We start from the raw sequence: 65490 nt of genomic DNA, 5'->3' as shown, positions 1-65490 counted from the left end.
ACAGATATAGCAATTAAATGCACTTAATGTTGTTTTTTTTATACGATTATTATAATATTAAATTCCTACGATAAAAATGTAGATTTTTCTAAAAAGTTCTTATACTTATTTTGTCTTTTGTATACTAACTATTGCTGCTTAACCTTAAAAGAGTGAAATATATAGTTTGGTACATGAGAAAGTTAAATCCTCGTCTGACCTCTCTGTACTAAAACCTCTCTAACTTTTGAATGTTTCACTTTATCAAAGTCAGACTTTGCAGAGAGACTGTTCACATATTTTGCTATGAGTTGGGAGAGGTTTAAACCTTCAGCTACATCATTATAAAGAAACAATAATCCTGAAAGTGCTTTTCTTTTTTTAGGCGAACCTGAACATTTTCAATTTGTGCTTTATGCCATCTTCATTTATTCTCAACCAGTAACATATATATACTGATATTAACACATCTGAACAAATCTCACAAGTGTTCCCTTTATTATAACATCAATATGATTCAAATAGACCTTGTGGTTGCAGAGATATTCTCTTTTTAGTATGGGTATGCAATTTTCAAGCAGAGGCCTAAAAATAGGGTTAAATAAGCATTCCTCATATAAATCTATGGAATAATCGGTAGAATACTCAAGTACTAAAATAATCGAGCTGCAGCCCGTTGTCCCTGTTTTCTGTTGAGATTATTTTAGATTGAGGATCATCATACAGTGAAGACCCGTCTGTACTCGGGACCAATTTTCATCCACACATCCTAACATCAAAGGTGAAGGGACCCCTGTGAGTATCTCCACGCTGAGCGCTTTTCACCATCTTCACTTTAGCTTTGAAGCTGAGGAATCCCTTCAGCACCATGGACACTGTGAGCGCCTGAGATACATCTCTACCTGCTAACCCTAACCCTCACATCTAGAGAGTTCACCTCTTCTTTACTTTGCTTTATCTCAGTATATGTACAGTGCATTAGGAGAGTTTACTTCCACATACATTCCACATTGTAGGGGACTTGTATGAATACAAAAGTTCTTTCACTTCCACTGTGAATAAGCAGGACGTTTCCGACTCTTACATCATGCTGAAACCTCCACACGGCGTCATCTCGAGAGTGGATCGCTGTTAGCCGTGTAAATATGAACCCACAGCGATGAGCCAAGAGACAGAACTCACACACACACGTAAATAAAAACAATGAAATATTTGGTGAATAATAACATCGTGCCGCTCCATCTCGCCACTTTCGTCTCCTCGCCTGTCGCTTTGTCTCTTCTACTTCTCACCTCTGCGAAGTGTGTGTGTGTGTGTGTCCCAATATGGCCTGTCTCATCATTTCCCATCTCCCTCGCTATATATCTCCCCCTCCCTCCTCTCGGCTGTCTTCTCCTCTCACCCTCTCCTCCTGGCCGTCGTCGGCAGCCTGCAAATGGGATTAAAAATTAACAGTGTGTGTGTGTGTGTGTGTGTGTGTGTGTGTGAGTGAGAGAGAGACACACAGAGGGAGATGAGCTGCTGAAGTCATTGTTGTTTACCACATTCAGAGGTTTGTCTTGGCACACTGTTTTGTCACCTGGCTTTGGTGGCACTACGGCGACATTTCACCTTCTGTTTTTTCCACCTTCTCTAATGAATGCGACTCCTCACACCTACCAATTTTGGCCTCTGTGGGGATCCGAAGCAGGACTCTTTTTCTCTTGAGAATGACATTTTTATTGTGTGTGTAAACATTTAAATCACGACTATTTTTGAGTGTTTTCTGTCTGATTAGAGCTGAAATGAGCACTGTTAGCGCTGTTAGCGCTGTTAGCACCCACTCTTGTATTCATCTCCTTTAAAGCTACTAAGAGGAACTTTCATTCAGTGTTGGTTCTGTTGGTCCCTGTGGACTAAAGTGGTAGTGTCTCTGAGCACCAGACTCCCTTCAGAAAACCTCTCATTTAACAGCAGCAGGGTTCTGACAGTCTGCTCCTCTCAGTCCTGGTTCTGGTTCTCCCGTGCCTCCCTTCCCTCCCGCGATACGGACCCACAATTTGTTACACAACAGCTTCTGCTTTCTGACGGCCGACTTGTCTTTCAAAACTAACGCTGTGTTTGTGAAGTCATGAGCGCTACAATTGAGGTTGCAGAACTGTTAAAGTAAAAAATGGTTGCGGTGACATCATTATTATGGAAGACTGTGAAATGTCACGACCCTTTACATGCATTCAAATTGTATGACTTTTCTCACAAATTCACATCTCACCTGACAATGAAAGCATGAAAACATGCACATATATCTATACGCTCCGCGTTTCCATGAATTAAAGAGGGCTTTAGTCGTGTAGCTGTCAGTCAGCTTCCTCTACCCCCCCCCCCCCCCCCCCCACACACACACACACACACATTGTCTTCATGGCCTCGAACAGGAAAGCACATCACGGTTGCACTTCCTGTCGAACCAGAGATCCTTTTAGAATGTCTCCCAAGAACAAGAACCCCGTGGTGGAGGTCTTTAGACGGAGCGTGAAAGAGGAGCGATTTCATGCCGCCGTCGGGTTCCTCCTCAGCTTCAGAGGGAACATGGGCGCAGCGGGGATCCTGGCAGACAGACGGGGTGTTAACACAGCCGCTGTACCCGAGAGGCCTCGCTTTACATTTGACTCATTTCGCTGACAGACTCATTGACAAACATGCAGTCAGTGAGGAAACGGGAACGTGAGCCGTTGATCTGGGATCTAAACCTTCTCGTGATGATAAACTGGGGTCCATGGAAGGAACGGTAGCTCAGTTCGTAGGTAGCTCTGGTCCGGTCTGGTGTACGAGCTTAGATCGGTGTGATTATATTCAAAGAGGCTGAACAGGCATTTGTCATTATGAGATGTGTTTTCGTAGATTAATCAGCAGCCTGTGGCGATGGAGTCCAGCTTGAATACATTCATAATAAGCAATATGAAAACGTGCCTAAACATTGTTTTAATGTTTGTGTATCGACACACAAACGGAGCCACTAGTATCAGAAGTAACTTTATAAATGTACAGTTTATATGTCGGTGAATAAATGCTTCAACTCCTCAATACTGAAGCTGATTTCCAACGTCTTCAAAACTGTGTGCCGCAGTTTTGAAGCCTCGAGTTTGACGATTTGGCCGTCGCCATGTTGGCTTTTTTTGCAACCATTGAACAGGAAGTGACCATATTTGGAGTGACGTAGAGACGCCGTATACGTCTCTGGTAGAGACCTGTCAATCACTGTGTAGCCCCACCCCTAAATCATCCCCTGCTTTATGGTCTGGTTGACTCTAAACAGACCATAATTTACAACAGAGCTGGCCGATGCTGCGCTATGATTGGCCAGTCTCCGTTCGGGGGGCGGGACTTAGAGAGAAGGGTCGATTCGTGGCAATTAAGCAAACTCCATCTGTTATTGTTTCTTACGCTGCTTTAAAAATGTAATTAGTCCAAAGCGAGCACTGAGGACGGTGAGGATCCACTGGGGAGGACAGTGATTAGATTCTGCTGATGCACATCGATAATCTGAGCCACTATGGACAGTAAAACATTTTAAACATGCTGGTCAGATGAAGCAGCTCCTGTGTATTTCTTTCTGTACTTCTTGGCACTAGACTGTGCCAAAATGACTCTCTCTCCTTTATTGATTATTTTATATTCTGTTTGAGTGCTTTATGCTGTTTTTTTTTTTTTTTCCTTCTTGAATCTTATTACCGCTACTCCCACAACAACCCGGTTATTCTTCAGGGATCAATAGAGTTTGATCTAATTCAATCTGAAGAGAGACGTTGCTCTGGTTATGCAGCGTCTTATGTGAGCAAAGACACCAGGTTTCACAGCTCAGCAGTCGAGGTAAACACCAGATGTCGATCAGGACGGGATTACAAAAACACCAGAGCGTCGAAACCGACGCCGAGCACAAGAGAGACCAACGTAAAGTTAAACGACGCAGAAAGTATCAACTCATGTGGAAAGACTGTGTGTGAGAGTGGACAGACGTTATGAAGGCTCGAGTTCAGCATTGTGGCCGGCGCCATTTTGTTGTTTTGCAACCGGTGAACAAAAATGACCATATTTGGACTGGTTAGGAGTGACGTAGCACTGTGTAGCCCCGCCCCTAAAGCATCCCCTGATTAATTTATTAAATGAACATCATGCTGTATTGAAGAAGACTGTAAACTAGAGATTGAGACCATAAACTCATGTTACAATGTTTACTGAGGGAATAAATCAAGAGAGAAGTAGAGTCATTTTAGACTAGACTTCTATACAACCAGAGGAGTCGCCCCCTGGTGGACACTAGAGAGAATGCAAGGTTTTGGAAATTTTCCATATTTGGCTTGCGGTTGCTACCTGATTGTGTATCATTTTATCAACTTGTCAAAGCTTTTCTGTGTAAAATTAAAATCGGTCACAGAGTAACCAAAGCTCTTTGTTAGAGTACACGTATTAGAGTACTAGTAGTTCAAATAGTAGCGTGAAATATGCAACAAACAGAACTGCAGCTACGTTCACACACAGCATCAACATCGGGCCGTTTTACCTGTTATGGGTGATTTGCTCCGTTCTAATGGGGACATTGTATCGATTTACATGGTATTTAACCTTTAGCCAATCAAGGAGAAGCCGTTAAATTATTCATTTCTTCGTAGAAGACTGTCGGTTACAACACAGGGGAGCCGAGATCGTTTAACAGCTCAAAGGGATGCTCAATGCAGAATCTGAGAATTACTGCCAGACTCTTGATGAGTGCTGCTGAGACGCTCTAATCCAGCACAGCTCACAGGTTGTTATATAAGGATGCTTCTAGGAAGCAGAGGTATTCCTCAGCTACAGGAATGTTTTGTAGGCATCATCTGGTGGTAACTTTTGGTGAATTTAGGAGATGCAAACAGACTAAATGGTAACTCGTCTGACGGACAACGTTTAATGTAAATAGCAGCTCGTAGAAATGTTTGGGCTCCGTTCTTATAAATGCACTTTATATTCTCTTCCTTTTAATCCAGGAGAGTTTGTCAATGCAGCACTTCCTCTTATTGCTTATAAGAGCCAACCGACTTTAAACTTCCTGTGATCAGTCCCAGTCTGAGTACTTGCACTTAATGTCACTACATGTCACTTAATGGGAAGACGTGAAGGGAAGACGTTCGTTAATATGTGGAAACCGACGGCACCCGGTCGTCTTTGATGCCGCCGCGCGGTTTGGATCACACGCTCACTTCAATTTTCATGACATCTCGCCCTTTAAGGACTGCTTTAGTACGCTGCTGCTCATTGCAGTCTATCATAGCGTGGAGCTTTGACATTTAATTTAAGCGTCTGGAAAATCAATATCACATGAAAAGGCCTCTTCAACTCCTTTTACAATCGAATGCATTAAAGCCCCGTGATTACGTCTTCCGTCTGCCCGCATACACATATTAGGATGGAAGTGCATTGTAAGAGGGAAGGTTCTCATAACTATGTGAACTTTGGTTCCCCCCCTTTTGATTTCTACGTCAAACAAAGAGTGCGCTCCTGTTTTGCGATGGATGGTCTTCATGTTTGAGGGAAGAGAACGGGGCGTCAACGTCCAAAGCAGGAACAGAAAGTTATGTGCCGTTAAGAGGCAGGACAAGAAAAGGCCAAGCCAGACGATCACAATCACTCCTTTACCGACCACTAAATGTAAACTCTAGATGTCTGAGGACTCCCTAAATAGATTTCTGAAGAACTGAAAGGAAGTTTGAGACGTAGTTGTTGGAAATAAAACACCTTTGATCTCAGACTCCCTCCAAAAATGCTTTTCAAGTATACATAAAAAGACAATAACACAAGTTTTCTCAACCTTTCTGTTAAAAAACAAACCCATATCTGTGCATCACGCTGCTTGTTTGTGCAAGCTTTTTTAACTGTAGTGGTTTTAACAACTTTAAGCTGGGCTGAAACAGGCGACGCTTAGATGGACTTTAACTTATTATGTAACTTCTGGAGGTGATTTGTAGCACCAGATCTTATTTAGTGGCTTCATAGTAAAGTAGTGAGTACATTTGCACTCACAACTTTGAAGTTTGACTTTTTGCGTTGGTTTTGGTTGAAACTCTTGTAAGGCACTGTAGTCAACACTGCTATTTACAGATCAAACAAGAGGCAGGTTAGCTGTTTACTCTCTTTGCAAGTCCGTATGCTAAGCTAAGCTAACCAGCTGCCAGTTGCAGCTTCATATTTAATGGGAAGACATGGGAATGATATCAATTATTTACTAAACAAGAAAGCAAATAAACATATTTCCCAAAATATCCTACTAACAGTATAGTAACAGTTTGCATCTTGTACTTGTAGTAATAATTATGTCTAAAACACATTTGGACATAAAAAAAACTAAGATCAAACCTCAGCCTAAACCTGCTACCATATGTTATCTGTCAATGAATCTTCCAAACTGACTGACTGTCTTCAGACCAGCGCCTGATCTTGTTCAGCAGTCGTCATCAATTATATGAATTATAGTTCCATCATTTGACCGCAATAAAAAAAGATTTTTGGTAGTAAAATGTTGAGATCAATGGCAGCTATGATTAAAAAGCCACAGATCAGCTATACTCTGTTTAATGAGCTCTCGGAATGTCTTTCAATTTCCAAGGACATCATTTGTTAGGACAAAAGTCAACGGTCTCTAATTAAAGTCTGTGAAACGTGAACATAAGTGTGTGGCCTTTTCATTAATATCTTCTTGACTCACAGTTAGTAAAGACACTCATCTACAGATTCATACATTAAATGTAATTAGTCTCCATCTTCATTTTGTGGAATTTAATGTGTTTGGTTAAAATAATGTTTATTCAAAGTGAATGTGCAAAATAAAAACAACAGGGGATAAACACAAATGCAGATAGACAGGAACAGAGGGATTATTCACGGTGATTTTAATAAGCAAAAACAGAATTTACAGGGGCGAGTCCAAAAGTGAGTATAGAAAATCCAAAACACGGAAACAGGCAAAATTACATTTGTCAGGTGAATCAGAAAAAAGCTTGAGGGATACATACAGGATGCAGGATAGCAGGGAACAAAGCAGGGAACATAGCAGGGAACAAAGCAGGAAGCATAGCAGGGAACAAAGCAGGAAGCATAGCAGGGAACAAAGCAGGAAGCATAGCAGGGAACAAAGCAGGGAACAAAGCAGGGAACATAGCAGGGAACAAAGCAGGGAACAAAGCAGGAAGCATAGCAGGGAACAAAGCAGGAATCATAGCAGGGAACAAAGCAGGGAACATAGCAAGGAACATAGCAGGGAACAAAGCAGGGAACAAAGCGGGTAACAGAGCAGGGAACATGGCACGGACCAAAGCAGGGAACTAAGCGGGTAACATAGCAGGGAACAAAGCAGGGAGCATAGTAGGGAACAAATCACGGAACATAGTCGGGAACAAAGGGAACAAAGCAGGGAACATACCAGGAGACATACCAGGGGACATAGTAAGGAACAAAGCAAAGGCAGGAAAACATACAAAGGCAGGAAGTGAAGTGAACATGGGACACAAGAGGCAGGGAACTTCAACATAAAACAGGAAACAAACTAAATCAAAACCAAGATCTTGACAGAAATAAATAATTAAATAGAATTGTTTGGATCACACAAGCTGGAAACAATCTGACCACTAGAATCTGAATCTATGAATAATATATTTATCTGCAACTGTGCAGAAATACTTTAAACACAATGAATAGCAAACATGCATTACAAAAACTAAAACTCGTTGTCTTCCACTTGACCAGTTACTCACTGACACACGTTTACAGACTAGTGAACTTAAAGTATTTCACCTTTTAATGAGTAGTGCTGCAATGTATTCTAATAATGTAATCAGATTACTGCAAACCATTCGCAGATCGAAACATGTTGTGTAAGCTGCTATTCCCCCCCCCCCCAGACTGCAGCGTATTGATATTCAGCTCTGTTCACCACTGCTCCTCACAGCCCATAAACATGTCTGTGTCGGCTTATTGCTGGTCAGCCAATGCCCCAAACTGATGTGAGGTTCAGTAGACTTGCTGAGGATCAATCCAAACATTGATCTGAGTTCAAGAACACACACACACACACACACACACACACACACACACACACACACACACACACACACACACACGATTGAGATTAACCGATTTTAGAGTGGATTGGCTAAACGCAGGCAGATAAACCCATTTCCAGATGATATTGTGTGTGTGTGTGTGTGTGTGTGTGTGTATGTGTGTGTGTGTGTGTGTGTGTGTGTGTGTGTGTGTGTGTTCCCCTACGGACGATATTGCTTTCAGAAAAACAACAATATTCAAAGTAATCGTCCCCAAAAAATAAGTATCTATCGTAAAGCACAATGAATACTAAGCACCTAAGGGCACCCTGAGATCAGTCGATCGGTAGTATCGGCCCTGATACAGTCTGGTTGCCGTCAGTATTTGATTGAGGGTTGATTGTTCACCTGATGGGAGTTTTGATCCCCTTGATCTTAGCGGATGGGAGCCGCTGGCAGACTTGCGTCTTCTGTCGGATGGCGAGCTTTAAAGATGTGAGTGGAGATTTGTGTTGTTTCCATCTACAGTCCCAACCGGTTTTTAAAAACCAAAGAATCTGCAAGTAGGTGCATTTTGCATTCTTTTCGCAACAAGAGCGATATATTTATATATTTAGGGCTACATGGGTCAACCAAACCCTTTGGAGAAGGTTCTTTTTTTTCATTCCTACACTGATGATTAACTGAGATCCAGCTCCGTGTCGTCATCAGCCGAGGGCGGACACATTTCTGGCCGAGTCCTTGCCGAGTTAGCCGCCGCTGTTTGTAACCCACGTGGGACTCGGGCTAAAAGGGGGCCGAGCGAAAGTCTCCACAGACTGCATTTACACCGCGGAGAGGTGGTGGGTGATGCCCGGAGATGCCTTCGTTTTAAGGGGGAGAGGGTCCGGAAAAAAGTGACTTTGAGGGACGTCTACACCGTCACACACAAGACGAATGAAGAGAGGCGACGCAGAGTGGATAACGTACAGAAACACTGCACACAATGGTCCAACGACTTCCTCCTGCTCTCCCTCTGTCTCTCAAAGACACACAGCAAAAGATGCGGCGCTGTGTCCTCGTTCTAGTGTTATTTCAGTCCGAAAGTCAAGATTTGTTTGGACAAAATTAAGTGTTTTTACATGTTTTTATCTGACGAAATATTCTGCTTCAATCCCTATTTGTGTGCGTAACAGTGCAGCAATCTAACGGCACCATTAATTACAATGACGCAACGCTACAATGCGGTGAAGTACGGCGGAAAGCCAGCGAAGACAGAGACTGAACGTAGAGCCAAATTGTTCACGTGAACGCTGCATAATTTAATGATGTTCTTTCATCGTGGACACGTGAGGGCAAATTGTCGCTGTCGGCCAACGCTGAACACCGCGTTGAGCGTCCGGTGGTTCCTGGCTCTGTCTGTGAACCGGTGGTTCCTGGTTCTGTCTGTGAACCGGTGGTTCCTGGTTCTGTCTGTGAACCTCGGGCCTCACACACGGAGAGGCCTGCTGTGTGTGTTGTCTGCTGTCCATCGTCTCTCTAGCGCCGTGTAATCCCCAAAACGTCTCGGCGCTATACCACAAATCCCACCAAGACAAATCTGATCTCCAAGACGGCCTGATGCATAATTCAGACTGGCGACGCGTTGCGTTTCCCACGGCTATATTTAAACTACCGCGGCTGGAATTATTGATACGCTTCTTGTCTACATTACGGAGAAGATGGGACATCATGAACCGGGTGTTTCCTTTGAGACGGCACGCTTTGTTTTAGGGTCACCAGTTCTTCTGCAGCGCATTTTTTACGGTGTTTGCTTGTACTCAGATGTCAGTGGAGACAAAGTTATTATCTGCATTTAATCTCTTTGCTTCCTGTAATCTCACCCTCACATCGTTGTTAGAAGCTCTCCTGCTGCCCCTCCGGTGAACTTCGATTTGAGCTCCGGCGTCTCCCGGCGAACGACGCCGCGTCGTACATTAACCTTCCGGCTGCAGGGTGCGCAGGAGTCAAAGGAGGAGATGAGTTTTATGCCCGGGACGGATGGTATTTATTCACGCCTCAGGGGGACAGTTAAAGTGGAACTAAAGGTCAAGCAATCTCTCTTTATCCTCTTTCAGAAAAATGTGTTCAGCGCCTCACCCGATTGATTAAAAGAAGAAGAAGAAGTTAGCTGCCGCTCTCTGCTGCTGTCGTGCAAAAGACTATGAATAATTAAAAGTGTTTATTAAACCAACGAATCACAAACTTAGGGACTAGGTATGTTTGTTTTGATGAATAATAAATAAAACTTGTATCAGTGTGACCTGAACATTCCAGTCCAAACACAAGCTTGATGTCCAACAGGAAGTTGGAGCAGAAAACAACAACGTTTACATTTGTGGGGACATAAAAGACCAAAACCTGAGTGGATCCATGTCCTTGTTTGACACTAGTACAAACCAAGAAGACGTGAAGCCGGCGGTTTGTCCCAACTGCAAGTCCAAAAGAACCCGAGGAGGAAGAAACGTAATCAGACACAGATCAACACAAATGTGTGTGTGCCTCCATGCAACCCCTTCATGTTTATCTATTTTGCAGGAGAATGAATGAGTGAATATCTCGAGCGTAATATGTGTGTGTTTTTGTGTGTGTAAGCCCCCCCCCTCACACACACACACACACACACACACACACACCCCAGGGAGGGATCCATGTTGTTCAGGGTCTGTGTGATTGATGGACAGCCCTCTGAGGCCGCTATGCAAACACATTAGCTCTGATTAGATCACATGACCAGAGGGAGAGACAGAGTGTTTGTCATTCTTACTGCATGTTTCAATATTACATCTACACAGAGGCATGCAGCTGAGCGTGTGTGTGTGTGTGTGTGTGTGTGTGTGTGTGTGTCATATTTTAAATGCTTGCATGTTAATGTTTGTAAGATGAAAAATGTACGTGTGTGAGAGTCTTGAGATTGTTTTTCCTCAACGCACCGCCAGCTGTACATCATGGAAATGTAAATCTGTGTGTGTGTGTGTGTGTGTGTGTGTCTATATTTGGTAGCGGTGTAACGGACTGTACGGATCCCCTCCACCCCGCGGTTCAGCAGGAACGTGAACCCCGGATACTCGATTAGTAAATCAGCATCAATGTGTTCTAGTAGGAGATTCATCGTGAACTGATCAGCAGGAGAGCTAGTAGCGTTAGCAGCACCGTAGCTAACGGCTAAACCGTAGCTAGCGGCTAACAGCTAACGGCTAGCATGATGCGTTTTACGCGCTATTCACTTAATTGAGATAAAGTAAATTATGAAATTCTCAAGATGTGTTTGAATGTAATCTTTCTGGCGTCAATGAATCCAGTAGTTTTTGCATTAGAGATGAATTATGACTTATAACACATCATTAAAACTGATAATGAAATGTCTTCTTATGAATCAAAAGTCAATGTTTTAGCTCTTAAATATTTGAATGGTGTGTTTTTATGCAAATAGCCAAAGTAAAAGGGAAACATGTAGAATATTTGACGCTTTATTCTGACTTCAGAACGGTTAAAAAATAAAAAATTTTGGGACTTTAGTGAAAAAATAATTCTGTCTGGAGTCTTGTTCACCAGTTAGTGTTTAGACAAAAATACTTCAAAGCTTAAGTCACATTTTAGTCATTTTGAACCTTCATAGTTGTAGTTTTAGTCGACGACAACTCAAAACGTTTCAGTCCAGTTTTAGTGAAAATTTCATCAGCTGTTATTTTAATTCAGTCTTATTCCTGTGTCAAATGTCATCCGATTGTATTGAATATTTCAATCTAGTCCAGCCAAAACAATAACTTTGTCATTTTAGTTAAACTTATAGAAAAAAATAGATCATTATCTGACATAAATAACAGTTTAAATGATTAATGAAGCAGCTTTGTAGCGATGGGATGATAGTCAATAATCACGATCTAACGTTTTCTTCAAAGACAGAAAAACGTGATCTTTAACAATTATATTTACACCTTGTTTTTATCCGATCCGTGACTCAAAACATGTGTTGTTTGTGTCTCTGAGCGTACCCTGACGTGTGTGTGTGTGTGTGTGTGTGTGTGTGTGTGTGTGTGTATGTGTGTGTGTGTGAGATTCGTCGTACCCGGACAGACTGTCCCCCGTCGGGCCCTGCGCTGTATGACACGCCACGCTTATTGTCAGGACAACCGTGCAGGAAACCGTGACAACCGAAGCGCCTCGGGGACAGAAGCGCCGTCGTCGCGTCTCACGCCGCGCATCAAGCAGCTCGTAATGAAGCAGCATGTGTGTTACAGAGACCAGAATCAAACCTGAGAGCTTCTCACCCACTTCTTCTTCTTCTTCTTCTTCTTCTTCTTCTTCTTCTTCTTCTTCTTCTTCTTCTTCAGTTGTTCTTTGATCGGTTTCTGTTTTAAACACAGTTCTTTCTGCTCTTTAATTCAGTTGAAGTTCCTTATCTTTTAGTTAAAGGGTGGTTTTGTAGAACTGTTTACTTCCCTACAGTCTGGTAATGAGTGTGTAGATGTGTGGCCTGTAGGCTTCACTCGCTGTTGAACAGGACGTAGACGGTCGGATACATTCGACATATTAATCATAAAAAGCTCTCAGTGTATCCGAGCGTTCCTTTCATGCAGGAAATCCGACTTTTTCCAACATCCGTGTGTTTGATTAGATGTGGAACATCAGAGCTTTCATCAGCGTCTCTTCTCATTGAATCAAGAAAGTCCTCTGGTTGTATAGAAGTCTAGTCTAAAATGACTCTACTTCTCTCTTGATTTATTCCCTCAGTAAACATTGTAAACATGAGTTTATGGTCTCAATCTCTAGTTTACAGTCTTCTTCAATACAGCATGACGTCCACGAAACTATTCAGTATGTTCGGCACAACATCTTGTTTTTGGTGAAAAAGACTTTAAGCTTCATCTTCATGGCTGAAGATTTTAAAAAGGAATACTTTGCATTCTCTATTCTCTAAACACTAATTGGGTTCAGTGTTTCCCTCCATCTCTGTCTCATGTGGCTTCAGAGCTCCGTGATCGTGACAACACTGTCTGTCTGTCTGTCTGTCTGTCTGTCTGTCTGTCTGTCTCTGCATCAAAGAACACGGTGACGTCCGTCACGCCGGATCTCCCTTTTCTCCTCTTCCTGTTCATCACACTTTACTTTGACGGTCGGTTTACTTCAGCCGTCTGCTTTCATCTCGCTCGCTTCATCAACAGCGGACAGATGAACGAGTCTCCGTCTCTCCTTCGGGTGGAGGTTTCCCTCCTCCGCCGTGAAGACGCAGGACTTGACGTATTCACAGCTCTCATTGAGGGGCTGCTGTTCACGTCTGTCTGCTTCTCTGTCTCGTCCTCGTCCCCGTCTGCGGCGTCTCATTTACATCCAGAGCTCGTTTGTCTTCAAAGACTCCATCCTTGGACGTCATTAGTTCGTCTCGCATTAACCTGCTTTTTAAATACAGTTTGACGTCATTTATCGTCGATGTCTTTCCTTCTCTCCCTCACTTCTTGATGCTTTTCTGTCTCAGCAGGGCAATCTTACTTTTGACATTTTGACAACCGCGGGCTGACGGCTCTTTAGACAGACTGTGAAGGGACAGCTGACTCAGGACATCTGTCTTCCTGTCCCTCGTCTTCCTCGAGGACTCTCTCTCTCTTGGTGTTGGAGTCTGTGTTTCCGTTGTTTGCCAGCCAGCGGAGTCCGTAATGAGTTCCACAGAGCGATTAGCTCCTTAATGGACAGGACGGGCCGAGACGCTTCGCTTCGGTACGACAGACAGAAGTTCATTTCCAAACCCACTTCATTAAAAGTTACTTAAGCCGACGCGCATCGAGGCACCAACGACAAACGCCGCTCTCACTCTGGTCACACGGTCACGATGCAGATGATCGTTATTCATGTTATGGATCTCTGTGAGGGTGATGAGAGACGACCGGCTGCAGACCAACACCTTAAACATCTCAGTGTAGAAGCTCTGGAGCGGCAGCTTCCAAAATGTCCATTTCCTCCTTCTTCTTCTTCTTCTTCTTCTTCTTCTTCTTCTTCTTCTTCTTCTTCTTCTCTGTCTTTCTTCTTCTCTTTCTCTGACCCTAATTCCTCAGTCCATCACTTCTTATGTATAATAAGTAAACATTGTGGCGCAACTGTTAATCAAAATGTAATCAAAGTCCTTCTGCTGTTATCAAAATACCATTTTAGATGAAATGTGTTTCTGACCTTCACACCAGAATCATTTCAATATGTTTTCAATGAGAATAACTCTAATATCACAAATTATATTATTATATTATAATATCAGTCAAACTAATCTCAGCTATAGTAAACACACAACAACACACACACACACACACACACACACACACACACACACACACACACACACACACACACACACACACTCAGGTTAACACTGTGTGTAACTGAAGTGAGTTTGAAGCTGATGGTTCATAATTACAAAGCCTGTTTTTCTTCTGCTGTCTGAGCAACAGAAACATAATGTGTGTGTGTGTGTGTGTGTGTGTGTGTGTGTGTGTGTGTGTGTGTGTGTGTGTGTGTTGGGTTAATTAGTCAGGAAGACAGCAGGCAGACGTCAAGACTGCTCCCTTTGATCTGGTGCAGCTAAGTACTTCCCAAAGACACACACACACACACACACACACACACACACACACACACACACACACACACACACTCACAAACGCTTTCTCAACAGGGATGACAATTGCAGGTTTTATTGTGACATCTACACACACACACACACACACACACACACAAACACGTAGGCAAGCATCCATCAAAACAGGCCTCAGGCTCAATAATGTGTGTGTGTGTGTGTGTGTGTGTGTGTGTGTGTGTGTGTGTGTGTGTGTATGTGTGTGTTTTCACAGTAGTCATAGCATCGCTGGGTAAACAAGGTGACTGACATGTGTGACCTTGTTGCTCACACTGATCTCATTCACCAAACTAAACAAACACAATAACTGATCTTCTGCTTCAGATTTGTAGAAAAACGAAACTTTTTGTCAGAGATCGTTAGAGCTGGACTTCAGTTCAGCACCATGGACAGCTACATGTTTGATTTATTCCTTTTTATTTATTAACACACTTATTTTGCACATCTGTCCACGTCATGTTGTGTAGTTGAGTTCAGACTGTATATAAGAAGTGGACGTAGTCATTGTGATGTCACTCGTTGGTTTGTGGTCTGATGTTTTGGAGACTCGATTTTGGCGACTTCGCCGTCACCATCTTGGATTACAGCTGTTGCCTTGTTGTCTTTTTCCGCAACCGATACCACATCTGGACTGAGGAGTGACGAAGAGACGCCGTATACGTCTCTGGTAGAGACCTGTCAATCACTGTGTAGCCCCGCCCCTAAATCATCCCCTGCTTTATGGTCTGTTTGACTCTAAATGGAGCATAATGTACTAAATGAACATCATGCTGTATTGAAGAAGACTGTAAACTAGAGATTGAGACCATAAACTCATGTTTACAATGTTTACTGAGGGAATAAATCAAGAGAGAAGTAGAGTCATTTTAGACTAGACTTCTATACAACCAGAGGAGTCGCCCCCTGGTGGACACTAGAGAGAATGCAGCTTTAACACGTGAAGCTTTGACTTCACTTTTAAGAACTGGAGGTTGCTGCCTGGTTGAAATGACTCCTCTGTGAAGGCTTGGGGTGTTTTGCTGATCCAACCTTCAATCGACGAGCAAACTGTCCCCGACTTAAAATACGCAAAAGTGTTTTTACAAGTTGTATTTTTCTTGCAAATGAAAACATGATTGAGAGGAAAGGAGCTGTCCGTGGTGCTGAATGATCTGCTCTGTGAGGACTTTAACCTACTTTACCTTCTGGTGTTTGTCATTTTTCTGGAGAGGGCGGTGATTATTTGCAGACTGGAGATTGAAAACAGGACGTTTGACAAAACAAATGATTAATGCTGTGTTCTTTTAGTCCTTCACATCTATATTGATCTGTTATTAACGTTCGTACTCCTGTGTTTGCTTTGAATTATTGATAGAATTCAGTGTTGATGAGTCGCTGAATATGTTTGCTGCACTGAACACTCAATATAAAGACATTCACTTTGGGACATTTAGTCTTATTCTAAGCTAAACAATGAATCGATTAATAGAGGAAATAGTCGGCAGGGCGGATAATGAAGGTAAATACTCATAACTGAATTTTACTTGAACTTTATGTGGAACAATAAAAGCCTTCCTCCTAACTTTTCCACCAACAACAACCTCTAGACTCGTACAAAAATAAGTGTGTTTTTCTTATTGACGTTTTTGGGCGCCATTCTCTATAAAACAGTAGCAACCAAGTGCCACATAGTAAGCATACATCCAAGAGGAAGCTACAAAAATGGCGGACACAACGCCGAAAAAAAAAAAAAAAAACACAAAAAAAATATATAGCGAAGCGGCAAGCGGTGAAATGAGAGCGACTCTGAACGTTACGTTTGCAAACCGTAACCAAACAAATGCTTCTAATTGCTCCTTTAACCACAGCTGCTGCCTCACTGGACCGCTCCGACCAGTGTTTCCATGGCGATACCGCTGCCTCGCTGCGTCATGACTAAGCACCGCAAGAGACACGCGCTTGTGTGTGTGTGTGTGTGTGTGTGTGTGTGTGTGAGAGAGAGAGAGAGTTTGTAAATGCAGAGAAAGCAGCATCTCTACAGTGAATTTTCTCTCTCTCTGTCACACACACACACACACACACACACACACACACACACACACACACACACTTAAACGTGCTGAGAATCTAAAGGTGGCACTGCATCCCAAGCGTTCTCACTTCTTCCAACACACACAGAAACTAATCATCCTGCCGCCTCATGTAGATGTGATAATAGCTAATTTATCACTGTTTAGGAAAATTCCCTGTGTGTGTGTGTGTGTGTGTGTGTGTGTGTGTGTGTCTGTGTGAGAGAGAGTGTGTGTGTGTGTGTCTCCCTCCTTTAATGTCAGGTCCAACGATGCAGATCAGGGCACACTTACACACACACACACACACACACACACACACACACACACGCACACACACACACACACACACACACACACACACACACACACACACACACACACACAGGCTAAAAACACGAAGGCCAGGCCAATTAAGAAGACTGATGTAGCGCAACAAATTCAATTATAGCTCGTTGTATAATTACGTATGACTAAATTAAAGGCAGGAAGGAAGGAGCGAAGGAAGGAAGGAAGGAAGGAAGGAGTGGAAGCTCTTAACTTATTTTGTTTCATTTCTACATAAATATCATCGTGTGATTCTCTGTTACTGTATATATCGTAAAGTTTAGTATTCTTTGGTGCTCTCAGTCGTCCTGGTTGTTATGAGCGAAAGCTGACGGGACGTTTCCCTCAGGGACTCATGGATGGATTTCAGTTAAATTGATCTTAATAATAATAACAACAACAACATCTTAGAACACACAGACGTCCCTGTTTGTACTTCTTAAGAGCTCCACCATCAGCATCCACAATTTATTCACAGTCCTTCGTGCCAACTGAAAAATAGGTTCACCTGCCAAGATTTTTTTCAAACCCTTTTTTCCAGCCAAATTAATAAAAGTATGTCACATCAAGAAGTTTCTTCAAGTGCGTCAGGTTTTAAAGTGGATTGGACGACGAGGAGTCGCCGGAGTCGCGTGTCAGAGGCGGCCTTCTGTCGCCGGCTGTTTGTTGTTCAGTCGGAGGTGTTTTATTAAAACACTGAGAGGGCTGTGACCCTCCGCTAAATGTGTAAAAGAGGAAAAGAGGAGGAGAGAGAACAACGGAGGTGCAGGGAGAGCAGAGGGACGTTAATTAAACACAGGCTGAAAGGAGGAGAGGGGGGATGAATGGATGAATAGAAACGTCTGAGCCAAAAAGAGGATGAGCTGAGGATTTCAGGGGATGAATCATAAAACGTTATTGAGGAAGGGATGAAGGACGGATGGAGGGAGGTGATGACGGTGGATGTGAAGACGGAGAGTGAAAAAAGGGAGTGTTTGGATGGAGGGATTGGTGGAGGGGCCACCAGAGGGATTATGGGATGGACGGAGAGAATGACGGGAAGGACGAATGCTTCTGGAGGAAAATGGCGCACGGAAAAAAAAACAGGGATGGGAAGCAGAAGAATTAACGAAAAAAAAGGATTAGAAGAGAGAAAAGGATGAAATAAGTCACGGTGAAAGGAAACCAAAGGAGGGAAGGAGGGATGGATCAAAGAGGAAGCGAGGGGGGGGGGGGGGGTTGACAAAGGCAGAGGCTCCCCCAGGACTGTAGGTAGCACCGGGGGTTGAGATATTCTCAGTTCAGCTGGCGGTCTCCTCTCCCCCAAATGCCGAATGCCTTTTTTGGGTTCTATATTTAGAGCGTTACGCAACAACAGGGTTGCATCATCTGCCAACGGAGGTTCATTTTGCCAGAATTCTCTCAATCGCCTCGTTTTTTCTTCTTCCGCGGCTCCAGCCGGGCTGAGGTTGTGAATTTAGAAGTTAGTTTGTAAATGACGTCGCACATATGTCCTTCTCTGTTGTGTTTATATAACCTGCATCAGCTGCTTTCACTTCAGTCCGTTTTATTAAAATAGCCCAAAAGTCACACATTTGCCTCAAGGGGCTTTACTCTGTTTACAGCGTTCAACACCTTCTGTCCTTTGATGCAAATCATGGAAAACTCCTTAAGATTATCATTTTTCCTGCCTTCTGTTTCGCACCAATGCTCCTGTTTGCGTCTTGCTGTTGATTGGTTGACTACTAGATTAAAAGCAGGTTGAAAAGCAACATTTTCTTCAACTTTGGCTTCGTTAAATTGCTGTTGTTGCTCTTTGGTTGCATGTTACCTAAAGATCTAAATCATTTAGATTTATCAATCACGTCTTCTCCGGTTTGACACCTCGATGTCTTGACCTGCAAATCAACCAAACGTTGCGTCTTCCCACATTGAGCACATAATGGAAACGATAAGCTCTTCATGTCGCTGACGTTGCGTTTGTTTAGATGACAAGATTAGCGAGATGATATCTGCTAAGCAAGCTGTTTTATTGTCAATGTCTCCTAGAAACGACATTCAGACGATGAAATGAATTACGTTTGAGGTGAACGTCTTTCCTCCTGGAGTACGTTTGCTTTTGAAGAATCACAAGCTGGTTTCTAATGAGTCAGCAGAAGAGTTTTGGATGGTGAACGAGTGAAAATACACAGTTCACGGGTCGCTTATTGAGTCAGATGTTGGCGCCTCACTCTACTGCGCGTGGCCCTAAATAGAATCCTCCCAAAAACACTGAACATCATCATCACAGAGAGCCACAACACCTCGTGTGTCTTCTGCCTCTGAAGGACGCTCCACTGAGCGTCTTCTGCCCCACGCTCGCTCAGCGGAGCGCTAACGATCTGATTTCCTGTTTGCATGTTTGAGTCCTTCCCCAAACCTCCCCGCTCGAGATGCAGCGACACCTTTAAACCTCCTCCATCGGCCGGCTGCGCTCCAAATCCCTCCTCCATCCTCCTTCAGAGCGTTGAGCTCAGGCTCCGTCTCAGGGTCGAGGTTGTTTTTTGGGGGACTAATTAAGATTCCAATTAAGATCCCCCTTTGCCCTTTTTCTTTTTGTGGCTGTTTTTCATGAAAGCTGCGGCACTACAGTCCTCGAACACAACGGAGGAGGGTTATCCATCCCGATTCTCCACCTCCCTCTTTACTCCTTTTTTCTTCTTTCATTCATCCTCCATTTTACATTTCTTCTCCTCCTCCTCATACCTTTATAAATCCATTTTCCAGAGCAGAAACCAGCAGGCATTCTCTTTCCACCAGCTTTCTCCCCCTCTCTTTGCATCCTCCTCTCCTCCGACATGTCCTCCTCTAACCTGCCATCATTTTTAAATTCCACTTCCTCCCGTTAGAAAGGAGAATCCTCTCTCTCTGCTGGGTGATAGGACCTGCCTGAGGATCAATACGTGGGACCTTCACACTGACCCTGAAGCTCTGAGACGTTTTGCCACAGTCACAATAAAATGTTCATGAGATGAGCGGCAAATTGAATTATTCTTGCAGCGCGGCAAAAGTGTAGTGCAGCCACACATCCCCGTCAGCTTGTTGTCAAAATGCTTCAGTGCTTTTTCAAAACGTTACGGCTGCAGCTATCAAATTCTCTCCAGTGTTGTTCAGTGAATCGTCTCCCAGAGCTCAGCAGGACATTTTCTCGTTGCTTGTTTCGTCCGACTAACAGTTGTTTAATCAACTGTTGTGACACCAGCTGTAACGTGCCGACGTCTGGTTAGACGCCTCTGAAGTTGAATGAAAAATCAACTCTCCGTTCTGTTAACAGGTCCGACATGCGGCCATCTTTTCTCTTGACTCGCTAAAGACACCACGACTCCATATGAGAGATCTTTGATTTCAGCTTACTGGAGTTCAGCTCTCTTCGTATTTGTCGTTGATGCCTCAAAGGTGTTTTTGCACTCCATTCAAGGGTCTCAGTTCTTTTTGTACGCCAGTTAGCCATGTAGTTAACTGTGATTTCCCCTTTGGAGCGCGTCAATACTCAATAAACAGGATTTAACCACATTTAGTAACTTTATGGAGAGATGAAGATTTCATAAAAGTTCTTTGCGATCCCCTGATGGGAAGATAATTCGGTATAGTTTGCTTCGATTGTGTCTCTCTCTCTCTTTTATGTAAACGCATCTCTTTACGGAAGGGAAGAAAAGGGCAAGGTGGAGGTAAGGAAGAAGAGAGGGGGAGGAAGAGAGGAAGAGAGGAAGACGGTTGAGGTGGTGAGAAGAATGCAAGATAAGGATGGAGATAAAGAGAAAACACCAATAAATGAGGTAGAGAGAAAAAAGTGAGACAGATGGATTTAGCAACTGTAACTGGGGAACGTATCAGACTTCAGAGAGAGAGAGAGAGAGAGAGAGAGAGAGAGAGAGAGAGTAAAAGACGGAGGGAGGTGAAGGTTGATGGAGTGCAGGAGCGATGGAGCGAGACAGCTGCAGAAAAACTACCAGAGGGCACTCGGAGTGATGGAGTGGAGGTAAAAAGGGAGAGATGAATGGCTGAAGCAACATCGCGGGGATGGATGGAGGGATGGAGGGATGGATGGAAGTGTAGCGGAGGCCGAGGAAGAGAGAGAGAGAGATGTTTAGGGGGAAAGATGGGATAAAGATGGGGTGGCTGATAGCTGATGTTCCCGGGGGGCCGAGGAGAGGAAGACGGAGAGACTGACACACCCAGAGAAAGAAGACTTTCACTTCAGTCCTTCGTCCACCGATTTGTTATCTGAAACATTTACCGGCAGCTGAGCTAAACGGACTTCAAGAGGTTCCAGGTCCAGCCGACGGAGGTCTGGGTCCAGGACTTCCTCCTCAGTGCGCTGCTGGTTGTCTACAGTCGGATTAAGATCTTCGGTCGAGAGATTTAAGAGATGGAGTTGAGAGACGACTTGTACGAGTTTCATCTTTTCAAGACGATAGGACGTTGCGGCGTCGCTCTGAAGGATCGTTGTGAACTATGTGTTCGGTTGTGGACTTGTTGCACCTCTGCTCAGGGGAAAACATCTGTCCAGAGAGTCTCGTGTGCATTTATGACTACGTTCCAGATTCATTATCGCAGAAGACGTGGACGTGAAGAGACGAAGTGTGTTCAGACCGAACGCAGAGAGAGAGAGAAAGAGGTCAAAGTGGTCAGAAAGTTGAGAAGAAAGGAACATTAGAAGAAAGATGGGTAGAGTTGAGAGGAGGACATGTTAAAAGAGGAAGAGAGAGAGAGAACCACCCACATATAATAAGAGGCAGTAAACACTTGGCTCTTAAGTTCTGCTCGCAGCACTTTGTCTCATTAGACCTGCAGCTTTATTGCTGAGTGGCTGAAGACGAAGGGACACTTTCTGCTTATTCCTCTGTTTTCTGCTGCTGTTTGGCCCTCAGATGTTTATATATTTATATATATATACTGTATATATATATATATATATATATATATATTTATATATACCGTCTGCTGCTGATACACAAGCTGCATTTCTAAGTACTTTAACAACACAAGTTATGTACTTTGTAACGCCAACATTACACCATTTATCATAGTCAGGAGCTGTAAAAGTGTGATTCACGACATTAACACCGGATTGTTTACTTTCTCACGGTCCTTGAACACATCACGTGTGACGCTTCTGTCAGGAAAAGCAACCAAATCTGAGTTTAAAAAAAGTGACGTTTCATCAAAATCGAAATATTTTACATGTATCATTTAAAATTCAAGACAAAATACATATTTTGCTTCAACCAGATTCTGTAAAAACAACATTAAATTCTGCAACTATGAATCCAACAGTCATGTACAAACATAGTGTTAAAAAAAGATAGATTTTGTACCAAATCCAGTCTTTTCTAGTCAATCAAATGCCATAAAAATTGTTTAAATGTAGAAAATAAAGTGAATCAAAAGCTAAAGAACAAAACAGGAACAAGAAAAGAAAGACATCTTGTGTTTCTGGCTGTGACGATGAGATTCGTCGCTGTGAGTCCTAGATTTAGGTCGGGCTTAAAGAACAGAGTCGGAGGATCTGAGGGGACTTTGGCAGGAAGTCAGAGCAGCAGGAGGGTTCGTCGAGTCGCTCGGGGACAAGTCCATCAAAGTCTGGAACGAGTGTCGCACAACCTCCTCCTGCAGCAGCGTGTTTTCTCCACCTGCAGCTGCACGAGGCGCCATTTGGTTTCTAATTGGCTCGTCCAAATAACAACGTGACATTTTAACCAACAGCACTGCTGGAGCTGCTGCCGTCAACCAACCAATCAGGGCTCAGTTTGGTTACTTTTGTATGTCTAGAACTGTATTTGGAAACAAAATGAACGAGACGTTTAAAGCTTCACATGTCGTACATCAACAGCAGATGATTGAAGGCCTTCTGCTGCTGAATGTAATAGTTTGTAAATGATAATACAAACAGAGAGAGAGTTCTTCAAACTGACATTAATACTTCAATCCAACACTTCGCTTGTTTACTTCATTTTACTGCCTCGCCTATCAAACACTCGGCTGGATTCAAATGGATCCGAGCTCGGATCGTGTGTCACAATCACAGCCGGAGAATCATCTTTAGGAGAGCAGTCGACCTTGTTATAGATGAATGCCATTTATTTAACAATTATTTTGAAAAATGATATCTTAAAAAGGACTCTAAACGCTCGCCGGGTGGAGACAAAGGCAAAGTCAGCGATACGTGAAATACCAGAGAAGAATACGGTTTGTTAACAACAAATCAAAAAATAGTGAATCATCATTGATCATTCTGGCCCGAGGTGCTTTGTGGAGAAGCAGAAATGTTGCTCCGATGTGGACGATGACGAGTTGCTGCTGTCACGTCTGTAGTCGACCGTTGTTGACTGTTTCACTACGTATGGCAACAATAGGCATAATGTGAGGAGATGATGTCGTTGTTTCACTTTTACATGTCTAACAGCATCGACGGATTATGAGACATTGGGCCCTTTGACTGAGGGCCCCCAATGTCTGACATTAGGATAAGAGCCACAGATTCTAAGGGACATTGTTGTGGTTGTTTTGCATCACTTTAATGGTCACTTTGTGTATCTTTTTGGTCATCTTTTGGCTTTACGTCTCTTTGAAGAGGTTTTGTGTCACTCCTTTGTAGTTTTGCATCTCTTTGTAGTTGTTTTGTGTCTCTTTGTCATAGTTTTGCATCTCTTTGTAGTAGTTTTGTATCACTCCTTTGTAGTTTTGCATCTCTTTGTAGTAGTTTTGCATCTCTTTGTCGTAGTTTTGCATCTCTTTGTAGTAGTTTTGTGTCTCTTTGCAGTGGTTTTGTGTCTCTTTGCAGTGGTTTTGTGTCTCTTTTAGGTCTTTTTTCAAAAGGCCCTTTCAGTAATCCATCCATTTAAACTACAATATAAAGTAAGTCTTAAATAATCTGCAGTTTAGAAGGTGTTTTCTAAAATCTCTGTTTTAGTAACCTAAAGCTCTGCTCACATGTAGGCCAAAGCATAAAGGAAAATATCCATTTTCCTTATTATGTGTATCAGTGCAGACGGTGCCTCAGGCCTTGGAGGTGAAAACAGGACTTTTTAAATTATGCATTATACTCAAAGTCTTTGTCAGTACACACATGTTGTAATACTGTAAGTACTGTAAGTATGTTCCAGCTGTGAAGATTGAGGGATTGCTGTCATTGACAGTTATTTTCTTCCATTGCCGCCATACTGTTGCTCAATGAAGTTCATTTCCAGGACAGTGTAGGATCCTGGGTACCTTGCTAAAATCCCATTAAAGCTGTCCGCAGGTCGTCGGGCAGAAAGCGGACCGTTTCTCTGCCTCTCCGGAGGCTCCGTTCACAGATAACAATGGCTGGCGGGTGGCAGCGGGCCGCTCTTTGGAGTTCACAGCGAGCGGCGGACCTGTTTGTGTGACGCGCTGCCGGCGGCGAGCAGCATCGCTTACAGACTGACGGCGCGCCGCGTCAGCATTCGTCACTGCCCTGTCTCCAAGCTCCCCGTCTCCAAGCTCTGACTCCCAACAAAGCAGCGATAGTCGGCATATCATCATCAATTCATACTGTAACTCAACATGTGTGCTGCATGAGCACTTGATGACTCATCACATGATGGAACACCAGTGTGTTTTGTGGTGAAAGCCCCTCTCCACATCCATTTATTATGTTTAGTAATGATGCGGATTTGAAGCAGAAAAGGAGGTCGACTCGGCTCGCTGGTGACTGTAAACAAACACCAGTGTTTAAAAGATGCAGGAGCCGGGAGAAGGAGGGAATTGTTTCCACTGCAGCCGAGGAGGAGGAGGAGGCAATGAGACGGAAAGAGAGGGGAGATGAGAATTATAAAAAGAAGCCACTTCGAGACGGAAGTGGTTGTTTTCTTCTTTCTTCTCACGGGTGGAAACAAGAGACAGAAAATAGAGCAGGAGATGTGAAAGCTGCAGAGAAGTGCAGGATGAGGGATTTGTGAAGAGGGAAGATAAGATAAGGGGAAACAAATAGCTGCACACACAAACTGCAGGTGTAACGGAGAGATGAGGGGAGATCAGGAGACGGGGGGTTCAGGCTGGAGAGGAACAGCGGGGGGGGCGATCCTGAAGAAAGGAAAGAGGGAGCGAGATAGGAGGCGAGTTTATCTGCATTGCCGTACAGAACGCAGTCAGTGGAGCGTTGTGAAGCCGTCAGCATAAATTCTCCCTCGCCGTGCAGATCTCAGACGCATCTGCATTCCGAGCTACCCGGCACACTGCGGGATTAACCTCCCGCACGTAATTTAATCTCATCCACACGAGTCAGGCGTCAAACCTGCAGGCGTCGGGCCGATCCCGGTCCCGTTTGTCCAGCGGCGGGATGCGTTTACTGTTAAGTGAATAAGCCGAAAGTCATCATCCCCGAGGTCGGCCCGAGCAAAGAGCACCGCTTGCTTTTAATTTAGGTAACAGGAAGCTCTACATCACGGTGGTGTTTTATCTGCAGCACACTCAGCTTCTCACTGCGTTCTTTAAAAGAAACTCAATCAGCTTTTTCTTTTTAGAGTCTGCATCTGGTTCACTTCAGGAGTCCTCTCAGCAGGGACTCTGTCCTGGGTGGTTAAACGGAAGAGTTCTGGTGAGATCTGGATTCCCGGACCAGCAGGCTGTGACCTCCTGGAGCTGAACGTCGATTCAGAGACGCATGGAAACGTTATCGACTGCTCCGTTCAGCTGCAGCGTCTTACGATAAGATGTCTAAATAGCCCACGAGACCAATGAGGAGCGCGCTTGAATAAAGATCACGTGGCAAAGGAGCATATCTGTATTTAATACATACAGTATGTTTTTCCTTTTGCTGGTTAAACAGCTGCTGACTGTGATGCTCTTGTTTCTCAGGAGTGCGTCGTCTCTGATCTCACTCATTTAGGTCAATGGGTGATATACAGTAGACTGCCCAAAGAGAAACAAATCAAAGTGAAACACAGTAAACATAGTTCTATGAGCTTCCTTTCTGTGTTCATCGAATTAAAACCATTTATGCTAAAAGAACAAATATTCTGCTTTTTTTTCTGCCTTGAATAACTGAATAAATTGATTTGAAATGCCACATTATGATCAAATCACAACACACAAACAAAGTGAGGATGTATATTGCAGTCACTGTTTTAATTCTGACATTTTAAATCTTCCAGAATACGTGAAGTCTTTTGGCATCATGTCTTCTCTTTGTCCTCCAATCCAAATGTATTTATGGAGCACTTTCAAAAATAAATAAAACAACCTCTCTGGTCCTACTTTCTTAGATTAGATAACACACTAATTGTTCAGTCCAATCTTGTCTGGCTCAGTTAAACCCAGCTCAGCTCAGCTCAGCTCAGCTCAGCTCAGTCCCCAGCCACTCCCGGTCACCGCAGGTCACCCTGCATGTGAATTCATTCAGTGCAAGTATAAATGTGCCGAATAAAAAATGGCAAACTGCCGCTCGTTACAAGAAGGTCAGACACGTACAAGACGCTGAGGTCGCGGCGTTTCCTCCCCGCCTCCTCTTCCTCTGCGGCTAATAGAGTTCAATCAGCCTTGTTAGTGCTGCAATGAATGGAAGCATCACATGGAGAGAAACATGACCGTCAGTCCCACCGCGACTTTAAATACCCCCCCCCCCCCCCCCCGTTTCATTTACACTTCAAAAAAGCAGCATGGTAGCTGCCGGGTGAGTCTGTGCTTTCAGGCCACTTGACAGAGCTGGTGACTGGAGGCTTTCGTTTATCTGTCAGCTGTTGATAAAAGAGGTCCGCTGACAGCCGAGACGTCTTTCTTTCTCTCCTCGCAAACACAAACACTCGGAGGCGACGGCGATGTCGACCACGGCGGCGTCTCCGCTGCCAGCACCGATAACCGGATTTCTGTTACGCAGCAGACTCTGGATTCTGGACTCGGGAGCCGCGTCTATCTGGCCTTCTTTGAACTTCACAGGATGAGGAGCCACAAGTGTGTTCAGCCGCAGTGTGTTTGTGGCCTTTTTGAGTGTTTTTAAAGGGTTAGGGTTCTCGACTAGGACTTTGCTTTTAAATACCAACAACACTCGAGCTGGGGGCAGTGAGTCAGCGCTGAGGATTCATTTTTCTTTTCCGCTTCATTAGAGGCCCTTTGACTGCAAAAGAGCAGCGGGGAAAGTCGTGGTGTGAATACATTCCTGCCAGACGACTCAGAGCCATTTAGATCCACGGACACGTTTGGATTCTAGGTTTTACAGGTTTCATAGTCGTGTGCTGAGGTGGACCGGTCCTGATGCAGCTCCTCTCGTCATTAGTTTAACCACTTTAGAACAAAACGACGTTATTAAATGTGGCGTTGGCTGAAGGTTATGTCTCAGGAATAATTTGTCTAATCGTTTTTGTCCGATGTTCGTGGAGGCGCTGCTTATTTCAGCCTCGGCAGGTCACTGACTTCAACATATGAAATGCAGATTTGTATCGCAGCTACAATACTAAGTGACTTTGTGCGACACGTTTGTCATCGTCAGCAAGGAGCAAGACAATGTGTTCAAACCCTCGGGAACTTTTCTATCGATGCAAATATTGTTGTGACAATTTCATCTTTAATATGTGAGTCATCAGGCTTCAGTAGAGTGGGGTTTGTTTTAGTTTACGTCTGCTTTATTTACTTTTTTAGCTTTGTGAAGAAGGCGTTGGTAGCCTCGGTGCAAAGTGTTTTTAAGTATTCCGTATTCAAACCAACAGCTGCAGTAATTAGCTCTTTCTCACCGACACACACACACGTATTATATATATATTTTTTTCCTCTGGATTCATTCTGACAGCTCCCCCCACTGCTTTGGAAATTAATCCCACACTGCGTAGGAAAATGTGAAGCAATCAAAATGCATCAACTGTCGAACAACGCTCGCTCCCAAGGAAAACAAATGTGGGGCAATTACAGTGCAATAAGTCAACGTGGGGCAAACCTGCACAAATAAACAGCAATGTGCAAACAAGCAGAGCTTCTAAAGGTTCTCCGGGAGGCAGTGGTTCATGGGGATTACATGTATTAAGAAGACTGGAGCCGCTAATGCGGTGGGACGAGGCTTATTAATGGTCTGCATGCTGGTTATTGAGCTAAACGTATGTCGAGGCACTAATCTGCACCGCTTCAACTGCCGGCACGTCCATCACTGTCTCTCAGTGTGTCAGTTGAGTCTCAGGTTGGACGGTTTCATCTCTGCTGTCTGCTGGTTCTCTGCAAAGTCTAAAAATGTCAAAAAGAATTAAATGAGGCAGGGGTGTTTTCACCAATCTGTAGCCAAATATAATATTCAGTTGTAGGTCTTTAACTTACTTTAAGTTGTCTGGAATAGTTATTTTAAGATTCAACACACATCGCATCGTGAACATGCTTTGTTGTTGTTTGTTTTCTGTAATCATGCTGAGACAAAGATTAAAAGAAGTTGACGGCTCACTTTCTAGTTGACTGTTCGATGCCAGGCGGACACTTTGAGCTTTCATTCGCTGGATTTGGGATATCTGCTGCTGGGATTCTACCAGCTGGAGTTTGTTTGTTTGTGCACTCCAGAAACACAAGTACGAGTTACTCTGCGTAATCCACAGAACACAGTGTCAACAGTTTACAAAGGGAACAATGAAAACGGTCCTGACGTCCTGACTTACAGGGTTCTTTTTCTTACAAGGTTTTTTAAATGTAATTTTCTAATACTTTAAGTGAAATTTCACTCTCTTCCATTGTGTTAGGATGCCGGCAGAAATCAAATGGTTATTGAGTATGTATTATTATAATTTGGGTGAATTTAAGCTTTAAATACTTAAAATAATTAGTTTCTGAAATTGTGAATACTTTTATAGTATTTCAAATTAAGTCCCCCATCCACTATGATGTTGCCATGGAGTCAGTTAGGTGTGGGCTACAATTTGAGTTCCATATTTTAAGTCTGTATATATTATATACTGTGCAGAATAAGCGTTTAGCTGCTCCAGTTTGCAACGTGACCATGTATGTACAATCAACTATCACTGGGTTACTTTGATACTGAAGTAAACTGAAAAACCTGATTCCCAGGCAAGTTCTGGGTTATAAGGAATGCCTGTTTTCTGTGATTTTTAAGTGGATTTAAGTAATTTATCTGATATGGACATAATGGGATAATTATATCCTCAGAAACTGTAAAATATGTTTATCGTGGTTTGTTCAGATTTGACTAATATGACTCTGAGAAGGAGTACCAGCTTTGATGCAAACTGTTTTGCGTTGCCTTCTACTTTGTAAGATGTTTAAGTGAATAATATCCCTCTTTCATATTCATTAGTTCTTTCTTCATTCACTTCTACTTATTGCACGACTGTTGATATTCCTCGCCCTGGTGTTCCTTAGTAACTCTCACTTCTTCCTGTCTTTGTTCCAGACCGGCCCGATGAATCCCATGACACAGTTGTACTACAAGAAGGTGAGTCAAGCACAGACACAGTCACACTCCATTGCGTCCCTTCAGGCAGATTCAAAACCTTAAAACCAAGTGTTGACGCTTTAACAGCCCTTTGACAATGTAAGGACCAGATGTCCTCACTTAGCAGTAAAAGATGTAATGGTCCCCACAAAGATAGGTGTGCAGAAAAAACACACACATATTGGACAAAAAGTCTTTCCATCGTCTTTCTGCTTTCACAGTGTGGAGTAAAATTGAATTAAATCATCCATGAGTGTATCACGTTTCACCTCTGGTGTTATTCACTGTGACTTAATCGTTACTTCAACACCAAATTCATATTTTCAACAACTCGTCCCGTATGTGTCTCGTCCCGTTGTAACACTATGATGGATGACAATGACACTTATGAAGTAAAGTATCCACCACAGCATGAAAATATGTGATATGACAAAGAATTTAACTTTGCAAAAAAACAAACAGCTGATGATATTTGACTTATAAGCCTGTTTAAGCCCTAAAACAAACAGTTTTGTTCAAATATTTAGAGTTTCGGCCACATGGCACTGGAGACGGCAATCTGTGGCTTGAAAACAATTCTCTCTCTGATCACAGTCATTGACACAAACAACACAGAGATACGGATTCAAATCCATCTGTTCAATATGAAGTTGGAAGAAAATGTATGTCTAAATCGTGAGTTTTTTTCTCCACTTTCCCAACTAATCTGAACCAATTGAGCATTTAATCTAAAACATCACATACCTGTTGGTATATATAATAGTCCATAACATGTTTTCTTTCAGACTAGTGGAAAGAAAACATCCAAAACACACATTTAGGTTTTTATTTTACTACTTTGTCTATTTTCATCTTTAAATTTCTCCTAAATTTACCTAAAGTTCACATTAGATAATGTCTCATTTACAAATTTAAACATAACTTTTAGAAAAAATTGTAATACAAAAAGTGGTGAAGTTTGATGGTGATATCTACTAGTTCATGTTGTGACCCTCTTCACCTGGAGACTCTTCTAAATGTCTGGACTTTAACTAAACGTCTCTTTAAAGGACCTTTTCTATCAATGGAGTTTTTCTCACACTCTGATCCAGAAATCTCCACTTCAGTAGTTCTGACATCCACCAAACTTCACACCTTCATTCCTCTCTGTGTGCTGAAGCTTTCTACTGAGGGGTTTGTCCACACAACATTCAGAGCCTGATTTCTACAACATTTTACTACTAAAACATGGAGAAGATTGTTTTTTTTTATGGCTGTTGACACTATTTTCTGATTTATGGAGTGATATCTAAAATCACCTCAATAAAAACCTTTGACTTTAATATGTCAACAACATGAAACAAGAATTTTGGCTTCATCCAATGTTCAGATTTCTGGTCTGGAAATGCATTAAAATGAGCCATAAAAATACCTTTTTTATGGCTTTATAATTGTTTAGAAGAGTCCCCCAGAAATAATTTAACTAGAGGATTTTTGGGATTTCTACAGATCAGATTCTCTCTGTTTTAAAAGTTTCTAATGTTGTCATTGTTTGTGTTTGTTTAGGCGACGTACTCGCCGTACCGCGACCGCATCCCGCTTCAGATCGTGCGGGCGGAGGTGGAGCTGTCTGCAGAGGAGAGGGCCTACCTCACCGCTGTGGAGAAAGGTACGTATTTATCTCCGTTAGCGACATAACGGTTCCCTCTACACCTTCGTTCCGCCGATCCACTCGCCTCCCAAATGGTGCTGAGTCGACACCGTGCGATATCATGAACAGCAGCCGGTCAGCCGGTCAGCAGCCAACGGTTCACAGGTGTCCTCACTGCAGCAGTGTTGAACATCATCACAACTGTCTCTTGATATTTCAAACTTTTTAAGAGTTATTTATTCACATTTTATCAACCTTGAAAACATGTAGTGCTCATTAATGTACAATACAATAATAACTGTTATAGTTTACTGCTTATAAATACTTAATTAAGTATGTATTATTTGTAATAAAGCAACATTTAACAATGATATAAAAGGTAAGTTAATGAAACTCAATACATTAGTTTGCAATGCTATTATAAACAGTTGTGACTGTCTTATAACCTAACATTAAACGTATGTATGAGTCTACTATTAACACTTTCTTATTCACAGATAATAATGTTAATAAACATCCCATGAGAAGCTAAAGGGCATATTTAACTATTAATTAATGCTTATTACAAGGACCTTAATACAAAGTGTTGCCAAGATGATGACTGCAGGACTTTAGTTTGAAGTATTTTACTAGTTGTTGCTATTGGAACACGTTGTAGAAGGTATAAAACAAGTCTGTGGAGACTGAACCACCACCCGTCTGCTCCCTCCCTCCTCCTCAGGTGACTATGCGGGGGTCAAACACGCCCTCCGCGAGGCGGAGGTCTACTACAACATGGACGTGAACTGTCTGGACCCGCTGGGCCGCAGCGCGCTCCTCATCGCCATCGAGAACGAGAACCTGGAGATCATGGAGCTCCTGCTGGACCACGGCATCCACACCGGCGACGCCCTGCTGTACGCCATCAGGAAGGAGGTGGTGGGCGCCGTGGAGCTGCTGCTGTCGCACAGGAGGCCCAGCGGCGAGAAACAGGTGCGTGAGGACGAGCGTCAATCCGTCTCCTCCGGACACATTCACGCATTCACTCGTCTGTAAATGTGCGTCTGTGTGGGGTGTTGTTGTTTTTCCATTGGTGTGTGTGTGTGTGTGTGTGTGTGTGTGTGTGTGTGTGTGTGTGTGTGTGTGCGTGTGTGTGTGCGGCGCGTGATAAAGAGCATCCATTCATTGTTACGCTCCGTTCCACATTCTGCTGAGAGGAGGGAAATTAAACAGCTGGTTTTATAGACACACTGTGAAATAGGATTCAGAGACAGAGCGTGTGTTTGTCTGCCTCACTGCAGCATGTGTAAGTGTGTGTGTGTGTGTGTGTGTGTGTGTGTGTGTGTGTGTGTGTGTGTGTGTGTGTGTGTGTGTGTGAGAGAGAGAGAGAGAACATGTTGCACAGTTCAGATAATGTGTAGGTGCTAAGGGGGGGGGGGGTCAAAGAGGGGAGACTCATGGAGAGGAAGTGATGGAGTGAGGGAGATTTCAAATCATGAGGGAGAACAGAGGGGGAGACACTGAAGAGCAAGTGAGATCAAAGGAGAGAGAGAGAGAGAGAGAGAGAGAGAGAGAGAGAGAGAGAGAGAGAGAGAGAGAGAGAGGAACATTTTAAATTTAAGAGAACAGAGTTCTTCTTCTGCATTAATTCCTCGACCGTCTGATGCTGAGAGGTTCCGCGTCGCCCTGGCAACCAACCCTTGGCCGAACGCAGAGGATTGTGGGAAGTTTTTTTTTTTTTTTGGTCGCCTCTCAGTTGGACGAAGACGAGAACAAATCTGTTTTTGTTGTTGACGTGCTTCAGTTTCTCATTTGTTCTTTTCTTCTCTCTCGTCGGTTTGTTTATCTTTCTGTTGTGTATTTTATTAAATTATTAAAATAAATCTAAATATTTAAATCTACTCATCCAAAGTCATTAAGATAGAACATTTAACTAATAAAATATGAAAACAGAAGGAACATCTCAATCATTTATTCAAATTTAATTATTAAATAAATGATCGTTTCCTCTGAGAAATGCAAACACTTGTAAATGTTGAGCCGTCATTATCATTTATAGATTAATATGCATGAGTTAAATTACACAATTAGCATTTATAAATTCTTATAAATGGATATTTAAATATATAAATGTTGAAAATACAGCTACTTATTTTAAAATGCCTCGTATCTAAAGTGTAAATGTCTTAAACTACACACAGAGTATAATGACATTAAACATCACGTAGCTTTAGCCTTTAGCATGATGTCATTATGCTGTGCAAGTTTAAAGTTTCTTTAAATATTCTCATTTTAAAGTGGATCAGCTGAGAACATCAAAAAACAAACACAGCAGGACATTGTTGTAAATAAATTGTAGCCTCTACGTTCTATATGTATATTGAGCGTTTCACAGTTTTACAGCCTCTCCTCTCCGCTCTGCGTTCAGCAGAAGTTCAGTCCAAGGTTCTCTGATTTGTTGTCTCCTGACTGTTGGTCTCAGATGAATCAGTCATGTCTTCATAGTTGCTCTGAGGAGCTCAGAATTTAATGTTTTTAACAGAATCTGATTAAAGCAAACGGTTTATTCAGGGCGAGACTTTAAATGAGAACATGTAGAATAAAATGATTTAATGAAATATCACAATTTAAAGCTTCGTTTCGGCTGCTTTTTCTGAAGGAAGCGTTCATCGTGTATGATGTGTTCAAGGACCGACGAAAAGATGAAAATCTGACGATTATGAGTGTTTTTACGGCTTCTGGCTGTGATAAACGGTGTAGTTTTGAGTAATGTTTAAAGAAAACAACCCGCGTGTGTGTGTGTGTGTGTGTGTGTGTGTGTGTGTGTGCGTGTGTGTGTGTGTGTGTGTGTTTTCTCATTCTCAGCCGACAGGTAGAGTCGACTCCTTTTATCTTCTCCTGGTGATGAAAAACTGTTGACCTTTTCTGCCGTCTCCCTCTCCATCTGACTCCCCCCTCTGTCTCTCTCTCTCTCTCTCTCCCTCTTTCTCCCTCGCTCTCCCTTTTTCATCTCTCCTCCCTTCCCCCCCCCTCTCTTCGTCGCTCTCCTTCTCCACCAAATAACTATCGCAGCTCTCTACATCACCAGCGCACTACATATGAAAGGGATGAGACGGCAACGCAAGGAATGGAGGGAGGAAGGAGGGAAGGAAGAGCGTACAAATATCAAAAGAGAGGGAGAGTTGCATGAAGGATGGAGGGAGAGAAACAGAGAGAAAGAGAGAGAAAGAGAGGTGGCCACACTGAAGCGAAGCCAAATGAAAGTAGGGAAAGAGTGCAGGACGTGGAGGGAAGGAAGAGACGAGGAAACACTTTCCTTTGATGTGTGAACGATTTAAGTGTGTGTGTGTGTGTGTGTGTGTACACTGTGGTGCACTACAGAGACCAACACCTCTGCCTGACAAAGTGTCCTTGAGCAAGACAGTACAAAAACAAAATGACCAAAGTTACTGCTCTTCTCTGCCGCAAAGGGTGTTTTCTGAAATTCCTGTCGAGCCCGTTCAGGTCTGATCATCCTCTGGTCCGTTTGAATTTCCGGCTACCCTGTATGTTAGAAAGTTGGTCCTGACCAAGCAGACATGTATGTTCAGGAGGACCTCTGACTACTGCGCAACAAAAAGAAAACAGAAAATATTGCAGTGTTTTTGTTTCTTATGTGGGTCAGTCCTGGTGGGAGTGAATCCTGATCGGACCTCATCACCAGCAGCAGGAGACAGAAATATCTCGACGCATGAAAATCATTTGAAACATGATGTAAAATCAATTAAAACACCCAAACTATAGAGGTAGTTTACCTGTGTGTGTGTGTGTGTGTGTGTGTGTGTGTGTGTGTGTGTGTGTGTGTGTGTGTGTGTGTGTGTGTGTGTGTGTGTGTGTCTTTAATCCCGTGGCAGCTGCTCTCACACTCCTTATCACGGCAGGAAAAATAAAAACTAAAAAAGGAAAAAAAAAAGATTTTGGCAGTAGAGGAGTGAGAGAGAGGGAGGAGCAGAAGAGGAGGGAGGGATGAGGGGAGGAGGGAGAAAGAAAAAAACAAAGATAGCAGGAGGTCAGACGAGGAGAAGGAAGGAGAGAAGGAAGGAGAGAAAGCCGAGGAGGAGATTAAGGGAGAAGGACGAGGAGAAGCACTCTGCTTGGTTCTCCCTCTGAGAGATGAAAGAGTCCACATGTGTTCCTCCTCCTCAAGTCTGCTCCTCTCACTCCTCCTTCTGATGTCTTTGAGTGTAATGTGTGTGTGTGTGTGTGTGTGTGTGTGTGTGTGTGTGTGTGTGTGTGTGTGTGTGTGTGTGTGTGTGTGTGTGTGTGTGTGTGTGTTTCTCACAGGATTCAGACGCCTGGTGTTTCTGCGACTTGCACACACATTTTCATCTTTATTCTCAATCTGGTAACACGCTACTTTAAAGCATTCATAAGCAGAATACATAAACATGTATTTGTTGTTCTTGAGCCCTCGTTGACATAAATAAACCTTCTTCAAATGTTAGACCAAGCACCAGCTGAAGAGCGAAGCCACACGTGAGAATAGACGGCCTAATGAATCGTCTTGGATCTGCATGAATTGGGTTTGACTGGAAGGCTCAGACTCTTGTGGATCCAAAGAGCCCAATTGAATTCACATGTTAGTCCCCACGATAGACCATTTCACTGTGGTGGGACCATTGTTCGAAACCATGACGATACATGAAATGTATCCTCGTACAAAGGTTCTATCTTACGAAAAAGTTACTCCGCATTTTTTGTGAATACGAAAGGTCCAGCAACTCGTGTCGAGTTCCCCTTGTAACATGCATTAACTTAAACTTCTGTCTTCACGCTTTGTTTGCTTGGTTTAGGCAACAAAACTACTCAGTTAGGTTTAGGAAAACATTTGGAAAAATGGCAAAAATTAGCGTTACTGAAGTACGGAAGCTACTATGTATTACAGCCTCGTGAAACTTTACAACCACAAACTACAGACCTTGGGCATTCAGAGGATGTATCATAGGTATACTGACAATGAGGGCAGTTTACAGATCTGAAGAACTCGCCAATCAATCGCCGATTTTTTAAAACGTTTTTGATATCAAATCAAATCTTGTTCCTCAAGATTTTTGGAGGTATTTTCAAAATGGACACAAAAATTGTTAAATTTTAAAAATCTGTGTAAATAATGGTATCAACCCAAAAAAAGAAAATAATAATAACAACTTATGAAGCATAGGTGAGCATGGAAATGGTCATCTTGTACTTCCTTCATAATGTTCTTAACCCTTATACACTCTTAAAGTTTCAACATTTAAAAAGGGGCCTCGTCAAATCACAATGTTTACTACACATTTATGACATTTTGAGACACACTGCTAATTTAATCTCCAAGTTAGCAGCTTTCAAGTTATGTTCATCAGTTCTATTGACCTAAAATAAAACATTTTAAACATTGAAATCAAATGAAGGAGGTTAAAGTGAATTTGTATTATTATTATTATTTGTATTATTATTATTATTATTATTATTATTATTATTATAATTATGGTTGAATTGTATTCAACAGCAGCCGTTCATGTTGTTTTTACAATCCCTTGTATTTGGTTTGGAGTTGATCCACCACTAACTTGCACAATGTCGACACTTGAGACAGAAATCATCTCCTTCTCCAAAAACATTCTTCATTACATACTGCACTGGCAGTCTCGTCGTCATGGTTAGGTTGCCCGGCAACCGGCAGAGACTCCAGCATGTTGCTGCACAAATTGTCCTTTTTAACACATTTCTGTACGGATCAAACGAACGAGAAACTACATGTTAATTAGAGGTGCTGGTTGGTGGATTGTGTGGACAGAACCAGGCTACCTGCTTCCTTCTGTTTCCAGTCTTTGTGCTAAGCTAAGATAACCAACTAATAAGTACATTTCCTAAAATGTCAAATTGTTAATTTAATGGTAGAAACAAAAAGATGTAGATTTGCGTCATCAGTCAGGAATGGGGAGTGTTTGTGGCTTCAAGCTACATATTAGTGTTTCCCAACCTGAGGTATAGGACCCCTATAAGGTCTCAAGATACATCTGAGGGATCATTTCCTTAATCTTTCTACTTTTTGTGTGTGAAATACTATAGTTTTATCTCTTTCGTCCACTAAAATAAATGAAATTAAGTAAACTGAAAAGGGAATCACCTTTCAGTTCATATCTAATAGACTCATGTTATGACAAGCCCTTTTAACATAATGGTAATAGCAACTTTAGCTAGTTATATTTAGAATTCCAAGTCAACATATCCATAATGTGATTTTGAATAGTAGCAATTATTATGATTACAAGATATTTACAATTCATTTCTTATTGGTCAAAATGTTAATTCTGGATATCAACAGTTCATTTCTTACTGGTGGAAATGTTTGTTTTAGATATCTGTAACTTAATTACAACTAGTCAACTTTTACCATTAACTTGCACTCAAACTCAGTTACAGAACTTGTATCTATAATTCATTCAAGTAAACATCGCAATTTTTACATTTTGACTATTGACTCTTTCAACTAGTCAACATGACATTGTAGATATCCTCAATAAAATCATTGGCATTTTTTAATATTAATGAGGTAGCAATTGCCCATTTAAAAGTCGACTAATGGCTTTGTGGTACTTTAATTATTATGACATCCAAATATCCAAAAGGGTTTGTTTATACTGTCAATGTATCTGAAATGCAGCTGTTGCTTTCTGAAATGAGGAATTATTTTTCTGCTAGTCACAATCCTTTTTTAACTAGTAGATCTCTTTAAACATTAAATGTAATTCCTACGTGTGAAAATACAATTGTTACAGGTCAAAATAGTTTTAGATATTCAAATCATTAAATTGACAAACATCCAATTAACCTTATAATTAATGAAAATGATGGTTACATGAAACTGAATTGATTAAATGTTAAAATACACATGCAGTCGAAAGATCTACCGTTGCATTTCACTAGTACAATTGTTTCTTGTCGTGGTCTTAAATAACTAAACGCAGTACATTTTTCCTTTTTTGTTGTCTCTTACATTCCTGGCAGTCGTTGGCTTCCATTCATTGGAATATGTATAACACACTGTAATAGTTTGCTAATTGTATTGAATGGAAATGAATGGGAGCTAATGGCTGTCATTAAAGGTGGGGACATGGATCCAAATATCTAGAATACAGCAACACGGTTTTCAGAATGGTCAGCTCTGCTGGGCTCAAACCAGGAAAATCACCTTTTAAGTCTCTTATTCATATATGACCATAAACCTCGAGACCACCTGCTTTTCACTTGGTAATGAAACACTCTTTCACTGTGTTTCTCTCAGACTACAGCAGGTGTTCAGAGTCGCGTCACTGAGGAATATAATGAGCTCTGGAGAGGATGTGGCTTTGAATAAATGTACCTCTGCAGCAGGAAACTTCTTTTGTCGAATGCATTACACAAATTTAATTTGTTTTAATCAGATTCAAGTGAGTTTAATTTGATTCATCATTTGGCTAATTTGTCTTTTGCGTTGAGCTGTTCCTTTTTACGTAACAGCGTCACATGTAGAGCTGAAATCATAGCTTTTTACACTGCACAATAAAAGTAATTTTTTTGTCTTCTTTGATGTCATATGATACGTGTAATTTCCTAAAAAATACATGTTTTTCTTTAGGTTCCCTCGCTGATGATGGACAGTCAGTTTTCAGAGTTCACCCCGGACATAACTCCCATCATGCTCGCTGCTCACACCAACAACTATGAGATCATCAAGCTCCTCGTCCAGCGGAAGGTGATTACTCTAAATGCGAATGCAAAAGTGATGTAACAGCAGCAAGCCTTTTCGAGAAGAGTGTTTACTTCAACATTGAATCAGGATTTGGAAGGTATAGCTGTGATGATTCATCGTTAATTGTGTTGTTGTTCTGTTTAGGTCACCATTCCCAGACCACACCAGATACGATGTGACTGTGTCGAGTGCGTGTCCAGTTCAGAGGTAAGTGATCATTTCTCCTTAATGCACAGTTTGTTTTGCTGAAAATCAATATTGGAATTTACAGCAATTACTCCCAATTTGCACCTCCAGCACTGACATTTGTTTTCAGCATCTATTAAACAATTAAGATACTCATTATTTCCTCTGCCATGAATGAAAAACATCTCTTCTGCTCACTAATCAATCTTGTTTATTAACATACTTTAATAATGTAGTCACACTAAAGAAATAATGAAGAGAAAACACAATTTTTTATATTTTGAAAACAAAAAAAGGCTTGAAATCTTCTGGTACTTTGGACCGTTTGAGGTTAAACACTTGAGTATTTCGGTTGCACATTATTACAAAAGTCAAAACTTTATTGTAAATTTTTCTTAAGCACACCTAAACATAAAATCATGACAAATATAGTAACAAAACATCAAGTATAAAACGCTGTACAGAACACTCCAAGATAGAATAATACTTGTAAGATTGTAATTGACACTCGTTCCTCAAAGGGAAATTTTAAGCGAGGGAGTTTACAAACTCCAGAATACATTTATAATTTATTATGTCACTCAAAAACTGACAATTTTCTGCAAAACTAGTACTTTAACTTTGAACGTTTTTCGTAAATTTAGCAGGACTTTTATTTGTAATGAAGTATTTTAACTTCAAAGTTGCTGTGAGGAACTTTTAGCTGATTATGAAACAGTCTCAATTAAATTCTGATGCCTCTATATGACCAATAAAAGTAAATGAGGCAATCGGTGAGAAAATTGTCTATTTCTTTATTGTTATTTTTCAAAGTATACGAAGAGCGATCATTGTACGATATGGTACGGGTTGGTTCTAAACCTTAGTCTAAATCTTTCTCCTCTTGTTCGTCTCTCCACGTCACCTTCTGCAGGTCGACAGTCTTCGGCATTCAAGGTCTCGACTCAACATCTACAAGGCTCTGGCCTCGCCCTCCCTCATCGCGCTGTCCAGTGAAGATCCCATCCTCACTGCCTTCAGACTGGGCTGGGAACTCAAAGAGCTCAGCAAGGTATGGACGCTGACGAAAGGACTTCCCTTAGATGTCTTGCGGGAGTGGAGAAAAGGTTTAGTCTCAGGGACTCGTCAGTGATGTATTTGGACCAGTATAGCCCTTGTGTATTTTTATTTCCACAATATACAGCTTACTGTCAAATAAATGAAACAGCAAATTAAAGTGTCCGCATAAAGTGCTGGTCCATCAGGAGCCTTTAGGAGCAGCTACCGTCCTCTTTGGCGCCAATTCAAGAACTCTACTGGAGGGAAGCCACATCCTGAACTTGATGAGCTATAAAAAAACATCCAATATTGTTTATGTTACTCATTTCAGGTTGTCTTTCACTTGTTCTACCATAAGTGACTGTTTACCTTAATTTTATAAGGTGCCTTTGCTTCTGCTATAAGTTGTAGCACTGTTAGCAGAGAAGGCTTCATTCTTCTGGCTGAGAATATGTTTTATCTTGGGTAACAATACCTTTTACTTTTGAGTTTTCTAAAAAAGCACATGAAGCTGTTGCAGCAATGCAAGCTCTTGAGAGCTTGGGGCAGTACGAATGAGTGATGACAGTCAAAGTTATCGACCTCTATAGACACATCATAAATACTTGGTAACGAGGTCTTCAACCACTTCCTCCTTTCAGGTGGAGAACGAGTTCCGTCAGGAGTACGAGGAGCTGTCGCAGCAGTGCAAGCGGTTCGCCAAAGACCTTCTGGACCAGGCCAGGAGTTCTAGAGAGCTGGAAACCATCCTGAACCACAGAGACAACGACCAGAGCGAGGAGCTGGACCCAAGGCAGTGCCACGACCTGGCCAAGCTCAAGCTGGCCATCAAATACCACCAAAAAGAGGTAGGGACTCGACCCGGATATAGTGACTAGAGAGGAGTACGTTGGGCTCTTAAAAGTCTCTTTAGATGAGGCTAGACGCAGGCAGCCTGCTTTTTCATTGGTGACTGAAGAGTTGACCTTTTTGAAGTAGCAAGCTTGTTTACGGGAAAACAGAGTTGTTCTGTTTGTCCCTGAAAATATCGCTGAAAATCTGTGAGAGTATAGTAGGCTATGTGTGTCTGTATATTACGTTAGTTTATATTACGTATGTGCGCAGTCACTGGTGTCAAAGTTGGTCACAAATAGCAGCAGAAACTGAACCGTTATTTTTATTTATTGCCACACTTGCAGTCAGACTCTTGGGAAGGAATTGTTGAAATGAACAAAAGAGTGAAATATTGAGACAACTTTTTGGACGACTTTCCATATTGACGTTTCTAACATTAAGCATGAATACTTTTAGACTTTAAAATGGTAAACATGCCAATGCTGCTCCCAATAAGCTAGGGATGGGTTAAATGCAGTAGTCAAATTTCGTATATGTGTATATGTATATGACAATAAAATACTTAATGCATTTAGAAGTATCTATATGTGACTACAAAATACATTTCCATATGGCCCATTTGAGGTTAACGAACTACAACCTTCTGCCCTAGTTAGATCTGTTAAAAACACTCCTTCAGTACGACGCTTAATTGTCTTTGAGGAATTGAGGGACGTTGTCAGCTCATACAAAGTGAGGAAACGAGAGAGAGTGCGAGAGAGAGAGAGAGATTTAAATGGACGGAAAGACAGACGAATAGATATCTGGAGGGATCGTGAAGTGAAGAAAGAGATGGGGATTTGATGAGATAGACTCAGATTTGGAAAACCCCAAGGCGATCTCCCGTCTCTCTCCGTCCGTCCGACTGTCCGTTCCCTGCTGTTTCCAGCTCTCTGCGACGGAGCGGCGCTGCCAGACGGATGAAAGCCGGAGTGGGAGGACGGAGCGAGGGGGATGATAGGTGGATGGATTGAGGGAGACAGGGAGGCATAAGAGCAGGAAGTGAAGGGCTTTTCTGTCTCTGGAGGAGAGGTGACGAAGGTAAAGATCTGAAGAGGGATTGGTGACATTGACGATCACAGGTTAAAGATTTTAGGGAGTTTGCAACAAGGTGAATTTTATTTGATTGTTTTTATGACACACAAACTTTGTTTCGGTAAATGCAAGCAAGAATTACAAAATAAAAGAGACACGCAGCGACACATAAGCAAAAAACACGAAAACTTGAGCCAGTGTTTGGTTTGTCCGTTCTGGGTTACAGTAGAAACATGGCCGACAGTTCATTCTAAGGTAACGAAAACACAATGATTTTTATTTTCAAAAATGATCATACACTAAAGAAATCTTACTTAATAATATTATATTGCATTACTGCCAATAAATCCTAAATGGAACACCATGTACCTTTAATAGTGGTTTAAATGTAAGCAGCCACTTCATTTATCCTAACAAGCTAACATTTTTAGCATTGCATACTTAACATGTTAATATGTGTAACATTAAATGCTAATAAGCTGATATACTAAAACCAGCACATTCCACATCCTAATTTTGGGTGTATGTCCACATGCTTATATGCTGAGCTGCATGCTAAACATTAAAAACATACATTTTTAACATGTTAACTGTGACCATGTTAACATGCAAACTCTAATTGTGTTTATTTAGAATGTTGCATGCACACACAAGTTAGCAGGTTAGCATGCTAGTTGTATATTCATGCTATCTGTGTTCATGCTAATCAGGGACTGTCAAAGTAAAACATTAATATGAGTCAGATCTTTGACGACTTTTGATACTTTATTTGCAAAAATAAAAGCCTTTGTTTGGTGTGTAAACTTTCCAAACGTCAGGACATATTTCACATAACGTACGTGTGCAAAGGCTTATGATAAAAGAAAGGATTGGGGCATCTATGAACACAGAGAACGGGATAAGTGAATGACTTTTTCCCCCTTGAAGGCACCTTGGTGCGGCAAAACATTAAGGGTGATGGAAGGATGGATTAAAGGGAAGACGTTGGGAAGCTGCTGTTCCAGGCCAAAGGATTTAGGAGGGAAGCTTCTTTCTCCAGGCAGGAGTGGTGATGTAGGAGAAGATTTAGGAGGAACTTTATGTCCCTGGTGTGGTGAACGGAGGAGAAGGAAGGAGGGAAAGTGAAAGATGGATGGAGCAGTAAAAAGCTTCTCTCCTGAGCGGTTAGCATTGAGGTAAATGACATGAAGAGACTGATGAAAACTGCTCACTTGACCTTCACTGGGAATGGAAAACTGGCCAAACCAAAATCCACAGCACACTTTATTTAGTATTATATTTTATATTATATTATAGTTTATATTATGAACCATAACTTCACTTGAATAGATGTGAACAGGGCTGTCAATAAAGCAGAATAAAGCATCGTGGTTGTCTTCACTGTCTGACCGCCACTTCCTGTTGCTTTACAAAAGAAAACCTTCTGAATTACAAACTTTTCACATTGTTGCAGAAAGTGAAAAACCAATAAAACAAATCTAAAGGTCCTCCAAAAAGTAGACAGACATTGGATATGTCTCAATAATCTGTCCACTGCAGGTGCACTTTGATTAATAAGCATGTTTTACTCGGCAGCTGAGGACGCAGGTCTTAATTAGACATGATTGTTATTGATATGTTATACTATATTCATACGGGTATAAATAAACAATTAGATTTTCTATCTTTGCTGAGCAAGCTGGGCAAAATGAATTAAAGTCCTGTAATAAACGTTGGTTTGTTGGTTGAGTTATTGAGCTATTAATTGCAGTTTAACGGTAGCATGTTAGTCTCTAGTTAGCATTATTTTATTACACTAGTACATGCAACGTAAATGTGCTTTGCTGTTTACTTAACCTGTGAATACTATGAATGACAACAAAGAATAAAAAAATGGATATTGTAAAAAGCATGATAGTATATTGTTAATATATTCATTATAAAAAGTAAATACAATCATATTATATTCATATACGAATAATACCACTACTGTAATACTAATTCCAATAGGATAATACAGCAGTTACACAACCAACATTATGATGTTTGTAGGTTTTCTTCCTTCATAAAATCCTTTAATTTGTTAATATGAACACCCAATTCCTTGTTTTTTAAAAAAAAATAATTAATTATTCATTTATTTATTTTTCGTTTGTTTAATTTGACCACATGTTTATGTTGATGTCCTGATTTGTTCTGTTTTGTTGTTTAAAATTTAAAAAGAAAGTGAAAAAAAAAATGTTAACAACTAATCAATAATCAGAACCATTCAATGCATAACAATGAGTTCAACATCGTGAGAGTTTTCTGTAGCACGTCGACCTTTCGTCAACGTCCCGCCCCCCAGCCAGGCTGCGATTGGTCGGTTCACGGAGAGCGACAACTGTCTTCGTTAAAAGTTTAAGAAAGTTTGTAAAAAAAACGCACCCAAAACCCAAACCTCGCTCATCTTATCACTGCGGTCTTCAGAACTTTGACTAACAGCTGCATTGGGCTCACTGGGCTGCTGCTCAATCAAAGTGTTCTCGCGAAATTCTCCCGGTGCTCCTGATGGCCGGTCAGTGACTAATGACAGAGCTGATGATTTAAAACAGAATGAAACACAGGAGGAGAAGGCATTAGCATATAAATTTAGTCCTTTTTTAAGGAAAAAGCTTTAAATACATGAATAAATTTGCAGAAATGATTAACCAGAACATTTGTATTACTGCCCAGGAGCAGTACATTTACTTAAGTACCGCACATACGTACAAATTTCTACTATTAGAAGTCATATAACTTGCACTGCTCCACTATACATCTCTATGGAAAATATTGTACTTTTTATTTCTGACAGCTTTAATTAACTTTACAAATGTACAGATTTTTACAGACAGAGCAAATCAAAATGACCAGCCGAAGAGATGAATCAATTTGACAGACAATGAATAAATAATCCTTTAGCCATTTTATTTATGTAAAAACAGATCTGCAGCTTTTCCCTTTGGCAATGTTAAATCATTTAAATATATTTGCAATCATGTCAATGATGTTAATATAACAATGTGGGTAACTGACACCATTTCTCACTGCTTTCACTGTTTTTACAAACCAAACAATCAATGTTCTGTAAAAAATAACTGCATATTTTCCTCACTGTTGGGCACCTCAGTGTAAAACACAAATTAAGTATCCGCGATGCGACGTGACTCAGAGAAACTGGATGTTTCTACCTGCACTGAAGTGTGCTGCCGTCTACTCCACCTCACTGGGAGGTATAATTGGCTGCAGCTCTGCCAGACTCGTCCTTTGAGCAAGACTCGCATAGAAAAAGTCTTGTTTTTCCACAACATCCCGTGGCGTTCTCAAGACATATTCTCAAATTTAGAGTGGAGGAGACGGAGGAAGGATATGATGTGAGGAGTTAGAGAGCAGGGGGGGAGAGAGAGAGAGAGAGAGAGAGAGAGAGAGAGAGAGAGAGAGCTGTCAGCAGATAATAAGACATTCTCAGATTGTTGAGAGGAGATGGAGAGTTAGCTGGAGAGAGAATGATGAAGAGAGCTGTTACAGGGAAATATGTATGTCGCCAAATATCTGCCACTAAAGCAGACAGTTCATGAGTGGGAGAAACAGGCAGCGGTGGCTGAGACACTAAATGTTCTTTATGCTGGAAACCGACATTTTTCATCATTTAGTTGTTCATAATTAGATCTGCATGCAACATGATACCAATACCAACCTTTTACAGTATGTTACTGTGTAATTACAGTGTTCAAACAACCTCCTTCATGCAAAATAAGGCAAACCTCCAGCACTGATCATTGTTTGATGTCGTTTCTGTCACATTTTATTCTGCGTGGCCTCGTTTTTCTCTGCAATAAATAAATATATAGTCGTATATGTAAATATATAATAGTCCTACATTATTATATATTCTATGGAAACAACACAACCATGGCTTGAAGCAGAGAGAAATGAAAGATGTATTTTGTGTAGAATAACACAGTTATAACATAAATAAATCATTTAAAAACTAAAAACAAAAGTTAAATTTGTTTAAAATGTATTACAAAAAAAGCACCGAAGTTCATCAGTTCTTCTTGTTTCTGATGATGAGAAATTTAGAACAATCAATCTTTACATTCTGCATCAAAGCATTCTTGACTTTATTTGTCGTAAAGTGCAATCAGCTTTTCAGATGCTGTTTTAGGTGATGATGTTTGCACGTACGGTGGCTCGGAGTGGTCAAACACTCTATTGACGGCTTCGGAAAAAACGCAGCAACAATTTCTGACTTACAGACTCAGTGTGAAAAGGTCTTAAAATTGTTACAATAATTTTTTGTATAGTTTTTAGTACTCAGAGAGTATTGCGGTTTTATACCCAGAACTGTGTATTCAAACATGACATCCTCTTTTTGTTGTTAACAGGAAATACACTAAGTTGATCATTTTGTCTGCATGTCATGCAGTTTTTTGTCATTTGGCTTGAAAATGAACTCTTAGAATGAATTGAGCTCAAAAAAAGCAACTTTCATCAATCATTAATTTGCATTTTTGCGCTCACACATTTCCAAATCTCGGTTGCATAAAAAAAGAAAAGAAAATCAGCCTCACAGCATCAACGTGTGCCGACAATCTCGTTCGTCAGCGTCGTCTCACGAAACCTCTCGTGCCAAATGAAAAGTCACAGAGGCGACACAAACAGACGCGCAGATGAAAAGTGAAAGATGAGCAGAGAACGGAGGAGGACGCACAAACACAGACGGACAGAGCTGTCAGCAGAAATCACACGTGTTTGTTAAAGAGGGAGAGAGGCGGAGGAGGAGAGAGGAAGAAAAGAGTGGGAGGTAATGGAGTTTAGAAGAGAGAGACAGACGACAACAAACGTGTGTTTTCTACAGTGACATGTAGAAACAGAGTAAACTCATCCTGACGGGTTCACAATAAATACATCTCTGCCTTGTGATTCAGTGATTCGTCTCAACACTTTTCAAAAGAAAGAAATGATTTTAAAATATTTCTTAAATCCCCGAAATAGTAACCAGCGAGCCAAAACAAGGTTGAACATTTCCATCAATATTTAGATTTAGATTTAGATATATTTCTCAGGTGTGTGTCTCAGGTGCGTTTGTGCTCTCGCCGACATTTAGTACAACGAAATGAAGAGCCATGACAACAACAGATGTTGACGAACAAAACAGATGCCCCTCCAGACGCCCTTTGTGTGTGTGTGTGTTTCTATGCAGACAATTGTGTGTGTTTCTATGCAGATGATTAAGTGTGTGTGTGTGTGTTTTTTGTTCTTTTGGTCTTTGGTTTTTATGAAAATGTCTCCGAAGACGCTTACATAAGCTTTCCACACTCTGCCACCTCTCTCGCCGTCTCTTTTACTGTCACATCCTTTACCTCCGTCGTCACCCTCTCTCTCTCTACTTAATATTACATCTCCCCCCCTCCTTTCCTCACCCTCTCATGTTCCCTTTCATGTTCCCTGCTTCCTCATCCCCTCCGTCCTCTCACTCGTTTCCTGCTGACTCGTTCAGCGTGTCTTTACACTTTTTTTTAATCGTCTCTCTCTCTCTTTTGGTCTGTTTGTCGCCGTGGAAAACGCTCCCTGCTTTTGTTCTCTTTGTGTGTGTGTGTGTGTGTGTGTGTGTGTGTGTGTGTGTGTGTGTGTGTGTGTGTGTGTGTGTTATGATGAAGGTCGAGGTGACACACACACTAAGTGCTGCCACAGTGTTTTACCAACACCAGGCTTTTAGAGCAAATTATATAATGTTTGTGTGTGTCTGTGTGTGTGTGACAGGAAACTGAGAACTGCGTTTTCTTTATGTCTCGCTTGTTCCTCCAGGAAATCACACACACACACACACACACACACACACACACACACACACACACACATGCGTCCACACGTGCACATATTCATGCATTTTTAAACAACTGTGCATTAAGTTGTTTTCATTTATGTTTCATGCTGCAAAGCTTTGTCAGATAAAGATATTTTACTTAAACTCTTCAATATATATTTTATTTGATATTAAAGTCAAATAATGCTAATCACTTATCGATTTTTTTTGGTTGATTAGCAGCGAGAGAGAGGGTTTTAAAATGAGACGCAGTTTGTCTCCAAAGTGTGAAATATCTTTCCAGCAAAGTCTCAAAATGTCTCATTAACGTCTAGAATGAACTTTGGTTTATGACCAAATACATGCTAACTATTCCCATGAGCCTCTGCTGTACTTTGTTTGCTTCTAATTAGCAAATGTTAGCATGCTAAGAAGCTAAGATAAATTTGTGTCACAGTGGTGGAAGTAGTGTTTATGGTCTTTACTTAGTTATCGAGCCAAAACCAAAGCAGCGGAGCAAACTTTCCCATGACAAAAAAAGTTATTTTAATCACATTTACAACTAAAAAATACTCTATAAGTCCTGCAAAGTACAAACGTATAAGCAACACAAATTGCTTAATGTATAAAATGTTGTATATAATCCAATTAGTATTACAAAAGCATCAAAATGAGACGTAGTAGAGTAGCTTAAACTGGAAATACTCAAGTAAAGAACATCAAAATTGTACAGTAGTTGAGTAAATGTACTTAGTTACTTAAATGTTTATTTTCTTTTAGATTCCTCAGACTGTTTTCCAGCTCCTCCCCTTCCCCTCTGTGCATTGCATTGTGGGAGAATCGTGCTCTTAAACTACGTGACAACCTTCTGCTGGTGACAAACGACGCGGGTGTGATTTACATAAGGAGAGTCAGCGCGTCCTCGTCAGCACTCTCACATCCCATCAATGCAAATTACGTCGCCGATATAGACTGTGTGTGTCACTCAGCGATCGATACGGTACCTCTGGCTCCTCCTCCTCCTCCTCCTCCTCCTCCTCCTCCCTCTTCCTCCTCTCATTCTTTTCCTCCCTCTCTCCGTCCCGCCTTTCTGACCTTGTGTCTCGGCCTCCTGGGAAACCTTCGTCATCCTCTCGACTCGCCCTCCATCCGTATTGTTTCTTCTGCTCCTCCTCCTCCTCCTTGTGTCCTTCGAACCTACTTCCTCTCGTCTCCTCTCATCTTGATTTAAACCCCTCTCTTTTTATCTTGTTCCCTCTCTTCTTTTTTGTTTCCTCCTCTCCTCTCGTTTGTCTTCATCTTTTCACCTCCTCGTTTCCTCGTTTCCTCTCTTTGCCTTTATTTCCTCTCCTCTCATTTCCTTTCCACTCCTTTTGCTTCCGCCTATTTCCTCTGTTATCTCCTCTCCTATTGTTTCTCTTTCTCTTTCTCTCATTTCCTCTCCTCATTATTCTGCTCCTCCTCCTTCAGTCCTAACATATTCCCTCTCTTCTTGTTTCCTCTCCACTTGTCTCCTCTCCTCTTGATGTCTCCCCTTTCTTTTTCCCTTGCTCCCTCTTCTCTTTATTGTTTCCTCTTTTCCTTTTCACCTTCTTGTTTCCTCTTATTTCCTCTCTTTGCCTTTATTTCCTCTTCTTTCCTATCCTTTCATTTCTTTTTATTTCCTCTCCTCTTCCTAATTCCTCTCTTATTCTCTCCTCTCCTTCATTCCCTCTGCTCTTATTTGTTCTCCACATGTTTGCTTTGCTCTCCTTTTGCTTCCTCTTATTCCCTCTCTTCTCCTTTATTCCCTCTTCTATTTTTCAATTTCTTCCTATTTCATCTAATATGTTCCCTCTTTTCCTCTGGTTCAATGTCTCTTCACTCCTCCCTTCTCCTCTTTTTTCCTCTCCTCTATGTTTGTTTACTTTTAATTTATTCTTCTCTTTTTTGATTTCCCTAATTTGTTTCCTTTCTTTTGTCCTCTTCTCTTTTCATCCTTCCTCCTCTCCTCTCCCATTGTTGACTTTCTTTTCTATGCCCTCTCTTTCTCCTCTTCTCTTTCTCTTCTCGTCTCTTCTCCTCCTATATCCTCTCCTTTCTTCTTGTTTCCTCTTGTGCCTTTCCTTTCTCCTCTCCTCTCCCTGTAGATGCGGTCATGGTTATTGATCTGGCTTTGAACCTTAATTCTGATAAACTGAAGAGAGAGAGAGAGAGAGAGAGAGAGAGAGAGAGAGAGAAAGGGAGAGAGAGAAAGGGAGAGAGAGAGAGAGAGAGAGAGAGAGAGAGAGAGAAGGGGAAAGAACTAGAGGGTGAAGAGCGAGTTGGGGTTTAAAGGATGAGGAGTTATATAACGGTAAAGTAACTTTGGGATACGACTCAGTGGGTAAAGTGCACACACACACACACACACACACACACACACACACCACGGGTTTCCCATCATGCCGAGCTCCTCTAAACCCAGAATAAACTCTCTGATTGGCTGTTTGACACACAGGAAGTAATGAACTATGTCCAGCCGGCTGGCGGGCGCCTTTCACAACACCTCTGCAGTGCATTCTGGGTCGTTGCGATAAATAAGCATAAGAGGAGAAAGCGTGAACGGAGGGAAGAGGAGACAGATTGAATAAAGGAAAGGAAATAAAAGCAGAGGAGAGGAAAAAAGGAACGGTGAAGGAGGAGGGAAGAAGGAGGAAACGAGGAGGTTGGGATAAAAATGGGATAAAGATAAAAATCTGTATTGTTTTGAATTCTTCTTCTTTTTTTTAAAATTCCAGGCCGACTAGGCACAGGAAGTGCATCGCTCCATTTCGCTTTTTGCAAATGCAAACAAAGTACTTATTTATTTGCATATAGAGCGGGGAAGTGAGATCCGATCACTCAAGATGCATGTGGAGACGCATGTTAATTCCAGGTGTGAATGGAGAGACGACATTTTACCAGCTTGACGGTCAGCAATGGTGAAATAAAAGCCCAAAAACTTGGCTTCTTGAAATCCCCAATGAGGAAGACTCCTTCGCTTTGGAAAGCTTTTGAAAAGTTAAGATAAGTGTGATTTAGGATGTGGAAATTCTTTGGTTAGCTTTAGAGAAATGTCTATTTTGTTGAGGTTAGGGTCCATTATTGGCAATGTTGACTTACAGTGTGAAATGAGAAAAAAACTGCTGTCTCCGTGTTAAAGTTTGGAGTTTCGTTGACCCGTCCATCAACCTCAACCTCCTCCCTACACAGACTTTGAGTTCTGACAAGTGAATCCAATGTGAGTCTTAAAACTTGCATTCTCTCTAGTGTCCACCAGGGGGCGACTCCTCTGGTTGTATAGAAGTCTAGTCTAAAATGACTCTACTTCTCTCTTGATTTATTCCCTCAGTAAACATTGTAAACATGAGTTTATGGTCTCAATCTCTAGTTTACAGTCTTCTTCAGTACAGCATGATGTTCATTTAGTACATTATGCTCCATTTAGAGTCAAACAGACCATAAAGCAGGGGATGCTTTAGGGGCGGGGCTACACGCTGATTGACAGGTCGCTGATGCTACCAGAGCCGTATTTGGGATCTCTACATCACTCCTCCACAGTCCAAATATGGTCACTTCTGTTTGTTTTTCTCCTCCAGTAAAAGCCTTTTTGTGTGCCTAAAGATAATATTTACTTCTCATCTCGAGTGGTTCAGGTCTCAGATATAAGAGTTTGGTTCAGTCACGTCGCGTCTCACGGTTTGGGTTCAGGTCTCAGGTGGATGTTTGTGCATCCCTATCTTTTGAAAGCCCTGTGCTTGGACCACACTGTATTATTCATGCTGAGATTATACCTACTGGGCCTTTAACGCCCCGACGTCCGCTTCAAACACCTTTAATAATTAAGGCTGCCATTTAAATGGGAATGCTGTCTTCACGGATCATTGGTGTTTATTAGCGCTGAGGCAAGAGCACAGTGACAAGATAAACACATACTGACACACACATGACCAGCAAGATCTACACGAGCAAACACTGCAGTCTTATTGAGAGAAGCTGAGACACACGAACACAAACATGCTGCAGGGTCTGATGGTGTAACGATCAGCTGTATTGAAACCAGCAAAGGTCAGAGGTGATAGAGAAGTAACGACAGCAGCCTAACGGAGGATGGACGGCTGGAAGAGAGCATGGAGTGGAAAAGGAGGTGGAGAAATAGTCTGATTCATCCAAACTCATCACTCAAGTTTATACACCCTACATTGATTTGAGGAGTTTGAATTAAAGTATCTCAAACCTGATCCCATCCTAGCCGGATCCTCCTGGCCAAGTCTTGACTAGATCGTAATGTGATGTTAGCCCAATCAAGCCCCAAAACTAGCCCGATCCTAGCCCGATTCTGGTCTGAGTTTAATCTTATTTTGGTCTCATTCTAACCCAATCTTGGCTAAATCGTAAACTGATCCTTGTCCGATTCTGGCTTAAACCTAATCTTACCGTGGACCGATCATAACAAGACCTTGGCCAGATCATTAACTGATCCTGTCCCAATACTAGCCTCATCCTAGCCTGAACCTGATCTTATTCCAGACCCATCCTTAATCGATCCTGGCCCAATCTTGGCTCGATCCCAACTGGATCCTAACCCGGATCCTGGCCCAATACTAGCCTTATCCTAGCCCAGTCCTGGCCTCATCCTAATCTTATTCTGGCCCGATCCTAACCAGACCATGGCCAGATCATTAATTAATCTTGGCCTAGTACCAGCCAGATCCTGGCCTGAACCTGAACTTATTCCAGACCAATACCAATTCAATCCTGGCCCATTACTAGCCTGATCCATAGTCCGATTCTGCCCTGAACCCAATCTTATTCTGGCCCAATCCTAACCAGACATCGGCCAGATCAATAACTGATCCTGGTCTGATCTTAATCCAGTCCTGTATTGATCCTTGTCTGACCCTGATCCGACGTCAATATTGTATCAGTGTGGCTGATTTGGTAGCAGAATGATGTGTGTGATGGACCTGGAGTACTCAAATTAAAGATCAATATTGACTTTGAATTGTACTATGAACATCACTTAAGGTTTAATGTTTGATAGTAATATTTGTACATTAGGATTAAAGGATGCATAAGAACGTATGGATTGAAACATTACTTACGTATTAAAAGCTCTGGTTTGATCGGCTGTACTTAGATCACTGTGATGTGTTTGTGCTACTAGATAAAGTACCATATAGACAAACTGAACCACAGTTATTTGAGGCTTAAGTCCAATAGAGTTCATTCTTCTTCATTACTAAAAGCTTTATTTGTGTTTCTGCTGACTGAATGAGTTTAGAAAGTTGTTTATTTCATATTTAAAGAGCTGTCACGCTGATTGCAAGAACAGAATATTAACCGAATCAAATGAAGTATGTGAATATGATGATGAGTTTGAATTAGGTCAAATTGCAGTCGCTGGCATTGCTAATTGATGAACTTCTGGTCCTTGTGTTACACAAAACAGTGAGCCAATCAATGGCGTCTTGACTTTTTGGCTTCAAGTGGTGAGGAGAGGATTGAAAGTAAGCATTATGACGAGGAAAGGAAGAAGAGAGGGAGACATTAGGAAGGGTTGAAGAGATGGTGGTAGATCCAGAAAGGGAAGGACGCAGGAAAAGACGGATAGCGAGAGAAACCATAAATCAATTTTTCCTCAGCGTGTTGCTTGGCACCGTTAAGTGTTGCTTGTGTGTGAGAGTGCGCGCGATAATCCGTCCAACACTGCCGACAGAGAAAGAGGGAGAGCTTGGCGACGCTCCAAAACAACCCAAATTATTCACTTTCCTCTTTTGCTGCTGCAGAGGAACAAGAGAGAGAGAGGAGGGGGGGGAGAGAGAGAGAGAGAGAGAGAGAGAGAGAGAGAGAGAGAGAGAACAGAGAGGGAGATGCTGAGTCTCCATCTATAATACAGTGAAGGTTACATAACAAGGTGGCATCTGGTAAAACAGCCCCAATATTTAGGATGTCATGGTACCAGAAATGTAGAAGTCGATAACATACCAGTGATTTTTTTAAACACTGGTTTTGCCATTTCCTCATTATTCCCACAAGTTTCTCGCCATTACGATTACGTCGATCAAGTTATAACAAACCTTTGCCTACTACTAATTGTTACTGTGTAGCTTGAACGCCTCCGTTAACGTTAGCTGTTAGCTTTTTTAACGCTGCTCAGCGGATGCAGTAAAAGAGCTAGTAGCTCTTTCCCTGCAGATTATAACAAGGTTTTGTTGTTCACAATGGATTATTGTCAGGGACTTTGTTAGTCTCAAGCCCGGCACATAAGTACTGGTACCAAAGTATTAGAGATTGGAGATACTTTTATTTTTCTATCAAGAAATTGTGCCTAAGATGGAAAAAGACTAAATATTTTAGTTTTATTGTAAAAACTAACAATGCTGTTGTGTTATAGATTTTTCATTGTTATCTTTTGACCTCCTAGACAACAATTGACTTCTATTCACTCATGTGCTGTTTGTAGATCGACCAGCAGACTCTACTGAGATGTGTAATCCATCACATTGAACAAGTCTGTGTTTGTAGAAGTTTTTAAATCAATCTTCACTCACACCTTCATTTTCATTCAGTTAGTGCTCGATTTATTTTTCAATTTCGAGGACGATTTCTGATCTGCTTTTTCCTGCGAAACGCGGCGAGACTAACTTTCATATTTTTAGGTCTTCATCTGCCGGAATAATAAAACACTTGCACCACTTGCAAGAACTAAGTAGAGCATGCAGATCTAATCAGTTTCAGCAGAGACGGAGCGGAACAGTCCGCACACTAATTCACTTGTTCCCGCTGACATCAGCCTCATTGCAGCAGATAGCTGGCGAGCGTTAGCTACCGAGCCGCACCGCAGGGTCACGCTGAATGTGAGCAAACCAAAAAGCTCAGGTCGGTGTGCAGAGTGCCTTTAAGTGTTGTAGAAACGATCGTTTCAGTCACCACAAGATGAGCCTGAGCCGGATAGCCAGACTCACCTCGGTCCCCTAAAGTGCTGCAGTGTACCTCATCACGTCGCACTTCACGGGAGCCAGCTATGATCTGCTACTTTATGACCGCAAATAATCTCTTTTCACATCCTTGCGAAGGGCAGACATTGTAATTAATTTGATATGTTGCCCGGTGCTGGCACTCACTGATTAGGTTGAAGACAGATTACACAACTCAAAGAAGTTTCAAGAGTCTGCAGAATTATTTCTGTATAGTACAGAAATGAGAGGACAGATAATTACATAAAAGAACCAGAAATCGACAGCATGCCTTCAAGAAATATTATTCACAGAACCTCATTTAAACTGTGTGTTTCTCAAGTTAGAGTCCCCACAATGATTGGAAGGTTAGATGTCTTTTATACTTGAACAAAAGGCATAAATATGACACTAAAGTAGAGCGAAGAACAAACCACGCTTCCTGTGTTTATTTGGGACAGACGGGACGTTTTTCGCTTATGTCGAGCTGTTGGAACCTCAGCTGAAACACTTGTGTGATCACCGGGTTTCATCTGAATGCAAACGCAACAGGAAGCAGGAGAGCAAGACGATGAAACGTGTGAGGAGAGGGCAGGAGGTGAGGATGAAGGAGCGAGAGACAGACTGGTGGTTGTGAGCTGACATGGCAGGAGGAGGAAAAAAAGACCAGAGCGAGGTGGAGAGGTGGAACAGAGGAAACCGGCACAGAAATAGAGTCAGCAGAAGAACGAATGAGTCACAAACAGCGGGGCGGTGGGATACATCTCGCCTTGTTCACTCTGGTTTATTTCCCTCAACGCGTCTCGCTTTTTAGCCAGGTAAACCTGCAGAGAGGGAAGATGGAGACGCTTGGAAAGAAGGGTAGAGAGGAAGAGAGAGAATGAAAATGAATAAAGAAAAAGGGCGAGGGAGAAGGAGAGAGGAAAGGTGTTGCAGGTGAACGAGTGGGAAGAGATTTGGAGAACGACAACAAGCTGTTTGGAGGAGATGAGGTTTGTGCGACATGTTGATGAATGACAGCAATCAGAGAGATGGTGAGGGAGAAGAGAGTGATATTAAAACAGTGGGAGTTGATGTAGTTATTTTGAGGTGCAGCAAACAACTCCCAAAAAAGAGAGCAAGAGACAGAAGACAAACAACAGGAGGAGAAATAAAAGTGTTCAACATCAGGAGCTGGTTCCTTCCAAACAAGTACAAACACAGGTCCAGCTCAAGGTTGGGAAACACAGCTCCTCCCTGTTTCCAGTCTTTATGCTAAGCTAAGTTAGCCTGGTACCGGTAGCTTCATATTTACGTTATCCTACAGACGCGAGAGTTGTATCAACATCGTCATCTGATTCTCGAGAAGGCAGCATTTAAGTGTGTTGTCCCAAAACGTTGAACTTTTCTTATAGATGTTACGTCATAGCAGCCGAACTGGAACTGAGCTATTGTGCTTTGCTACACACTCCAATTAAATGTGTTTAAAGGTAAACAACTACTGTTTAAGGACTTTCAATTTTTTCCATAGGATAAAAAAAGTAGTGATATTTAGTATTTGTACTCGTTTCAGCCCAGTCTCCAGTGTTAAAACCACAAATGCGTACAATGAGCGACCGTTATTGAAAGTTACGTTGTTTAAAAGTTTGGTGATATAATAACAAGTATATGATGTTAAAAAAGTTCACCAACAAAACACAGGACTTAGCGCTGTCTTACGTAACACTGTTTTACATTGCTGTTTTACATTGCTCTGTTTTACATTGCTCTGTTTTACATCGCTCTGTTTTACATTGCTCTGTTTTACATTGCGCTGTTTTACATTGCTCTGTTTTACATTGCTCCGTTTTACATTGCTCTGTTTTACATCGCTCTGTTTTACATTGCTCTGTTTTACATTGCGCTGTTTTACATCACTCTGTTTTACATTGCTCCGTTTTACATTGCTCCGTTTTACATCGCTCTGTTTTACATCGCGCTGTTTTACATTGCTCTGTTTTACATTGCTCTGTTTTACATTGCTCTGTTTTACATTGCGCTGTTTTACATTGCTCTGTTTTACATTGCTCTGTTTTACATTGCGCTGTTTTACATTGCTCTGTTTTACATTGCTCTGTCTTACATTGCTCTGTTTTACATCGCTCTGTTTTACATTGCTCTGTTTTACATAACTTGTACATAGCGGTGTTTTACGTAACGCTGTTTTACGTAACGCTGTTTTACGTAACATTGTTAGGCTTGTTTCGTAACATTGCGCAGGACAGTCCACAAAGGTCAGTTGTTTATTTACGTTAGTTACGTTCTTAGGTTATGCTTTAACATAAACCACGATCATTTTTATAACCTTAACCAGGTAGTTTTGTTGCTTAAACCTGTCCAATGGTTTAAAAACATGAACCATGTGGCATTGTGATTTTCTGATACATGGCTCCGGTGGTTTGCAAAAAACGTACAATGCCAAAAAAAAAATTCTGGCGGCTGGTCTGGATGTTTACTGGACTTTTAAGAATGTGATACTGAGGTGTTAATTTCAGGTATTTCACACACTGGTTCATTGTTCAGCAAAAGCAACCTTGGAAACAACACTGTCCTTTTTCAAATTCAAATTAAATTTCTGATGCTCAGAGCAGCAAATGGAAATCCTTTCAGTTCCACTTATTTGGACTCACGCAGAATTCCCGGCTGATAAATGGATAAAGCCAGAAGTGTCCTAATTTTGAGGATAATTTGGCCTGAAAATCTGCCTGAAGTGAGATTTTGTGAGTGAAAAAGAAAAGTTTGGGTGATTTCTTTAGTTTTCTCCCTTTAACTCAAATGTGTTTCTCTCTTTTGTTTTCCTTTTCTGCCCTTCTGGCCCCGCCCTCTTTTTTCTTTCCTTTCTGCTAATCATCACGCCTCGAAACATTAAAGAAAAAACATCACAGTGACATCTATGATTCATTTTTCCTCCTCTTCTTCTTATTCTGTTTGTTGTTTTCGATCCGTCTCGTCTCCCCAGTCGACTTGCAGATTAAAGTGGACGTTTAGCAAAAACTCCTTCACTCGTTTTCACCATTTAACCTCCATTTAACCCACGATAAAACCCCTGAAACATTCATGTGTGTGTGTGTGTGAGCTGAGTGTGTGCGTGTGTGTGTGTGTGTGTGTGTGTGTGTGTGTGTGTGTGTGTGTGTGTGTGTGTGTGTGTGTGTGTGTGTCTGTTTGAATCATTTAAATGTCTTTTTCTGTCTGCGGGTCTGTGATACCTGCAGTCCTGCTGAATTATACATTAACAGTAGTCTCAATAATACATGGATTGTGTGTTTGTGTGCTGACAAGTTGTCTTCTTGAGTGTGTGTGTGTGTGTGTGTGTGTGTGTGTGTGTGTGTGTGTGTGTGTGTGTGTGTGTGTAGTTCAAACATTTGCAGCAGTAACTGAATGATATATTGACCATCATTCATGTTTTATTCAGCGCATTCAAATGAATTATTGCTTTAATTAATCCATCAACACATGTACTCAATTAGAGAGGTTCATACACACACACACACACACACACACACACACACACATACACACACACACACACACACCATCCGCAGTGTTCAGTAACTCTTTTTGACTTTGTGTTACACAGTTAGAGAGTTTTATTCCATATTCTACACTATCTTTCTTTTTCTTGTGTGTATTCAATGTATTTACTGGGTCATGGATGTGTTCTGGAGGCAACTGTTTCAGTGAACGAGGGAGAAGGAGGCAGGAAGAGGAGACAGGAATGAAGGAAGGTGACCAAATAGAAGTGTGAGAGAGAAAGAGTTGATGAGAGTGAGCGTCGGGATTAAGAGACACGGATCAAACGTGAATACGAGAGCACTTTTCCATATTTGCATATAAATCACGAGCGTGTTGCTTTGTTTGGATCACATCAGGACCGCAGAGAAATTGAATCAAGCCATTAGCATATTCCTGAGTTCAGCGGCCGAGGCACGCCGCCCAGAAAGTGAGTTAGCTGGAAGGAAGCTTTGTGCGGCAGATTGTGGTTTAATGTCAGGAGCAGAACCAAGTGACCCCGGGGCGCGTGAGACCCAGCAGCCGCCTTTTGTGGCGGCTGATGTTTGCGGCGCTTTTGTGCAGCGGAGACACCTGGATGATCCTGTTAGGAGTCATTACAGAAGAATGGGCTGAGGAGTGACGATCAAGTAAACTGGGGATGCCGCGGTGCTGCAGCGAGAAGAGCGAGCCGAGCGTCGACACGGTGCACAGCAGTGGTTAGGAGGGTGCGTTGTGACCGCGCTGCTGTGGGAGGAAGCATGGCGTGGGTGGCGGTTGGACTCGAGTCTGCGATTCGTCTGCTTTGCATGTGTTTTAGACTGTGCAGGGTGAGACCACACAGAGGGGATCGCATCACCAAAGCCAGTTAAACCAGGACCAGGAGAGGTCAACGAGAGCACCGGGGCGGTAAAGAGACGGTTTTATGTTGACGTCACTCATTAGTTTGTGGACTGAAGTTTTGAAGCCTCGAGTTTGGCAATTTTGCCGTCGCCATCTTGGCTTTTTTGCAACCGGTGAACAGGAAGTGACCATATTTGGATTGAGGAGGAGTGACGTAGAGACGCCGTATACGTCTCTGATAGAGACCTGTCAATCACTGTGTAGCCCCGCCCCCTAAATCATCCCCTGCTTTATGGTGTGTTTGACTCTAAATGGAGCATAATGTACTAAATGAACATCATGCTGTATTGAAGAAGACTGTAAACTAGAGATTGAGACCATAAACTCATGTTTACAATGTTTACTGAGGGAATAAATCAAGAGAGAAGTAGAGTCATTTTAGACTAGACTTCTATACAACCAGAGGAGTCGCCCCCTGGTGGACACTAGAGAGAATGCACGTTTTAATTATTCACTTAATAACGTGTTATAATCATCAGTTTGCAAACGCCATTAAGAAAGTTTTACAAATATCATACAATTATCATTTGGTTATCATTAACAATTTAAATTTAAGTGAACATTCATTGTTAGTTTACAATAAAAAAAACGTTGTTTGATTAACTATCAATTAACCATTTATTAGAGATAGGTATTATGAAGTATTACCAAGCCTCTTTGTATCGTTTGTCCAGACAAAGCATTAATTAAACTTGTTTTAAAGGGAACATTGTAGTCGGTCACGTGTTCAAAGCCTAAAATAAAACAATGGAGTCACGTTTGGTTCCCCGTCCGTCATGTAACCCGTCGGAGCCGCCTGACTGTAACATAAAAGCCTTTTCATCTCGCAGCAACATGAGTCATCTGAACTCCTCTCAGATAAAAGAAATACAGAAATGCAGCTTTGGGGCCTTTTTTTTTGTTGTTGTTTTGTTTTCCCACTCAGCTAATTTCCACATCTGTGCCAACGAGCCGGACGACATTCATCAGGACTCAGTCTGCGTCCTCATCGCTCTCTAGACCGCACAATGATTTTCACCATTTTCCACGCAGTGCTTATTTAAAATGAGTCCTGTCAGCTGTAGTCCTCTCTGATACGTTTGGTGGTTGATTTTTTAAATTGTACTTGAGACTAAGTAGGGCTGCCAGCTGTGCAGATGTCAAACTTGAAATCTTGACAAACAAGCGTTTAACGTTCTGAAGGTTGTCGACTTAAACAGACCTCTGCTTTACGGTATCAGTCAACCATTCACCCACATGGAGCGCTTTGAGTTAAAAATGTGATCTCACTCATCTTAATCTGCAGAGTGTCTTTTGAGTACAAGTAGAGTTTTTTATGTTTAAATGCAATCAAACAATAGATGAATAGCTTTTAAGAAAAATAAATAAAATTTGTTTTTACATGATGCATTTAAAGACTTAAGAAAATGATCTGAAACAAGTATTTAATTGACTAATTACATAGAAAAGGCGTTCACGTTCCTTGAAACTTTTTGTTTTGTCGAGTCAAAGTATGTTTAAACGACCTAAAACTTTAGGTCGTCTTTAAATTATGATTTATTAATTGAAAGTATTTTTACTATTTTGTTCCATTTACCAACATGTCTGGGTTCTCTTTTAACTTTTACACTTTCCATTTGTGATCGCTTTAATGTAATGACTTTTTAAAACAAAAACGTTCTTTAGTAATAAACCTCAATCTCTTTCTGAATCTAAGTTGTTTTGTTGCTCCAACAAAACAACTTAGATTTTTTCAAAGTTTATTTTGAAAAGACTTTACGCTTTTATTGACAAGTTACTGGACTTTTGTAGGAAATCGCACCTTTTATGAAAGATACTTCGTACTTCATAGATCGGCCTGATCGGATAATGATGTGATATATTTCGTGGTCAAAGGAGCTGCTGTAAAACAGAGGATAAACTCATTTCACTTCCTACAATTCTTTTCAAAATAAAAGTATCTTGTTTTCTTGCAAAATCAGGAAATGTTTAGTTTTAATCAGCAGTGACTTAAATACTCAGTTTTACTCATTGTTGTATTGCATGTTAGAGCGTGTGACCTCAGGTCCCTCCTCCAGCGCTGTTAGCACTGTTTGCGCTGTTATTCGGGGTTAGCCTAGCTTAGCATAAAGACAGTAGATGTCATTTTCTCATTGAAGTGAAAGTGTCATTTTTAAAATGGCGCTCTTCAGATCAGAGCTGGTGTGCTTGTAACACCCTTGTTCCCTTTTTCCCCTCTTCATGGCTTTTTCTCTCCTCAACCGGCAGATGACTGCAAGCAGTAAAAGTAGAGTGTGTGTGTGTGTGTGTGTGTGTGTGTGTGTGTGTGTGTGTGTGTGTGTGTGTGTGTTATGTAAAGCTGCTATTGGATTAGCTTGAAAGAGTGTGGTTTATGTGCTGCGGGCACACTGAGATTAAGACTTTATCCTCCGCAGTTTTCACATCACTGACCCGGCCTGTTAGGAGAGAGAGAGAGAGAGAGAGAGAGAGAGAGAGAGAGAGAGAGAGAGAGAGAGAGAGAGAGACAGAGAGAGAGACAGAGAGACAGAGAGAGACGGAGAGAGAGAGAGACAGAGAGAGACGGAGAGAGAGAGAGAGAGAGAGAGAGAGAGAGAGAGAGAGAGAGAGAGACAGACAGAGAGAGAGAGACAGAGAGAGAGACAGAGAGAGACAGAGACGGAGAGAGACGGAGAGAGAGAGAGAGAGAGAGACAGAGAGAGAGAGACCGAGAGAGAGAGAGAGACAGAGAGAGAGACAGAGAGAGAGAGAGAGAGACAGAGAGAGAGAGACCGAGAGAGAGAGAGAGACAGAGAGAGAGACAGAGAGAGAGAGAGAGACAGAGAGACAGAGAGATGTAATCAATCTGAGATGGTGATGTACTAGCAGTGATTTTCCAGTGTTGCAGGAAAATCAAGTGTATAAAGAAAGAGATGAGGAATAATGTAGGAGGTTTCCACATACTTTGTGTTTAATGGTTGGAGCTCCGTAGTTCATTGAAGGAAAATCTTTCTTTAATTGAAGTTTTTGAATACATAAATAACTTACTGCAACCAAAACAACACATGGCAGTAAGTCACTTAAGAACTAGTCACAAAAGTAACAGAACAAATCAAAGCTTTCCACAGCCACAAAGTAAAAGACACCGTGAACACATTTTAATTTAAAAGTAAAGATTCGTAACTGTCATTATTATCTGTGTGATTAAAGGCAATAAAGGCAAATCTAAATGCAACAACATACGTCTCGTGTTTGTCTTCCATGTTGTTCTTTTTGTCCTCCATTCACATCTGTCATTTATCGGGACAGTGGATGAAACGCACCACTACGGCATCATGTCGTGTAACACCAGATGTTCACTTTAAACATCTCGTCTCAGACCGGCTCTCCGATTGGTCGATGTCGAGCAATGACGAGGATGGTCGCCGACTGACGGCCAAGACGAGGCTGAAGCCGAAAAAGGAGGAGAGGAAGGAGAGGAAGGAGAGGAAGGAGCCGACTGCTGTAGTTTTAGTGGAGCCCAGAGATCAACTCCCTCATTAGCATACTGCTGCCATAGCAACAGGAAAACCAAAACCGGAGCTGAGAGTGGGATGGAGGGAGAGGAAGGAGGAGAGGAAAGAGGGGAAAGTTGAGAGAGGAGGAGAGTGGAAGGAAATTAGGATAAAGGAAGAGAGGAGGTGAAGACGGCAGAAGGGAGGAAAAGAGGAGGGGAGAGTGGAGGTAGAGGAGGAAGAGGAGGAAGAGTGGACGCAAGGCTGAAAGAAAGGGGGATTGGAGGCTGGAGCGAGAGGAGGAGAAGGAGGAAAAGGAGCAGGAAGAGGGAGCAGCCCCCTTGGTTTGACTTCTAACTCTTTAACTCCCTCCTCCTCTTATCTCCTTTTTTTCCTGCTTCAATCGTTTCATCTTTATAATTAAATCCTCCTCGTTATCCAATATCCCCCCCACACACACACACACACACACACACACACACACACACACACACAGATAAGAGGTTGAACAACTCACAACAAGCTGGTGTGTGTGTGTGTGTGTGTGTGTGTGTGTGTGTGTGTGTGTGTGTGTGTGTGTTAAGGTCATATCCGTTGTAGTTCACTCTGCATGTTGGTTATCGGAGGTGTAAGATGATTAAACTGAGAGTAGAAACCCTCTCGTGCTAAAAAAAGATAACAACACTACATCTCATTTATTGTCTCTCACACACACACACACACACACACACACACACACACACACACACACACACACACACAGTTTTGTAGACTCATCTCACACGTGTCACTGGGAATGACTCTGTTCTGTTTGTCCACATAGTGTCAGCCCCATGGAGCTCTTTGGGTTTCTTCACCGGCGGATTTGGAACCGATGCCGCGCGGACTTTGCATTCCCGTCACCGAGTTGTTCCGCGTGTCGATCTCCGCTCGTTACGTGACCTCACGTCTTTTCAAAATAAAACTTCTGTCTGCACAGGAAAACAACTCGAGCGAGGTTCAGGCAACAAAACTTTTCAGGGAAGTGATCGTGGTTTGGGTCAAAATAAACTACGGAAGTGGCGACCGGTTCACATTCGGCACGAACGACGGTCTCCTGGGAGAAAGACCTTCCTCTCTGAATGATACATGAACCCCCCCCCCCCCCCCCCCCCCCCCCCCTCTGTAGGAACCTTCAGAATATAGAGAGGAATGGACCTGGAAGGTTTGGTGAAAGTAAACAAAAGATTTTGTAAAATTCCGGCTGGTCTCATCCAGCATTCGTGGCTTTACCTACAGAAAACAATGCACCGTAATTCGTAGGTATTCCACGAGATGATTGTGTGTGTTGTCCACGTAGTCAGGAAGGAGGAAGTAAGAAGACGATCAAAGGACGTGAGGAAGTGACTTTGTAGGAAAGGCCACCACATGTGTGTGGAAGCCAGCGTTAGTACCGTGATGCTGCACAGTTAGAAGCCGTAATGGTTCCAGTCCCACTCACAGAGCTGAGACATCAGTCATATACTGTCCAAAATAAAATAAATGTGCCAGGATCAATTATTTATGAAAGCAGCCCACACGTGTAAGAAAACAAGGAAGTGTTGAAATGTGCAGCCGCCACCAAATGTTCCCGTTTCAGGAAAGCGGCCGAGCGGCGCGTTTGATCGACGTCTTCGGGTGCTGAACCCGAGTTCTTCTGGCAGCTCGCCGCTTTCAGCTTTTAGCCAAATCTCCACGTCCTCGTGTGAAGGTGGAGGAGAAATAAACCGAGCTGGATTTTCATGCATTCGCTTGTTTTAACAGGCTATTTGTTTGATAGGAAAACACGTCTTTTTAAAAATATTCCCTCTCACACACAGAGTGATGGATAACCTGCCGTCTCCTCGAGTCCTTTCTTAGAGCCTGAGACTTATCTACGATCCAGGAGCATCGCTCAGGTACGATGAGGGACAGACAGGGGAGGTGAAGCGGTCGAGAGCAGCAGAGGGAGGGAGTCAAGAGGAGGACTCGGCTCGTCGGTGACTCAGAGGACGGCTGGAGGCCGACGGGGGACAAACAAGCCGCTGGTGTGATGCCAACAGCGTCAGAGGAGGAGGAGGAGGAGGAGCCGTAATGAGATGTAAATGGAGGCAAACCTGCAGCTCCTCTTGTGTCGGGGCAGGAGGTGCTGTGACCTTTTCGGTCGCCGAGGAAATCTACTCCAGATGTACCAGTTTATCACAAAGACACACAGACGAGGACATCGTTCAGAGTCTCGATGTTTAGTGTCCGAGCAGGACGGCGGGTTTCCTCTCACAAGGGTGAAATAAAAACCCTCCTTCTTCCTTCTTATCTTCTGTTCTTCTCATTTTTAAGGCATCAGATCTTTAGTGGGTTTGAACTGGAATTCAGGAGAAGCGTAAAGTCACCTAAGCTCACCGGTTGATTTTTGCAGGATCGAGGTGATCGCAGTTCAACGATTTCTACGAAACCCTACGGAAAAAGTTGCTCCTCATTTTTTGTGCGTTTTAAGACGGTATGCTCGTTGCATGGATACGGTCTTTTCAAAATAAACTTCCGTCTTCACAGGAAACAACTGAGTTAGGTTTAGGAAAAGATCGGAAAACACTAAGTTAGGTTTGTTAGTTAAGTTAAAGAAAAGACGGTCGTTTGGGTTTAAATTACCCGCCAAAGTTTTTTGGGATATCTATGAATTACAGCTCACTATTTTTCTTAAGTTTTGCTCCAAACGCTGCAGCTCATAACATCAACAAGTTGTTGAAGGAACTAAACTGAATTATTTGTGTATATTTCTTCATCTAGGATTAGTAGTTCAGTGTGTTTTTGATGTGAATTGAAGTGGATGATGAACTGTAACATCCAGAGGAAAAACCACGACGCAGTTGAGTTCATTCACAGGACCGCCAAACGTACAGTCTTACTGT

The 65490-nt window shown here is 42.0% G+C and overlaps 1 protein-coding gene across 1 annotated transcript; it reads left to right on the top strand.

Moving 5' to 3' along the window:
• Positions 1-29397: 29397 nt before the first annotated feature.
• Positions 29398-40909, top strand: LOC137880060 (short transient receptor potential channel 5-like). The gene is made up of 7 exons (XM_068721142.1): positions 29398-29442; positions 30988-31090; positions 31794-32044; positions 38694-38810; positions 38952-39014; positions 39907-40044; positions 40673-40909. The coding sequence occupies exons 1-7, from the start codon at positions 29410-29412 to the stop codon at positions 40907-40909; spliced, it is 942 nt and encodes a 313-aa protein (XP_068577243.1). The 5' UTR covers positions 29398-29409.
• The last annotated feature ends 24581 nt before the right edge of the window (positions 40910-65490 follow it).

Source organism: Cebidichthys violaceus, unplaced genomic scaffold, assembly GCF_023349555.1.
Source record: "Cebidichthys violaceus isolate CVI_PGR_0920_01 unplaced genomic scaffold, fCebVio1.0.p SCAF_263, whole genome shotgun sequence".
NCBI lineage: Eukaryota > Metazoa > Chordata > Actinopteri > Perciformes > Stichaeidae > Cebidichthys > Cebidichthys violaceus.
Note: the sequence above shows the minus strand (reverse complement) of the source record. Positions and strands in the feature narration are given on the sequence as shown.

Bases quoted from the DNA above. Each gene is read 5' to 3' on its own strand.
- LOC137880060 (XM_068721142.1), top strand. From the start codon at position 29,410: ATGAATCCCATGACACAGTTGTACTACAAGAAG. The intron at 31,091-31,793 runs GTACGTATTTAT...CCTCCTCCTCAG, and splicing joins CCTCACCGCTGTGGAGAAAG to GTGACTATGCGGGGGTCAAA. The intron at 38,811-38,951 runs GTGATTACTCTA...TGTTCTGTTTAG, and splicing joins AGCTCCTCGTCCAGCGGAAG to GTCACCATTCCCAGACCACA.